At 39.6% G+C, this 72,089-nt stretch overlaps 2 protein-coding genes and 1 long non-coding RNA gene across 5 annotated transcripts; 2 read left to right on the top strand and 1 right to left on the bottom strand.

Annotated features, from left to right (window-relative positions):
* Window positions 1–8,367: 8,367 nt before the first annotated feature.
* LOC115434287 (uncharacterized) lies at window positions 8,368–9,992 on the bottom strand. Of its 2 annotated transcripts, none has more exons than XR_003937499.1 (3): window positions 9,567–9,992; window positions 8,553–8,664; window positions 8,368–8,420 (listed from the first exon to the last, which is right to left on the bottom strand). It is a non-coding gene; the product is annotated as an uncharacterized LOC115434287 (long non-coding RNA). The 2 variants fall into 2 exon arrangements; XR_003937500.1 differs by having other exon boundaries at window positions 8,388–8,449.
* Window positions 9,993–13,179: 3,187 nt separating this feature from the next.
* Window positions 13,180–14,216, top strand: LOC115433902 (zinc finger BED domain-containing protein 1-like). The gene is made up of 2 exons (XM_030155459.1): window positions 13,180–13,788; window positions 13,894–14,216. Exons 1-2 carry the CDS (start codon window positions 13,227–13,229, stop codon window positions 14,214–14,216), a joined length of 885 nt encoding a protein of 294 aa, XP_030011319.1. The 5' UTR covers window positions 13,180–13,226.
* Window positions 14,217–31,534: 17,318 nt separating this feature from the next.
* Window positions 31,535–59,390, top strand: LOC115433701 (cytosolic phospholipase A2 zeta-like). 2 transcript variants are annotated; one of them, XM_030155160.1, is made up of 30 exons: window positions 31,535–31,669; window positions 34,467–34,491; window positions 35,221–35,296; window positions 36,954–37,087; window positions 38,602–38,715; window positions 39,149–39,189; window positions 39,315–39,360; window positions 39,709–39,763; window positions 40,962–41,110; window positions 43,418–43,465; window positions 44,185–44,226; window positions 44,778–44,822; window positions 45,025–45,075; window positions 45,275–45,325; window positions 47,060–47,110; window positions 47,250–47,300; window positions 47,439–47,546; window positions 47,696–47,730; window positions 47,816–47,954; window positions 48,703–48,839; window positions 49,648–49,870; window positions 50,073–50,196; window positions 50,330–50,467; window positions 50,556–50,654; window positions 53,541–53,585; window positions 54,870–55,037; window positions 56,141–56,176; window positions 56,536–56,732; window positions 58,642–58,816; window positions 59,026–59,390. In XM_030155160.1, the coding sequence occupies exons 1-30, from the start codon at window positions 31,647–31,649 to the stop codon at window positions 59,229–59,231; spliced, it is 2,832 nt and encodes a 943-aa protein (XP_030011020.1). In that variant the 5' UTR covers window positions 31,535–31,646; the 3' UTR covers window positions 59,232–59,390. The 2 variants fall into 2 exon arrangements, with proteins under 2 accessions (XP_030011020.1, XP_030011021.1); XM_030155161.1 differs by lacking the exon at window positions 56,141–56,176.
* The last annotated feature ends 12,699 nt before the right edge of the window (window positions 59,391–72,089 follow it).

The raw sequence follows: 72,089 nt of genomic DNA, 5'->3' as shown, positions 1-72,089 counted from the left end.
TTTAATTATCAATAAATGTTTAATATATATATATGTATATATATATATATATATATATATATATATATATATATATATATATATATATATATATATATATATATATAATGTTATTATCCCTGTGCACCACACTTAACACTTAAGTAAAGTATGTGCATAACAAGCTGTGGAGTGACTTTGTGGAACAATCTAGAACAGGAGATAAAGGAGAGTACCAACATAAATGTATTTAAAAAGAGGTATAAAGAATTGTTTCTAAACAGGTATATGGAAGATGAGGGAGAAAAATAGTACTGTCCCACATATCAGTCGTGGTTTCTTGGAATTAAGAGAGAGTAATTCAAATTTCAGAGATTTTCATATGTGTGAGTGGATTAAAGTGAGGACAAATGTGAAGTCTAGATGGACTGGGATTGTGGGTGAGAAATTATGGAATGGACCTTATGATGCATTTAAGATATTCACTCCTTTGGCGAAGTTAAAAAAAAAAAAAAAGAAAAATAAATAAAGGGCCGTAAGTTTAAAATTATTCAGAAATATTGAATTGAGATGATAGATATGTTTTTGTTGTTGTTGTTGATTTATTTATTTATTTTTATTATGGTGTGAGTGCTCAGTGCTGTACACATTTAAACTGATGTAAGAAGTGCGTAGTCTAGCATATTCCTTTTTTGGTTTTTATGTTTATTACAATTAATGTACTAAGTACAATGATTGATGTAAAACCAAAACTAAATTCATTCATTCATTCATTCATTCAAGCAATTTTGCAACAAAAGTTGTTCAACTGTAATCAAAGTGCAAATATTTGAATGATTTATCATTTCAGTTCAGAAACACAGATTGACCTCGTCTTTCTACCAGTGAACACAACAAGAAAACACAACACCAAACATGCATCGCTGCTCATACAACCAGGATGAAAAATAAATATCACCTGATTATTGAATAAAATCTAATCCAACATACCATGTCCTGAACACACATGAAAACCCAACTGTTTTATTATTTCATGACTTCATGGAGGATTAAACAATCAACTCAAGTCAAACTGTTTTTAACATGGACTCCATACTGGCTGTGGTGCTGTAGTTCCTCACTACAACCACTGGAGGGCGGCCTCATGTTTCTCCATCTTGTTAAAGTCATTTATGTCGCAGATACACTGCATCTACTGCACATGGGAAATTTTAAGTGTTAAAACTCTGACTTCACAACACGAATCCTCAGTTATTTCACCTCTGATTCATCTCAACAGCAGCATCAACAACAAGAGAGAAAGAAATAAACTAATAAAATTATGAATCAAATTAACAAAACACAAGTAAGACACTGATCTAACATGGCTCTGCATATCGAATGACTGAATAATGAACAGAAGATGAAGATGATGGAATGTTACCTGTTCCTCTCTAAAAAAAAAAATGACAGCATTAATACAAAACCAAACATGAACAACTTATGTGCCCTGTCCTACTGCAAAGAAAGAAATAGAAGGTCAAAGGTCATCATCATACACTTCATTACAATAATCAAAGAACACATCACTTCTCGTGACTGTTTCTTTATGTTTTTTCCAACTTTGTCTGTGGGTTTTGCATGTGAGATAATATTTGCCAATACAGATTCTTTTCATACCACAGAATTTAGGCTCATTGTCTGTTTCTGAGTCGGAGCGACAGTGGTGGGGCGTCTGTTAATGGATCCGTCGGTGACCTTTGCCCTTTGCCTACGTGTGTGTAGTGGTGTTCTGCGTGATGACCTGTGCTTTCTGTTGGTCTTTCAGTCTCATCTGTGTGACTGTTCATGAGTCTCTGTACTTCCTGTTGCTGTGGGGGTGGCTCCTCCCACAGGGCCGTAGGGGGTGGCGTCCTGTACACCTGTACAGGGTTTTGGAAATCAGAACCACTGGGAACAGCGTTAGATCATGTCCTTTCACTGCCTTCATACATATAAAACTTGCTTTTCCTTCTTTTCTTTTTCCTTCCTCTTCTCTCAACCCCCTTTTCTGCACATTCTGTCATCTCCTCTACACTTTCAAAATCTCTTCACTTAATTTTTTACATCTCTCAGTTTGCAAAGTACCTTGAAAACCACTTTTTTTTTTTCAATTTTTCCAGATATTGAACACTTGAGGAATCTAATGTGCATAAATGTTGCATCACTTTGAATCATTTCCAGTGTTTTCTTTACTTGGACTTTTCCCCCCAGTTTCTCCTCTACACTATTTATTATTATTATTATTATTATTATTATTATTATTATTAGTTTATTTAGAGCATTTACAGAATACATGCAAATTCAAAATTCCAAAATCATTCATCTACATTAGAAAAGGAGTGGGAAGAAGATAAACTGATTTAATCCCACCCCCACTGTCATCATCAAATAACTTAGCAGAATAATCTTTTAAATACTCAAATTTTGCTATTAATTTTCAGTTTCTCACCGGTGTGAAATCTTGGTATCAATTTTCCTGTTTTATGTATGCAAGTAAAAGACCAGTGGAACTTGTCATCCATGGGACAGATCTCACTTCCATGTGAAAAAGACTTTTATTTTGCACAGTTCAAATTCAAATTAGCGTAGTTCACTGAAGCATGAAAACTGACCCTGGAGACTGGTGTCAATCAAAGGACAATTACATGGACAATAAACACATGTGAACAGATTTACAAAATGTCTTCACATTTTGGTTTTATGTTGTTTTTTCTGAGTCTACTTTTTCTGATACATCCTGTATTTTATTTTATTTTATTTTATTTTATTTTATTTTATCAATGTTCTGTTGTTCAGAAAAAAAAATGGCATAAGAAACCAAGAAGTGAAGGCACTGGAGATATACACAGAAAAATAAATGTACTGATAGATTGTTTTGTTCTTTTATGAAAAGAAATATAGAAAAACAACATTGTAAAATATTACATGTACATGTGAATGTAAACATGTAAATTCTAAAATTACAAAATCAAATAAAAACTTGAATTAAAAAAACAGTAGTACACATTATGTTTAACTTTCAGTGCATTATATGACAGATGGCAGAAGTTTGGGTTTTTTTCCTCCTACCTGATTTTGCAGTTTGTCCTTTTTCATGAGTATCAACCCAACCCCCAGCTGTTATCTCCAAATCTGTTTATATAAGGAAATACTGTAACGACGTGCAGAGTTTTGGTGATGACTCAACAGATGCTCCTCAAAGGCCTTGTTCCCACATGTCTGATCTTCTCATAGTTTTGCAATCATGGTGTAAAAAAATTTGGATCTAACTGACGGTGTGCTGCTTCTCTGGAGGGAAATGTATTAGTTAATTATCACTGAAGTTAGTGAGATGTCACAAACAGTAAAAGCAGGAGCTGTTGACTCTTGATTTGACTCTTGTACGTTGAGCCTGGAGGCAGATCTGTCACACCTTTGGATTGTGGTCCCATTCCATTCCTGGTCAGATCTGAGTTCTTTAGTTTGGATCTCACGTTACTCTTTAAATGTGGCCAAGATCAGATTCCAGTGTGAACTGGTTACTTCCAGAATGAACCAAGGTTCTAATAGTTTTGGATTTTTCATTATAGTTTAGTTTTATTTAGCTATGACTTTTTTTTTTTAATTTTTTTATCTAATTCAGTTAGTTTTAACTAGTTTTTAGAGCAGATTTACTAGTTTTTATTAGTTTTTGTTATTTTCTAAATGCTTAGTTTTAGTTTAGTTTTAGTTTCTTTACATCTTTTCTTTTCTTCTCCGTCGTATTCAAATAAATCCCAGACAGGACTCTGCTGCTTTCTCCCAACTTTAGTCTCCATGTTTCCAGGTAGAGTGGGGACCAGAAGACGACTAAACCACAAGTGACCACAAGTGACGGACCATTAAATATCATATGGTGCCAGCAGCTAAACTTGCTTGAGGGAAATAAATCGATTTCATATCAATCCGACATCGACAAAGACAAAAATGAAGGGAATCTTATCCATAATTTTTATATGTTTTAGTTAGTTTTGCAAACACACAATACAGTTTCAGTTAGTTTTTGTTTTTTACTTTTAATTGTAGTTTTTATTTATTTCAGTTAACGAAAATGTTTTTACAATTCTAGTTTTCGTTAACGATAATAACCTTGGAATGAACCACATCCCAAACCAGAGGAGTTGGACATGTTCAGGTCATTCCCTTCAGTGACAGAACCAGTGGAAGTACTCCACTACAGGTGAACGTCAACATTCACTGTGCAGTCAAAAGGTCCCTGTCAGCGTTTCACTGGATTCACATGAATCCAGATCTGAAGAGAACAAACTGCATGTGGTTTGTGGTGTTCCCACTGAGCATCCACACTAATAATACTCTGATTAGTGTGATGTTCACTGCAATTAATCTCATTATGTCCTATAACATGAGCAATATCTGTTCAGTGTTTACAGTCTCCCATATCATTTTATCTTTCACACTATTTATCCCACAATATTTATTTCTCATGTCATCTGCACTACTCATGTTATTTGCACCATTTGATTCTATTTTTTTGCAAATATTTCTAGTTGCAACACTTTAAAAAAAAAAAAAAAATGTAAATAAGAGTGCCTTTTTACTGTTATTTGTTGTTGCCTTGACATTCTTGCACTAAATGGGAGAGTTCTACCTCAGTTTCGTTGTACTTTGTACAATGACAATAAAGAGATTCTGATTCTGATCAGTATCTGATTATTATTAATCACGTAAAGAGTACAGTCTGATCTGTTTTATAGATAACAGTAGTAATCTGATTATAATAAATCAGATTAACACACCTGGATTTGTCCCCAATACTCCCATGTCTTCTGTTCTTTAATCTGATTTATTTAGTTCTACATCTGAACAAGTGGAAAAACTATTAAATCATAGAAAACAGAAGTGACGTAGAGGACAATGACAGGGAGTTTGATTCTTGTTTTTGTCCTGTTCTTGTTTTGTTTCTACTTTTCATCATCTTTTCTCTTGTTTTGTCTTTTTTGTCATCTTGATTTTGATCTGATTTTCATTTAGTTTTCATATTAATTTAATTGACAGACGGATTGGTGCAGCGTCTGCAGTGATGCAGTCGCTGTACCGGTCGGTTGTGGTAAAGAAGGAGCTGAGCCGAGAGGCGAAGCTCTCGATTTACCGGTCAATCTACGTTCCTACCCTCACCTATGGTCATGAGCTTTGGGTCATGACCGAAAGGACAAGATCCCGGATACAAGCGGTCGAAATGAGTTTCCTCCGTCGGGTGGCTGGGCGCACCCTTAGGGATAGGGTGAGGAGCTCAGTCACCAGGGAGGAGCTCGGAGTAGAGCCGCTGCTCCTCCGCGTCGAGAGGGGCCAGCTGAGGTGGCTCGGGCATCTGTTTCGGATGCCTCCTGGACGCCTCCCTGGGGAGGTGTTCCGGGCATGTCCCACCGGGAGGAGACCTCGGGGAAGACCCAGGACACGTTGGAGAGACTATGTCTCTCGGCTGGCCTGGGAACGCCTCGGGATCCCCCCGGAAGAGCTGGAGGAGGTGTCTGGGGAGAGGGAAGTCTGGGCATCCCTGCTTAGACTGTTACCCCCGCGACCCGGCCCCGGATAAGCGGAAGAGAATGGATGGATGGATGGATTAATTTAATTTGTCCTCTTTTTTTCTTGTAAAGAACAGAAGATAAATCTGAGATACCACTGTGTTTTTTGCCTATTTTTGTCTTTGTTTTTCTTGTTTTTTTGGGTTTTTTTTTTATTTTGTCTTATTTTTTTTTTTTGTTTTTTGCTTGTTTCCATCAACTTTTGTCTAATTTTTTGTCTAATTTGTCAGATTTTTGTCTTTTTTTCTTGTAAAGAATAGAAGATAAAGATAGATAGATAGATAGATAGATAGATAGATAGATAGATAGATAGATAGATAGATAGATAGATAGATAGATAGATAGATAGATAGATAGATAAAAAAAGTAATCATTTATAATAAATGAGAAAAATACTTTTTTCTCATTTCTGTTATTTGTCTCGTTTTTGTATTTGTCATCTAATTTTCATCTGTTTTTGGTTCATTGTTGTCTTTATTTTCTCTTTTCACCCTCCTTGCCTCCAGTGCTGCTGCTCAAACTGGTGTATGAATGTGTATGAATGTTTGGTGGAGGTGGGAGGGGTCGTAGGTGCGAATGGTCAGCCACACTTCTGTCAGTCTGCCCCAGGACAGCTGTGGATACAGATGTGCAGAGTGGGAATGAGTGAGGGAATGAATAATGGATCCACTGTACACGCTTTGAGTATGCGTTCATAGAAAAACGCTATATAAATCTAATCCATTGAGTTTCCAAATCACATTTCCTTTTTCATAAAGACTAGGATTTCTAAAAAGACAGAAAACCACATGTTACTACAGATAAACATCGTGAACACGACAAAACAAGGGGAAACTAGACAGTCCAGGGGCCTGTTTCACAAAACTAGGATAAGGGATTAAGCCGGGATATGTTGGCTATCCTAGCTCAACTTATCCATGATCTGGTTTCACAAAAGCACGATAGGGGAAAGCAGGATATGTTTTGATATAAGTTACCATGGAGATTTAGTCTGTGGAGCTAGCCTGGTCCAGACCAGGCTAAGTTCCAGGATTTATTTTATCTCATCCCTCATCTCAGTCAACAGTCACCACAAATGGAAACCAGTAGTTCTTCCACTGCCCATTAAACAATGGAATCACAGTAACTAGACCCACTGTCAGTATTTAAACATGTGTGATTATTAATTTCAATAATTTTACATAAATGATGATTTTAGATGATTTTGCAATCAGTAGATCAGTTCAGTTCAATTGTGTTTATTCAGACATTTCAAACATTAGACATTTATGCAGATACAATTTTTAAAAACTAAAGAGTCTGTAAAGGAATAGGCTGAAGCCTAAGATCATTCTGCTGACCCCCCCATTCATATCACCAAACAAAATTAAATAAAATAGATACCAATGCCTTTAGCTTAGTAACAATACAAACAACAAAAAACTAAACAATTCAATAGTTTGAGTCATGCAAAAATGAACATTCACATTCTTCATATATTTTCATGACATTTAAACATAGTTTTAAACATAAATAGTGTAGTACAGTCTTTGAACTCAGGATATGACTTATTCCAAACATTTTCTCCAACACACAGATTAAATGTGTTCATATTTGTTCTAACAGAAGGTTTATTGAACACACGACTTCCTCTGAAATTAGAAATAATTTCCCATATTTTAATCAAGCTCTGAATATGAACAGGCAACTGATTTTGAAAATTTTCAACATGAATTGTTTTGTTTTAAAGTGGACTAAGTTACCGAACTTTAAAACTTTTAGTTTGATCATAAACTGATGTGTGTGTTCCTATAGAACACTTTATTGATCAGTGGTATTGGCCTTTTCTGAATAATGTTGATTGGATTTGTATTAGTTCTGTCAGTATTCACCCACACCTCCATGCACTACAACATCTTCACTTCTTTTGTATAGTTATTCCGAGGAATTTGATTACATTGACCCTTTCATTCTCTGTATTATTTATACTCAGATAACTGATAGTTTCCCATAGACTATGTATGTCATATAAATATAAATACACAAAGAGTAACATGATGTTCCTTTATTGAATAAGGATCAATCAAAGCATGTAAAACCATCAGCTCCTTTAAAACTGAAGTCACACAGAGACTGTACAAGAGAGAAAGAACAGAACCAAAACATATGATAGAACAGAAGAATAAATACACATTTAAAGGTAGAATACAGCCCACATGTCTGTACACTGAAAGAAATACATGTCTGTACACTGAAAGAAATGCAAGACAAATCCATATGTAACAAATGAACAGAGAAATGAATGGATGCAGTCGCCTCCCTGCAATACAGTACACACAGTAAACACACAGTATACATACAGTATACGTACAGTATACATACAGTATATACACAGTATGTAACACAAACATCAAAACAGGCCAAATCAATTTAAATTGAATAACAAAAAAAAACAACAAAAAAAACAAAACACAAATTCCTCTGCCCCTGCAGGACATATTTACCTTACATCATGCACCTGAACTAAAATAATTGAACACATATTGGTCCTTGGCCAGCTGCCCACTGCGGTCATCAGGGAAGATGGCAGGATTGTCCCAGTCTATGTGTGATGCACTTTTTTGAAGGGGGGGGGCTCCCTCCCTCAGGCCACATTGTGGAGGACAGTACAGGCCACAGTGATGTCACATGACCTCAAAGGGCTGACCCTTAAGTGGTGCAGACAGTGAAAGCGGTCCTTCAGGAGGTCAAAGGTCCTTTGGATCCTGGTCCTTGTCCTGGTATGGGCATGACTGTAGGCCTGCTGTGGTTCCTGGGGGTCTGTGTATGGTGTCAGGAGAAAAGGATGGTAGGTAGACCCCCTGTCCCCAGGTAGACCCCCTGTCCCAGAAACACACCAGACAATTCACCTGTCAGCACAAAACCTCAGCATCACAACCTCAGAAACACAGTGACATTCTGGACACAGATCTGATGTAAACAGTGGTTGTTAATAGAGGCTGTGTGGTTCACCTTGTGATCGGCGCTGACAGGTTCCAGAGGTCCGACAGACTCAGGAGTCACGGACTGAACCAGAACCAGACCACTGAGACACAACACTGATGAGACAGTCAGCATGGACCATCTGAAATGATAAGATGAAGAATATTAAACCAAACAACGAACATCACAAACAATAAACAGTGTTCATTAACCCATAAAGGCCCAGCACTACTTTAATGTCAGTTCACAAATGAATTTTCTCTATATCTAACCTTTCAGAAGTGATTTATCTCCATTTGTTATATTATCTTCTGTAGTTTGTATTTATCAGTATAAATCAGATATTTTCCTGTATTTAATTCACTGATCATGTAGATGTTCATTAAAGCTCAGATTAAAGTTGATGGTTATTATATCACAAACAGATCAAACTGAATAAACAGTGTCTTTTTCTGTCCAATCTGTCATTAACTGAACATAAACCCAGTGTGTCCATCCACTGTCACTGATCCAACTCCATGGGTTTTACTGGTGAATCAATGTTGTAGAAGATGACGGTGTTTCCACGTTCACTACGGAGCCTCTGAACGTCCAAATGGGTCATATCTGATGACCATGAAAAGATGAAGAACTGTATTTTACACCAATTATTGACATGGATTGATAGGATTAGTGGATCAACACGTATTAAACAGTTTAGATCAGTAGATGGTTTTGGTTGGTGATGGATGTTTGGGTCTTTATGGGTTAATTAACAATATCATAAAGTCATGAATCATGATAAGATAAAACAAGATAAGATAAGATAAGATAAGATAAGATAAGTTTATTTATCCCAAAGGTAAATTCACTGAAGTCAGTGAGCTCATCTATTTATCAGAGTTCTTCAGTCTGATGCAGTTACATTTACACAGTTTCACTCACATCTACAGTCAGTTTAACTTACAATTTCACAACTCCGTTTTCACAGATGTTAATTAACTATTTGGGTTGTAGTTGTGATGGTAATTGTGAGCAGTCAGTGTGTGTTTGTGCACTACTTACTCATTCAGGTGGTCTGCAGTCCTTTACCGCTGTCTCTGGTTGTTTTTGTAACTGTGGTGATGTTGTCTTTCTTTTTCATTCGCTCCTTTCAGTTCCTCATTAGCCAAAATGAGGAGTTTTGCGTCTGACGGGGTAGAGTCTGCTGCTCAAGTTACCATGGTGAATCGGTGAATCTGCGATCGATGTCGGGGTCTATTTGAGGAAGCCGGGTGCGCGCACTTATCCAGGATGAGTTCCACCTGGCATGATGAATCCGTGTCCGTTCATCCTGGCTTGGTCTTTGTGAAACCGATTAAGCCTGGACTCCCATGTTTTGGATTCGTTGAACGCGGCTTAGTCAGTCATCCTGGATGACGGAATCCTAGTTTCGTGAAACAGGCCCCAGATCTGCAGGTAAATCCAGCAGACACGAGGTCAGACTGATGATACATACTTCTCCTGTATCTGTAGTGTTTTCTGTTGTAAATGTATTTGTCTGACAGTCTGTGTCATGAGGCCAATGTTCAGAGTAAACCAAACCCAGTGTCTCAGGTTATCAGATATCATTCCACAGAATAACTGAATGCCTTCCACAGAACTTGTTAAATCAATCATTGCCAAATCACATCAGGGCCAATGTTGTGCCAACTTGTCCTCAGAACCTGGTTTACCTGCATCAGGCCTGTTTTTCTGAGCTCTTAAAAAGTAGATTTTTTAAAGATATCTACTACAAACCTAAGTCATAAAAAAGTTGGGATGTTGAGTAAAGTGTAAATAAAAACAGAATGCATTTGGACATTTAATAAACCCATACTTTATTCACTGTAGAACAAACACGACATATCAAATCAATGTAATGTATAAAATTGTCTTTACATACAGTATATATATATATATATATATATATATATATATATATATATATATATATATATACTGTGTGTGTGTGTGTGTGTGTGTGTGTGTGTATTGTCAAGATAGGTCGAGGTCAGGGCTCCTCAGGCCAGCATAGGCATTGAATGGAAACATTATCCAGTATAACATAGTACTAACATGATGATTGAGTTGATTTATTAAGCTGAATTAGATATATGTAATGTGATCAGTAAGTATAGTTAAGAGAAGAATGTTTAAATGAATGTTGATTCATTTGTGATTACTGTGTGTAGAGGAGACAAGTTGAGGCCATGATTAGAACAGAGAGGGGTCAATTCAGGACATGGCCTGTACAAAATGTACGTACACAGTCAGATGTCTTACAAAAGGAGAAGTGAGACAAACAATAGGCTATTTGCTGCACCCAAAACTGGTCAAGACCGGTAAAAAAGGGAAGTTCTACCGAAGACATCTGGGCATTACTCATCTGTCAATGAAGTCAACTGTCTAGGCGGTAATGAAGTAATGCCTAGAGTTTGGTTAAAAACCAGAATCGCTATTATAGCATTTCAGAAGTGCGAGACGCTCTAAGAAGTTGCGTGCCCTACGTTGTAAAACGTAGAGAAGATAACTCTGAGCGATGCTCTTTTGAGACCAGAAAGGAACGTGGCAGATTGGCTTCGGAGTTAATCTTACTTCTCAAAGAATGCTGGATGTTTCATCAGATAGAGTAACTTTGCATCGATGAATCGACATTTGAAGAGAAAGACCTATCTCATCTGATGACAATGGATCAAAGACTTTAAAGACAAGAACTGTCTTTAAGAGAACTTTTACCAACTCCGCGGGGACATTTGCCAAGGAACCAGCTGTTTACCAGAGTTGTAACAAGTCAGGTACAAAGGCTGAACCCAAATGCAAGACCACACGACAGACGTAAAGTCGAGTGTGTTTATTGAACACTGTCACAAGGGTTACAGCAAAACACAGAATGATTAGTAAATCTGTGATGCCGCTGAGTTCGGGGCTTGACGTCTGGGCTGTGAATGGGGTCAGCGGGCGGCCAGCGTGGCCGAGCCGGAAAAATCCCAACGAAACCCCGACTAGGGAAGAACAGAGGTATGTCAAAAAACAGTCCAGGTCATACACGGGAAGGCAATATGATAGGCAACGGGACATGAGGGGCAGGCAAAACTCACGGTCAGTATTCCAGGCGAGGGGTCGAACACACAGGTAATCGTTGGAGGCTGAGGTACACAGGGTTTAGGCAGAATCGTTAGTCGGAAACAAACCACATCACAACGGACAAGCAGGCAGAACAGGGACAGGCAGATTCGGTGGTCAGTAGACAAAAACGGGTCACAACGGGCAGACAGTAGTGATGGGACATTTGAAGCCGAGGCTTCAAGGCGTGCACCGAGTAGAAAGGGGCGTGTCAGACGAGGCCCCGCTTTGATGCTTGTGTCAGTTTGCTGAAAACCACGTGCCTCGTTTGTCATCGGTCACGTGATTGGTTCATTTTACGTGTCACTTTTCAAAATAAAAGCGGGAAGAACCGCGGCGCTTTGTGGGTTGTAGTAGGTTGGAGTGTGGTCAGCGCATTGTCAGTAGCAGAGATTGTAGCAGTAGTAGTAGTTGTAGTTGTAGTTGTAGGAGTAGTAGTAGTAGTAGTAGTAGTCGTGGTAGTGGTAGTGATATGATACAAGAAGTAGCATTACTGAAAATGGAGCCATTAAGAAAGAGGAAAACCTCTCCTGTCTGGGAATTCTTTGAAATGGCTGCTCTCAACAAGGTTTGTATAATGTTTGTGTACATTGTTATTTAATTGTATGTGTATCATCAGATGACTGTGTTAATTATATTGCCCATTTATGTTTGTTAGGTGAGGTGTTTGCTGTGTGACAGAGAGCTCGTGTACAACAACAATACCTCATTAATGCTCAGGCATTATCGAGCAATACATGAGAATGCACAGTCTGCAAACACACCAGACACCAGCCAAAGTATTATCTGTTTTTCATTATTCACATCATAGTGTGTGTACCATATTATTGTATCATATTAATTGTTTGCACTTTCTATTTATTATTATCATCACAGGTTCCACAAAGCAAATGCTGGATGAGGCTGTGGTCAGCCTGGTCATAAAAGACTCGCAGCCATTTTCAGTAGTGGAAGATGTGGGGTTTAGGGAGCTCATCCATTTGTTGGATCCCAACTATGTTCTCCCTACTAGAAAGGTGTGTATGGGTTTAATAACAAGTCAATGTATTCATAATAAGTATCTTCACTAACTGAAATGAATAAACCCCAGGCATTGAAGAAGATGGTGGGTGAGAGATACAACAAAGCCAAGGAAAAGGCCACAGAAGAGATTCAGAATGTGTCTGCTGTTAGCTTGACAGCAGATATGTGGACATCAATGAATATGGAGGCCTACCTGGCCATCACCTGCCACTTCATTGATGAGAATGACAAAGTGGGCACTGTGTTGCTTGGAGTGGAGCATTTCCCTTCAAGTCACACAGCTGAGAATTTAGCACAAGTGGTGCGTACCCACATGGAAGAGTGGGGGATTACCAGTAAAGTGAAATGCCTTGTTACAAACGCTGCATCAAATATGATTGCATGTGCTAAAGCTTTGCAAATCAGACATTCTATCTGCATTGCTCATGCACTGAATTTGCTAGTCCGCAAATCATTTGATCAGATCCCCGCCCTTTGTGAAATTCGTACAATAAAATTGTCACATATTTCCGCACAAGCACCACAGGTAAGGAGAAACTGGATGGGCTTCAGTTACAGATGGGAGGACAGGCACAAAAGCTAGTGATTGAAGTGGACACACGCTGGAACAGCACATACCTCATGTTGGAACATCTGTTTCAACTGAGAGAGCCAGTGGCAGCAGCTCTGGCAACACTGAGAACAGACATAACCCCACTGACTTCTCAGGAACATCAGACAATAGAGGAGTGTTTGCCCATATTGTCCCCATTTAACCAGGCAACAGTGGAGCTCTCAGAAGAGAGAAGGGTATCAATTTCAAAAGTTATACCCTTGATGAAGATGCTGTATCATACAGTGCTTGCTAAGTCTGAGCATCTTAGTAATGATGTGGCAAGGCTGCTCTCTGATAACCCTTTAAGGCGTATCAGAGAAAATGTGGCAGGCAATGAATCTTTAAGTGTCATGACAATGGCCACTATGCTGGACCCAAGGTTCAAAACCCTTGGATTCCTCAGCCAAAATAAGGCACAAGAGGCAGTACGGCGGCTGAAGGCTGAATGTTCTGTCGTGATTGGAAACAGTGAAGCTGTTCAACTGCCAGGTCCATCAGAGGCAGCTGAAGGTACCAGCAGCTCTGGTAGGTTTTCATTCTGTGCAAATTGCTATTGCTGTTGACACTGCTGTTTGTTGCCCATAAGTGTTCTATATGATTATTTCTAACCAGTGATTTAACTATTTTTAGGTGAACTGTGGTCTCTGCTGGATGCCACAGTGAATCAGAAAAGACGAAGCTCAAATGCCACAGCAGATGCCATTGTAGAAGTGGAGCGGTACCTGGCTGAAAATAACTTGAGAAGAAATGAGGATCCACTGGAGTATTGGCATACACAAAAACATGTGTATCCTCATTTATACCACCTGGCACTAAGGTTCCTGTGTTCACCAGCGTCATCAGTGCCTTGTGAGAGGGTGTTCTCTAAGGCTGGAGAGGTTATCAGCAAAAGGAGGAACCGCCTCAAACCAGAAACTGTGAAAAAAGTCCTGTTTTTAAATAAAAATGATTAACCCCCAAACCCCACCCCCCCTCAGAAAAACACATATACTGCACTGTGTCCCTACACAAGCATTGCACTCCTAACACACAATAACACCAAGTACTTTGAATGAATAATGGGTCCATGACAAAGAAAAGCACAACTAACAATGACAATCACACTGATAGCAGGGTCACTTTGGGTGCAATTCATTATTAAGAATAAAATGGGCTGAAGACGTAGCAGTATTACAAAGTATATAAAGTAGACTTTCTTGTTATTGTATGTGGGTTCAACAAATATCTTTATTATGAAAACATTGTATATACAGCTATAGTTTGTTAGTTTTTCACTCTATTTGAATAATTTCGCTGTCACAGTTTAACTCTACCAGCAGATGTCACTAGTGAGCACTGAATGAAGCTTCGAGTAATGAACCTTTGAGCAACACAATGGGTTGGAAAGCCTCATTGCTTCAGGAAGCTTCATTTGGCCATCACTAGCAGACAGACAGACAGGATCCAAAAACGCTGGTGAGTACACACACGAGTGTAGCAAACAAACTGGCAAAGACAAAGGGCAAGACACAGGGTTTAAATACACAAGAGGGCGGGAAGACAATTAGACACAGGTGGAACACATCAGGGCGGAGACAGGTAATCAGACACAGGTGAAACAAGCAAGGAGGGGAAGTAAAGACACCAGACAAGACACATGAGGAAAACTTAACAAATAAACAGGAAATGACAGATGAAACAGAAAAGACAGACAAGACAGACAAAATCCAGACACAGTCTGGGAGCTGATATGACAAGAGTTTGTTGGGTTTTTCCCTGCTTTGGTCCGGACTGGGAAAGAAGAAGAATTTTAACATTATGTTATTTCTTTTCTACTGCCCAGTATTTTAAGACAGATTCGACAGCCCTGGGGGGGCACGTTTGTCAGTCCGTTAGTGTGCAACATAACTCAAAAAGTTATGGACAGATTTGGATGAAATTTTCAGGGTTTGTTGGAAATGGGATAAGGAGGAAATGATTAAATTTTGGTGGTGATCGGGGGTGGGGGGGTGGGGGGGGCACTGATCAGCCTTGGCGGAGGTCTGCGCTCTCCGAGTGCTTCTAGTTACTTTTATTTTTCTTCCCTTGAGGACATCAAGCAAGGCAACAATTGGGACATTTTCAAAAGGACTCAAAGGACTGAACTGTGGGTTGAGAGGTTACAACAGGGATTGCGTTGAAGTAAGGGAAATTGAGGACAGTTTAGGTTTAATAATCAGGATATTGATTTATAGTTTTAAAAGCTCAGTTTAATGATTTAATTGTTGATTGATTAATTGATGATTTATGTATATGCTTTGCTTTGCTAAAAGTGCCTACAATAAATTTATAAAAAGTAAATTCTAAATTCTCCTTGAATTATTCCCAATATTGTATAGTATGTTGGTGAATGTAAAAAGTTAGGTTTGTTGTGTGCATAACACCCGAAGGTCCTGAAGGTATCTTAGCCTTAATCCACCTACCATTTTTTGTGTCCCAAAGGCCTTCTGTTCCTGGCCTTCAAATTATTACCTGTCATGTAACAAGTGCACTAAATCCATGTGGAACAGCTGCCAAAACCAACTGGGCTGGTATTATTACTGACCACAGAGTGGGTTTCTCCTGGCAGTTCTGGTACCAGAGTTAGTGGGGCAGAGGTTGGAATTAAAGGTAGTTAGAAGACAGGCGAGTGTTCCAAAATTTGTTCTGCTAAGTAGTATCTCTACGGGTTAGTGCGTGAGGGTAAGACCCCAGCTTAGCCACTTGAGATAAGGACCCTATTTTAAACGGAGAGCTGAACCAAAGTAGTACAGAGGATTTAACAATATATATGTATATAGAAGGCCTGTAACGGTACACAAAATTTTCGGTTCGGTACGGGAAGAAAGAAAACCCCTCAAAATGTCTATTAACGCATTTATGAATTTTTGAACATTTTTTCCCCTATTTTTGGAGACAGAATATAGAAAAACAGGAATAATATAATTCTGCTGCTATAAATCAAACATAAAATAAAATAAATTATTAATATTACTAAATGTATTTTAAACATTAGTATTGAACTTTTCCCTGAAAGGTAGTTTTGAACAAACAAGAAAAATCTAATCACAGTTCTGTCAGTTCACATTCTGCAGAAAACCAACTAAAAAATTCCACATGAAGTGCAACATTAACAAGAGGGTAAATTGGTATTCTGTTGAAACAAAATGAAGAGCAACACTGACAACACAATGAACCAAATTATTTATTTTAGGACAGAGAACAAACTGTTTAGGACACTGTGTGTATTTGTGTGCCTGTGTGCAAGGGGGATTTTTTATTTATTTTTTTGTCGGAGCTGGGGGGTAGGGGGGGCGCAGTTATATACCAAGGTTATTATCATTAATGAAAACGAACGAAAATGACGAAAACTAAAATTGAAAAAACATTTTTGTTAACTGAAATTAATAAAAACTCTAATTAAAAGAAAAAAACGATTTCTAACTGAAACTGTATCGTGAGCTTACAAACCTAACTAAAACGTATAAAAATTATGGATACAATTCCCTTCGTTTTCGTCTTTGTCAATGTCGGATTGATATCAAATTGATTTATTTCACTCCAGCAGTTTGAGCTGGTGACACCATACAACACTTCACAGTCTCTTGTGTCTGGTCACTGGTGGTTCCCAGTCGTCTTCTGGTCCCCACTCTACCTGGAACATACAGACTAAAACTGGGACAAAGCAGCACAGTCCTGTGTGGGGTTTACTGTAGTGATACATGGGTCGGGTTTTTTTTTTTTTTTTTGGCGTACCGTGTGTGTGCGTGAGTGACAGAGACAGAGCAGAGCTAAAGGACAGAGTCAGTGTTGAACTAGCATCCAGGTTAAAACTGGAGAGTTTATCACCATGAAAAGGCCTTCCAAGCCCTGAACTGCACAGTTTAGAAGAGGAGAAAAGAGGAGGATGAAAACTAATCCAATTACAGAGGTATGGAACCTGTCAGAATGTTAAAAACCGTTTGATGTTACTAGCTAAAGCTAGCTGGACTGAACTGAAGCAAAGTTAGCTAATAATGGAACTGGAGATGATTAAGAGGTGAGAGATCTGCTAAGGTGTGGTTTACTGATGAGGAACTGGGTTATATATGTTTATAAGTGGTTTATATATGTTTCTGTCTGCTTTAACTGCTGGTTAGCTGGTTTATAATAGGTTCCTATCTGCTTTAACTGCTGGTTAGCTGGTTTATATATGTTCCTATCTGCTTTAACTGCTGGTTAGCTGGTTTATATATGTTCCTATCTGCTTTAACTGCTGGTTAGCTGGTTTATATATGTTTCTATCTGCTTTAACTGCTGGTTAGCTGGTTTATATATGTTCCTATCTGCTTTAACTGCTGGTTAGCTGGTTTATATATGTTTCTATCTGCTTTAACTGCTGGTTAGCTGGTTTATATATGTTCCTATCTGCTTTAACTGCTGGTTAGCTGGTTTATATATGTTTCTATCTGCTTTAACTGCTGGTTAGCTGGTTTATATATGTTTCTATCTGCTTTAACTGCTGGTTAGCTGGTTTATATATGTTCCTATCTGCTTTAACTGCTGGTTAGCTGGTTATATGTGTTTCTATCTGCTTTAACTGCTGGTTAGCTGGTTATATATGTTTCTATCTGCTTTAACTGCTGGTTAGCTGGTTATATATGTTTCTATCTGCTTTAACTGCTGGTTAGCTGGTTTATATATGTTTCTATCTGCTTTAACTGCTGGTTAGCTGGTTATATATGTTTCTATCTGCTTTAACTGCTGGTTAGCTGGTTTATATATGTTTCTATCTGCTTTAACTGCTGGCTGCTTTGTGCATCTCCTCTCGTGCTTTGCACATCTTTACATTGTTTCACGTAAGTGACGTTGTGTATGGATTGCACCCCCCTCAACCTGCTATAGGGAATTTATACATTGTATGATACATTGTGTCTCTGCTCAGTCCATGAGCTGCCCTAACCCGACCCCCAAATAAAGTGTCCAGGGTAACCCATATCCATGCCTCACTAATTTCTTTGAATAGGATGATGAGGAAGATAAAATATATGAAATAACTAAAACTAATACTAAAACTAAACTAAACTAAACTAAAACTAAGCATTCAGAAAAAAACGATAACTAATAAAAACTAACAAACCTGCTCTAAAAACTAATTAAAACTAACTGAATAAGAGAAAAAAAAAGTCAAAACTAATTAAAACTAAACTATAATTAAAAATCCAAAACTATTATAACCTTGTTATATACCTGGGGGTGCGGTCCATAACTAATGTAATGAACGCTGTCATGAAAGGGAAACTTTACATACTTTCAACGTTGTATTTATTCTTCTGTTATACAGCGTGCATGATAGACAGACAGACAGACAGACAGACAGACAGACAGACAGAGCTAGTGTAAGTGTTTTAGAACTACCGTAGTTCCTAGGGGCCAAACAACGTCCGTCTTATCACCGTCTCTTTCCTCGTTGTTGTCTTTCACCTGAACCTGAACTGATCCAAACTGGACTGGACTGATGGTGGAGGGTCTTCAGTCTCTTCCTTCCAGGTTCACATCATATTTGTTGTTTTTTTTAACTTTATATCAACTGCTATTTCATATTTTGGGTCAATGTGTGCGTCCTTCCATATGTCCGTGTGAAACTTGTGTGGATTTAAAGTTCCGCATCGAACGACGTCTTTCGTTCCTTTTTCTTTTTTCTCAACATACTGTGCCGTTTCGGTACAGCTGTGTACCGAACTGAACAGGTGTGTACCGAAACGGTTCAGTTCAGTACATGTACCATTACAGGTCTAATTAATAAATAAACAAACAAATAAAGAAATAAATGAATAAATATTAGGCCTGTAATGGTACACAAAATTTTCGGTTCGGTACGTTTTTGGTTTTCAAAGCCACGGTTCGGTTTCTGTTGGTTCGGTACGAGAAGAAAGAAAACCCCTCAAAATGTCTTTAATACATTTAGGAATTTTTGAACATTTTTCCCCCAATTTTTGGACACAATAGAATATAGAAAAACAAGAATAATATAATTCTGCTGCTATAAATCAAATAGAGAATAAAATAAATTGTTAATATTACTAAATGTATTTTAAACATTAGTATTGCACTTTTCCCTGACAGGTAGTTTTGAACAAACAAAAAAAATCTAATCACAATTCTGTCAGTTCACATTCTGCAGAAAAATATCAACAAAAAAATTCCACATCAAGTGCAACATTAACAGGAGGGTAAACTGGTATTCTGTTTGAACAAACTGAAGAGCAACATTGACAACAAACTTAACCAAATTATTTATTTTAGGACAGCCAGCAAACTGTTTAGGACACTGTGTACTTGTGTGTGTGTGTGTGTGTGTGTGTGCGTGCACGGGCGTGCAAGGTGCGATTTGTCCGGAGGATGGTTTGGTTGTTGTTTTTTTGTTTTGTTTTTTTGGTTGGAGCCGGGCGGGGGGGGGGGTGCAGTCCATAACTAACGTAACTAACGCTGGCGTAAAAACGAAAGTGCAACTTTATTTTTATATACTTTCAATGGCCAACTCCGAGTTCTGTTCCTCTGTTATACAGCGTGCGTGAGAGAGAAACAGACAGACAGAGCTAGTGTAAGTGTTTTAGAACTACCGTAGTTCCTAGGAGCCAAACAACGTTCGTCTTGTCACCGTCTCTTTCCTCGTTGTTGTCTTTCACCTGAACCTCAACTGATCCAAACTGGACTGGACTGATGGTGGAGGGTCTTCAGTCTCTTCCTTCCAGGTTCACATCATATTTGTTTTTTTTTTTTTTTTCACCTTATATCAGCTGCTATTTCGTATTTCGTGTCAATATGTGCGTCCTTCAAAATGTCCGTGTGAAACTTGTGCGGATTTAAAGTTCTGCATTAAACAATGTCTTTCGTTCCTTTTTGTTTTTCTCATCATACTGTGCCGTTTCGGTACAGCTGTGTACTGAACCGAACAGGTGTGTACCGAAACGGTTCAGTTCGGTACGTGTACCGTTACAGGCCTAACATATATATATATATATATATATATATATATATATATATATATATATATATATATACACACACACACGCACACATATACATACATACATATATATTTATATATATATACACACACACTGTCGAACAGAGGTTCGACAATCTGAGAAAAACTGGAATAATGTTCCTCTATGTGTTTGAACATCTCCTGAACAAAATATAATCAACAGATCCAGTGTATCTGTTTAAATCTCACAAATGACGAGGCTGGACTTCAGTCCATATGTGGCTTGTCTTCAGGTCCTCAGGCTGCACTGTATTAAAACTACATGATTCTGTGGTTAAATCAGTGCATGGGCTGAGGAACACTTCCTCAAACCACTGTCTGGACACAGTTCACCATCACAGTCACAAATGCAGATTAACCCATGAAGACCCAAACAGCCACTGCTGACTAAAACCACCTGCTGATGTGAACTGTTTCATACCTGCAGACCCACTGATCCTATCCATACATGTCAGTAATTGGTGTAAAATGTTGTTTTTCATGGTTATCAGATATGACCCACTTGGACGTTCAGAGGCTCTGTAGTTAGCGTGGAAACACCATCATCCTCTGTAACTTCGATTCACCAGTAAAACCCATGGAGTTGGATCGATGACAGTGGATGGACACACTGGGTTTATCTTCAGTTAATGATATATTTTGTTAAAGTCACTTTTTCTTCAGTTTTCTCGGTTTCTAATATATTAAAACACAACTTTAATCTGAGATTTTATGAACATCTACATGATTAGTAAATGAAATATAGGAAAATACATGATTTACACTGAAAAAACACAAAATACTGTAACGGGTACAACCGGAACCTAGATGCAGACCGACATGGAGGTATGAGTTTGAAAAGCCTTTACTGAAGCTTAGCAGAAGCAACAGGTGTTCAATGTCACAGCTCACAGTCTCAAACACAGTCTCAGAAAGCCGACAGGGGTAAGGCAAAGGGGGACGTCGGGGACAGGCAGATAATCCATTCACCGGAGAGACCGTAGAATCCAGAGGGGCAGTGACAGAAGGCAGGGTCTGAGGCGGAAACAGGTCGATACCAGGCGGTGGACAGAGAGATGTGGTCTGGGACCAAGGGCAGGTTGAGCACCAGGGAACGGACGAAGAGGCAGAACCAGGCAGACGGGTCAGGCAGGGGATCAGGTGACGGGTTAGCAGAGCGGGTCAGGGATGAACAGGATCAGACACGGAGAATCAGGTAGGAACAATGCTGGAATGTTTCTCACAGGGTAGAAGACAATCTGGCACAGAAACACAGATCAGAATAATGAGTATATACCCCCTCACCTAACGAGCTGCAGCTTGCACTCACAGGTGAGGGGAAAGAGGCTGATGAGGAGGTGTGTCTGAGTTAAAGGGCCAGAGAGAGGAAAAGAGCAGAGAAACAGAGATACACTATATTGCCAAAAGTATTTGCTCACCTGCCCTGACTCGCATATGAATTTCAGTGACATCCCATTCCTAGTCTATAGCAGTGGCGATTTCTCATAGACTGCAAGGGCTTCCCCTAAAATTACGAAAATTAAATGGTTAAATATGTTCGGTTGTGTTGACATTTCATTGACTACAAATGTGTTAGAACACGTTCATCTCACAGACGAGTTCGTTCAGAATGAGCTTTATCACAAATCAACCGACACGATGTTGTTCACTTCTCATACATTCCTGTGTCTCTGTTTTCTCCTCCATCTCTGCTCAGTGCATTTGTCCGTAGACTGTGGGCGTCTCTGGGCTTCAATGGGACTGAGTGGAACAGTTTTTTTCATTGCCTCTAAACTGGACGGTAATTGGATAAATGCCACGATGGTGTCCCGCCCCCGGATGCTGGGCGTCTCTGGGGGTGAATGGAGCTGTGGGTGGAGCTCAGCCAGGCTGGACGCCAGAATCCCACGTGCTGATTGGAGGATCAGTCGAAAGGCTGAATCCCGTTTGATTGACAGCTAGTTTGAGATCTGCTCCTTCACTGACACAGTTCAGTTTAATACCGTCACACATTCTGCTGTGAAATGGAGAGAGAAACCACTATGAAATTACTCGTTCATTTATTGCACTGTAAATAAAACACTCATTGTACTTCCTTGTTTCAATTTGACATAATTTCAGTGTTTTCTTGTTTCAGTTACATAATTTAATCATTTCTTGTTCGAGTTTAATATCGTTTTGTAGATAGTTAAATCAATCAAACTGTCGGCTAGGTCAGGGTGAAAGGAGCATCTCTTGTTTAAAAAGGCTGAAGTCTTACACCCACAACACAATGGGCCAAGGCAATCTAAGCAGCCCAGCTCTGCTGGACATTGAGAGGACACTGGTCCAGTCCCTGGAAAAGACGCCTACTTGGTACGATAAGGTCACTGACCATTTTCTTAAAAAGGAACGGAGGGCCGAATTTATGTTTAAATAACTTGACAATTTTTTTTATTTATTTTTTTGATGTAAGCCGACAATGAGCTTCCCCTGTCTGAAAGATGAGCAGCCGCCACTGGTCTATAGGGTTCAATATAGGGTCCACCCTTTGCAGCTATAACAGCTTCAACTCTTCTGGGAAGGCTGTCCACAAGGTTTAGGAGTGTGTTCATGGGAATTTTTGACCATTCTTCCAGAAGCGCATTTGTGAAGTCACTTTGTGAGCTCCTGAAAGCGACCCATTCTTTCACAAATGTTTGTAAAAGCAGTCTGCATGCCTAGGTGCTAGATTTTATACACCTGTGGCCATGGAAGTGATTGGAACACCTGATTCTGATTATTTGGATGGGGGAGCCAATACTTTTGGCAATATAGTGTATGACTAATACAGAGGATAATATAATAAATGGTGATAAATCAATTAAGAATAATAAAATAGATAGAAAAAATTATTTGGGACCTGCCACAGAAGAGGCACTGGGTCTCTATGGGTTAAAGCTTCGTTATGTAAAGAAGAACCATATATGAACATAATCCAGAACCATCTTCTCTGGACCAAAGCTCATTCAAATGGACTGAGTGTAAAACTGATCTGAGGTCAGACCAATCAGCTGTAGCCCTATCGTTTGCTAGCTTGACTTGTCCAGCTATTGAGATTTAACCACTATAACCACAAATTATGAAGTTTCTAAGGTAAGGTAACACTACTACAAATGTGGTTCTCAGTGGGTTTTATTTTAACTGTTCTGTTGAACCTGGCAGTGTTTGGTTCAGTTTGTCAGCTGAGGTCATGTGATCATTAGGAGGAGAGTTGCTGTAGAGCTGAGCTCTGCCAATAAAAGTTGATTAAAGTTATTATTCATGAGTTAAAGGAGGAGGAACTTCTGTCACTTGGCGTTTGAAAGATCCGACTCATCCTACAAGAATTCTGTTGAGTTTTGAGTTTGCTACTGTTGATTTTTTAATGAGTTTAGTGTCCGTGCTAATGCTATCATGCTAAGTTAGCGTGTCTGCTATCCTGTGGTTAATGCCTTATTGTGTGTGTTATCAGAGCTTGGCAGTCACACTGTGTTCACAGATAAACACTGTTTTCTGATTGGACCACAGTCCTAGAATAGGAAAACTTAAAATGGTCAATTGTCCATCTCAGTACCAGTCAAGTTCAGTACAAGTTAGCACCACTCACGTAAGTAGCCTACCCAAGCTAATACCAACCTTTACCCCCAAAATTGAAGTTTTCACAGTAATAAAGTCAGTCCTTTCAGTGGTCAACCCCACTACTCAGACGTAGAACACACACAACAGTACATACAGTAGTGACACAGCGGTTGGGTGTGGTTTATCTGGATATTTCCCATGTTCACTGCTGTTTGTTCCATAGAAGAACATGACAGCGCTCAGTTCCTTTGGAACTATTCAGACTTACATGAACCACCTGATAACTGGAGAGGCGACATTACAGCATGTTGTAACTTTCTTCTACACAGGGCTCTGCCTTAACCTCTCCAATATGGCAGACGGACAATGATTGTGCGTCATGACACCCAATCAGTGATTCTGTGTTCTGATTGGCTGAGAGCTGAGTGGGAAGTGGTTAATATAGGACGGAAGGAGCTGAAAACGGCCGACTGAAGCAATGGAAACAGACAGTTTGGAGTGACTAAACTGTATGGAAGTCTGTGTGGACTTTCACAAACCACAGTGCTTTGGACTGAACATGAATACAAATTAATTTTAACGTGTGTCAGGACAAAACAGGTGGTTGTGGACATTGTGTAGTTAGCGGACTGTGCTAACCTGACCATTGGCTATGCTAGCTGTGAGGACAGTGGGTGTTGGGGAGGAACTAATTAGAGCTAATTCGTTTAGGCTAAACTGGAAACAAGATGGTGCGTCTGCCAGAACGCAGGTGAAGGTGAAGAGACCAGACTTCAATATGTCTTCTAGCAGCTTTTACTTGATTTTCTCTCATACAGATGAAACTGCATATACATGCAACTTAAACAATCAATCATCAGTCAGTCTGAAACAAAAAACAAATAGATAAAGGCATTAAATTCAACCTTCCACAGTAATCAATCATTATAAACAAACAAACACACATACATTCAACAACCTGAGTGTGTTTCATGGCATACATATTGCAGGTAAACTGAACCCATAACCCATCCAAGATAAATTATCCAATGGCTCCATCTAGCGGCGTTAATAAACAAACGTGGCGATCACAATACACACGCAATCCATTACCCCATATCCAACGCCCGCACTGACACAACAACGAATAATACACCCCACAACACAGATAACTTGCTAATATGTAAACGCTCACTAATGAGTTCTAAACTATGCGTCTTGAGGACCGTGACCGGGCCGCGGCCCTAAGCTAACATGCTAACGTGGCTAATGTAATCATACAGAGAAATTACCTACATTAACCGTATGTAAGGAACACAGAACAGCATGTACTTACTTTTTGTTCATTAACTAGGAACCTATAACGCTGGCGAAGACGAACATGGAAAGGGAGCTTGTACTTTACGATACAACATGTGCTTCACAGTAGTCGGAACAGGAAATAACGAAACAACGTGAGATCACACACGTAATCTCGCGTGACTTCTAGTGAAGGGCTGAGCCTTTGTTACAGTGGGTATCATAGCACAAACAGCTTCAGGTGACCGGGGCAGGTCTGGTACATCCTCCGGTGTTGAGCGGACCCTCACCGCAGCCGCAGCACAAATACCTGCCGGCGGAAGTGAGAGGGAATACCTTATGAACACTAGAATGTTAGGTGTGTAATGGTCTTTAAAGAGTCCGCTTCGGTTCAGTTTGGAGTTCAGGTTCAGCGTGAACAGGATGACAACATGGCGGCGCAGAGGCAGCCGCTCAGTTCTCTGGTTTCGGTCTTGGGTTTGGTTTATAGAAATATTCTGGTCTCGTTTGCACTGATGACACTCAATCCAATTTCATTGTATGTGTGCAATGATAAATTAATTCATTCAGTGTGTTGTCAATAAATGGTTATTTTAGTGTGTTTAATGGCGTGTGATTATTGTTGTGACTATTCATGTGCTGAAATACTGTTTTCTGTTAAAATAATGTAGTAGAGAAAAATGTCTGAAGAGCAGAACAGAATTCTTAACTTAATAAAGTTAGCAAAGCCAATTTAATTTGGAAGTTATGATAGTAACAATAATGTCAAGTATGTGCTGAACTGGTTTTTAATGAGTAAAGTCAGAATCATTGTGTTGTCAGTAGGTGACACTGTAGGCAACCAAGACTTAAGTAATTGGAGTTCAAGTGTATGTTTAATGTGACCTGCGTGAAGTTGGCCCCCCACCCACTGAAAATCTCTGGATAAATATTCTCATTTGTTTGTGCTTTGTTAGTGCTGGTTTGTGTAGTTAAAATTTTTGTTTGTGCTATTATAGTTATTGAGTTATTAACAATTCTTTTATAGGTCATTCTGAGGTCAGCCAGCCCCCCACTTGCTCCAAAATTAACCGAAATGGTGGCGTTTGTTTGTGCTTCGTTAGTGCTGGTTTGTGAAATTGAAATTGTCGTTTGTGCTATTATGGTTTTATAGATATTGCAAGATTTATTTTCAGCCGATGACGTCACGAAGCCCCCCACTTCCTCTAAATTGAGCGGAAATGTTTGCGTTTGTTTGTGCGTCGTTAGTGCTGGTTAGTGCCGTTAAAATTTGTGTTTGTGCTATTATAGTTATTGAGTTATTAACAATTCTTTTATAGGTTATTCAGAGATCAGCCAGCCCCCCACTTACTCCAAATTGAACCGAAATGGTGGCGTTTGTTTGTGCTTCGTTAGTGCTGGTTTGTGCAATTAAAATTGTCGTTTGTGCTATTATGGTTTTGTAGATATTATATTTATTTTCAGCCGATGATGTCACACAGCCCCCCACTTCCTCTAAATTGAGTGGAAATGTTTGCGTTTGTTTGTGCTAGTTAGTACTGTTTAAAGTTTTGTTTGCACTGTTATGGTTTTATAGATATTACATTTATTTTCAGCCAATGACGTTATGCAACCCCCCCCCCCCCCCCCCCAACGCTACAAATTCACCCGAAATGGTCTTTAATGTATTTTTACAGGAGGTACATTTGCACTGGATTCCACATTGTTCTTACTCTGTTAATCACAGCTGTCACGATGGTCTTACCTGATCATAACCTTTCGATGCCTCTTCCTTGTTTACCTGGTAAAGTTGTCCTGTCAGGAATGTTTGAAATTTCAATAAAAAAGCAACGCAAAGTAAGTGTTTTGTTCAGTAGTTTGGTTCCCGATTTACGTAAATGGAGCATCATGAGACTTCACAATTTTACCACTAGTGGGGGGTGGACAGGTTTGAACCTGAAGTACACCTGTGGAAAAAAGTTAGTGGTGCAGGAATTTCACATCTAATGTTGCATGTTTTAACAAGTTTGAGCTTCTCAGCATAGGATTTACAACCCTCTGCCAAATCTGATTTCTGGCCAATGTAAATGAAATGTTTTAAAACTAAGATAGCAGAATATTGACTCAAAAATTGCTCACAAAATATTGCTCATGTATTAAAGTAACCCTTTTGACAAATGGAGAGAATTTATTCCAGAAAAGGCTGAGTACGACAAATTTTCTAAAACAAAAAAACCCCCCCAATATACCATTTGAAGCCTGGCACCTGGACTCATGTAATAAATGAACAGATTTGGAAAGCAGTCAAAAGTCCTTGCACATTTATTTATAAAAGAGCCCAGGTCTTGACGAGACTTGATTGTAGGTCTGCGCCTTTTTCCCCGCCTAATTTAAATTGCAGAATTCTGTCTAAGTGGTGATCAGGAAAGAACATCTTCAGAGACAATGATGAGCCGAACCAGTCTGTCTTCAGAGCCATACATGTGTTTATTTGCAAAAGCAAGGAAAAACACACGGAGACACACCCGGGAATGGTCTGAAGGGTAGCCGAAAATCCCCTATCATTTATACCTTGTTTCGGGGCTCGGGGCGTGATTTCCCGCAAAACCCCGGGTTGCTCCTCCCAAAATCCCTTTTTTCCAGCATTCTAGAAGATTCGGGGTACTTTTCCACTGGCAGAAACCATCCCTCGGTTTCTATTACCCCCGGAAGCTTCCCCTTTAAAACCATCTTTGGTCAGGCACATCTGTGCCATTTACCCTACTTGCTGCCTACACACTCAAGGTCATTTTTGGTCTTCTTATCAGTTGTTTTGGTTCTTCTTATCAGTTGTTTTGGTTCTTCTTTTAATTAAGTAGCGCAGCTGTGCCGAATGTGTCACTAGATGGTCTGGGCATACTGCCCAGAAATTATTAAGCCAGCACCAACCAGGCCTACCATGGCCAACATGGTTTGCAGGGTCAGCAGCCGGGTCAAGGAACTTCATACCACAGCCAGCAGAGAATCCTCTTTTCACAATTGTTTACAAAAGCTTGTGCCTGCAGAATCATCAGCAGGGCCTTCTTCCATTAAAAGACACATGCAGGGCCTTCTTCAAACAGTATCTCTTTACATTATTTACCTTATTTTATTCTCTACAGTCTATCCATCAATCACAATTACACTGAAGTCAGGAGCTACTGTAAAGAGCGCCATGATCATCTTGACATAACATGTGAGATAGAGCCAGCAATTAACAGCCCAGTGGTGTTCAAATGTTGCATCAACAATGCTGGTGACTCCCTGCACACTGGCTGTTCAAAGCCTTTCATGTCTGGAAATATGCTTGTGCAGATGAACACAGAACTATGTGAAGGCAGGATGGAAGCCCATGGACGGCAGGCATCACAGGCAAAGAAGCTGATGGACTTTGGAGATCCGAACCAAGCCATCAACCTAATTTGGCCACACTACACAAAGCAAAACAAGAGAGAAATGATTAGGAATTAGGTGACAAAGATCTCATTTTGTCATTGCGGTTGTTCAAATCCAGTGCACCTCATAGTGGGAGCATTAAAGACACTGGACTCCAGTTTTTCTATCACTACTGGAGTCAAACACAAATGCATGTATACAAGACCTTCTGACAGAAAACTGACTCAACAGTCTGTTCTGATGATGGTTTAGAGCTGCAGACACAATTCCCTTTGAGTGAATTTCCCTCCACTCTGGTGCTCTAAGGAAACACATTTACTTTGAGGGCAGTCGTTGCTTTACAGGGAGGCTTGACCCAGGATGCTCTTGGACATTATGTATCTGTGAGATGGATGAAGACCTAGGAAGGGGAGTGAAAACAGCATCAGAAAACAGCATCAAAAAACACTCAAATATGCCTACATGCTGTGTTCTACACTAAACAGTGATCATTTCATTGCTTCATTTAATTCATTTGCAGCATTATTTTATCATTTCTTACTTTTGGTCCAATTCATGCTTGTAAATATCCTCACAAAATCCTTACTTCAGTTCATAGTTCATGTTCATAGTTTGTGTATTCCTGTTTAAAACACAGCTATTTTTATGTTTTATTTTGCACATAAAGTCATTTCTACAAACCTTAGTCATTTTTATTCACGCAGTCATCCACTTCAAATGCATATCTGTATCCCTGGTCCTCAGATCTACTATCCTGCATGTTTTAGATGAATCCCTCTTCCAACACACCTGATTCAAACGATGAGCCTATCATCACACACTGCAGAAGCCTGAGAATGACTGTCAGCTGTGCTGGAAGACGGTGACATCTAAAACATGTAGGATAGTGGCTCTCGAGGACCAGGGTTGAGGACCAGCGATCTATAGATATACAAACATATCAGGCCTGTAACTGTACACATACCGAACCGAAGCGTTTCGGTACACACCTGTACTGAAACGGCACAGTATGTTGAGAAAAAGAAAAAGGAACGAAAGACATTGTTTGATGCAGAACTTTAAATCCGTGCAAGTTTCACATGGACATATTGAAGGACGCACATATTGACCCGAAATATGAAATAGCAGCTGATATAAGGTAAAAAAACCCCAAACAAATATGATGTGAACCTGGAAGGAAGAGACTGAAGACCCTCCACCATCAGTCCAGTCCAGTTTGGATCAGTTCAGGTCCCAGTGAAAGACAACAACGAGGAAAGAGACGGTGATAAGACGAACGTTGTTTGGCCCCTAGGAACTACACTAGTTCTAAAACACTGACACTAGCTCTGTCTGTCTGTCTCTCTCATGCACGCTGTATAACAGAGGAACAGAACTCGGAGTTGGCCATTGAAAATATATAAAAATAAAGTTTAACTTTCGTTTCATGCCAGTGTTAATTACGTTAGTTATGGATCGGACCCCCCCCCCCCCCCCCAGCTCCGACCAAAAAAAATACCAAAACAAAAAAACAACAAACAAACCATCCTCCGGACAAAGCGCAGCTTGCACGCGCACACGTGCGCACACACACACGTGCGCGCACACACACACACACACACACACACACACACACACACACACACACACACACACACACACAAGTACACAGTGTCCTAAACAGTTTGCTGGCTGTCCTAAAATAAATAATTTAGTTAAGTTTGTTGTCAATGGTGCTCTTCAGTTTGTTCAAACAGAATACCAGTTTACCCTCCTGTTAATGTTGCACTTCATGCAGAATTTTTTTGTTGATATTTTTCTGCAGAATGTGAACTGACAGAACTGTGATTAGATTTTTCTTGTTTGTTCAAAACTACCTGTCAGGTGAAAGTGCAATACTAATGTTTAAAATACATTTAGTAATATTAATAATTTATTTTATTCTCTATTTGATTTATAGCAGCAGAATTATATTATTCTTGTTTTTCTATATTCTACTGTGTCCAAAAATTGGGGGAAAAATGTTCAAAAATTCCTAAACGTATGAAAGACATTTTGAGGGGTTTTCTTTCTTCCCGTACAGAACCGAAAAAAACCAAACCGTGGCTTTCAAAACCGAAAACGTACCGAACCGAAAATTTTGTGTACCATTACAGGCCTAATATATATATATATATATATATATATATATATATATATATATGTATATGTCACAGAGACATAACACAACAAATAGATGTGAGGGGGAGGAGGCTCATATTTTATTCTAAATGCACTAATCCTGTGCATTTAAATAATTGGTTTAAAACACAGTTCTTCATCTTTTCATGGTCATCAGATATTGCCCATCATAGTTACCGTGGAAACACTGTCATCTTCTCCAACACTGATTCACCAGTAAAACCCATGGAGTTGGATCAATAACAGTGGATGGACACACTGGGTTTATGTTCAGTTTTCTCTCTTTTGATATAATAACCTTTGAATTTACCTTGAGCTTTAACACCTGCATGGTCAGTGAATTAAACATAGGAAAATACATGATTTTCAATAAAAAATGCTAAATACAGTGGACAATATTATAATAAATGATGGCAAATCACTGGAACACTCAAATGCAAAGTAATTCTTTTGGAAGCTGCCACAAACATATATTTGGTACTTTACAGGTTAAGGTTTATTATTTTGTGTATTTTTATGAGATGTGTGGTTCAGTTCACTTTGCACACAGACAGACTACAAATGTCCTCTGAACGTTTACCTTTTTGTTTTTATGCTTTTGGGACATTTCAGAGCCTGGACCAGGTCACCTTTACTGCAGTAGAGAATCAGTACTTTTACCACAGTCTGTTTCACACCAGTTTCTAAATGATCTGTGAGCCTGTACAGTACATGTATTGAAATCTGAAGCCTCACATCCTCCAGCAGTTTTCTGTTGATGCTTGTTTATTGGCACAGATTGCCTCTTCCTGCCCTGAATTCACCCTTGGAACCGCCCACTGGCATTGTTATATTATGCACCTTTATAGAGACAGAGTTCACACCTTACAACGGGACCAGAGTCACTGAAGAGGATTCTGTTCTGGATATCAGTTTCTGCTGAAAGTAAAGTATTTCTGTCACGAATCACAACCTGGTATCAGGGAGGATGGATAATGCTCAGCCGGAGAGGTAATGCACACACGTCTAACTGCACGTTGTTTGGTTACTTTACTTTACAGTCATTTTCTCTTGCACTGTTATGTGCAAATGAGGCATCATTTAATAACTTGAAGGTGTAACACATTTCCCAAAGTTTGTCCGATTGATCTGCCATTGATTTGAGGTAAAAAAAAAACAAAAAAAAAAACAACTGATCAGATGAGATAAACATGTGACATCTTTACTCACGGCTAAAATCAATTCACTTTCAATTTTCATGAACTTATATTTTTGTCATTTACTTATAGGCATTTCCTGAGTGTATCTGGCTTTCTGTCTCTTCTCTGGAAGTGGTTTAGCAGACTCCGCCTCAGTCTCCACACAGCTCTGCCTCCTGTTAATCACTTTCTCTCTCTCCTCTACTCATCCTCACATATATGTACATGCTTTTCAGTCGTCATGTTTGCTCTTGTTTGTTCTGGTGTTGATGGGAAGTACAAAGCCTCTGTGACCGATCTTTGATGAATGAAACAGCGCCGTTGCTGTTTGGAAAATGTTTAATTGAAAACCGAGCTCATATCTGAGTGTTGAACGGTGTTGAGCTCAGCCAGAGATCCTCCATTTACTAAGAATATGATTTTCTCTTCATTCGGTCTCTCTGTGCATACACATTTTTTTCTTGCACTTTATTTTGTTGCTGCTATGAACATTGCATTTCCCGTTGTGGGGTCAGTCAGTCTAATCATCTATCTGATCCAGGGCTGTCCAATCCTGGTCCTCGAGGGCCAGTATCCTGCATGTTTTAGATGTTTCCCTCTTCCAGCACACCTGACGGTCATTATCAGGCTTCTGCAGCACTTGATGATAGGATGATCATTTGAATCAGGTGTGTTGGAAGAGGGAAATATGGAAAACATGCAGGATACCAGCCCTCGAAGACCAGGATTGGACACCCTGATCTAATCCAAGTGGGCGTGATGGGAGTGGTTCAACGTTTTGTAGGTAAATAAAGCAGATTCATAAGGTCTCGACAGAAATAATAAAATATCATGTTTTTATCTGTAAATAGCTGTATTTTATTTTATATTTATCACTGATTCTTTTTCACCTCCGTCAGATGTGATGTGAGATCTTACAAGCGTTCACTGCTCAGACAGAAACAGGTTTCAAGTCCACTTTCCCCTGATTCGTGCATCTCAAAAATGTCATTTAATGTCATAAAGTTCAGAGGATGTGTGGCTTATGGAAAATGGGCCCAGGTTTTGCTTGACTGATTCTGAGGAGAAAGAATCTGTTCAGTTCCAGGATCTGTTGATACTAATGAGGTAGGGCGACGAGAAACCACGTGACACTGGAGCAGGAAGTGACTCTGCAGTGAAACCTGGGTCTGAACGGTGTAGGTTTAGAATGACAGTGGTTGGTGCTGCGCAGCGTGTTTTTAGGACATTTCTGATGGAGGAAAAAACCACATCATTTCAACACCGTAAACAACAGTTCAGTTATGTGATCATGTAGAGCAGGGGTGTCAAACTCGTTTTAGTTCAGGGGCCACATTCAGCTAAATTTGATCTGAAGTGGGCCGAACCAGTAAAATAATAACATAATAATATAGAAATAATGTCAACTCCAAACTTTTCTATGTGTTTTAGAGCGAAAAAAGTAAATTTACATTATGAAAAGGTTTACATCTACAAACTATCTTTTCAAAAGATGTGAATAACATGAACAAACTGAAAAAATAAGTGTAATTACCTCCGCCATGGAGGTTATGTTTTTGCCAGGGTTTGTTTGTCTGTCTGTTTGTTTGTCTGTCCGTTAGTGTGCAACATAACTCAAAAAGTTATGGACAGATTTTGATGAAATTTTCAGGGTTTGTTGGAAATGGGATAAGGAAGAAATGATTAAATTTTGGTGGTGATCGGGGGTGGTGGGGCCCACGGGGGGGGCGCAGACCAGAAAATTTCATCAAAATCTGTCCATAACTTTTTGAGTTATGTTGCACACTAACGGACAGACAAACAGACAGACAGACAGACAGACAGACAGACAGACAGACAGACAAACAAACCCTGGCAAAAACACAACCTCCTTGGTGTGGGAGGGCCCATGGGGGGGGGGCCACTGATCAGCCTTGGCGGAGGTCTGCGCTCTCCGAGTGCTTCTAGTTTGAACAATATTCTGCTTCAGTTTATCATTTACACATGAACATTATAACTTACAGATCACAGTGGGTCTACAAATACACAAAACATTTAATAACAGACAGAATCTCGTTAAAATTACAGTTACTTCTTTTAAGAAATTTCAGGTTGTTCATATTTGCTCAGGTTATTTACATTTTTTGCGAAATTATACTTTGTTTTTTGTGTAAATGCATGAAAATATTTACATTCACAAAGAGAAAAATTTGGAGTTTTCATTACTTATATGTTATTATGATTGTATTTTACTGGTTCTGCCCACTTCAGATTGAACTGGTCTGAATGTGGAACCTGAACTAAAAGGATTGTTAATATCTTAGTGTAATTTTTGCATTTCACAAATTCATCCCAAGAGCCGGACTAGACCTTTTGGCGGGCCGGATTTGGCCCCCGGGCCGCATGTTTGACACCTGTGATGTAGAGGAACGTGACATTTTCATACTTTCTCATCAAAGAGTAACATTTTATTGTTTAGTTTGTGGAAATCTGGGACGTATTGAAGTCCAACTGTTTATAATGAAATTAAAGTCAAATGTGTTATTTCAAAAAGTGTTTTTATAGAATAACTTAAAGCCTGTCTTTGCTTTTCCTACAAATTTCACATGTATGTTTCCTTGTTCTTTTAGGGACAGTGGAGGAGATCGTCACTTGGTGAGTTTTTATTCATTTAAAGAATGTAAATAAAACAGGATTGACATGTTTCAAATGGAGCATAATTGAACAGAATAGTTGATTAAAGTTAAAAGTCGTTCAGGACCAGATATTTTAACGCCAACATTTTGTCATTACACAAATAATAGAATATTATATTGATTACAAAAAGGGAGACCTTTTGTACGTAGTACTTGATTTATTTTTTATGCATAGTTAAGTTTATTCTTTTATTTAGTCTAATAGTTTCAGTTGTGAGGAATTTGCAAAGAATTTCATTGCAAGTAATATCAAAGAAATCACTGTTTCTGCTGTGTATATGACTAAACTTCTTGAATTTCAATATTTATAGATTTAAGTTTTTCATTTCAGTTTATTTTGTGGTAGTTTCATCTAGATGAATTTAATGGTTTCAGTTGAGTTTGTCCTTGTGTGTTCCTGTTTTTCAAATTTTAAGCCTTGATTTATAGAAGCTGAAAAAGGTCAATACCATTTCCAAACTCGTTGACACACATTGTACAGACATTATCATGGTCACGAGGAAGCATTAACACTGGAGGAAAATGAAATCAAGCTGATATGACTTGACATTGAGATTCAGATGAGTTCACGTTCTGTGTTCAGTTTTTGAAAACTGATGTGAAGATAATAAACATCTCAGGAATGTGAAGAACACGGAGGAAGTGGCCTGGACTCGACTGTTGAATGTCCTATTTGTTCATTCAACAGGTGGAATCTGTTTCCTACAAGACGCTGACTGTCAAAATATTGCGTGCGGAAAATCAACGGCATTTCAGCAACTTGAGTGAGTGCATCGTACCTCAGTTCATTTGAACAGACACTGTATTTATCTGTTACCCACACACAGACTGGACTCATCCAGGTGTTTGAACTGTACAACCAGCTGTTCTGAACATGCATCCATTCGTCATTGGCCAGGGTTTGTGCTTTGTGTTGGATAGTAGAGATGATTCTGACAGCACTGGTGTCAAAGATGGACCGTCCACTACTTTATGATTCAAAACTTTTGAACCAGACAAGTTTAAGACCAATATTCCACATGATTGTAAAGGTCTAAATGCCATCTTAGAAAGACTCAAAGGGAAAAATTTAGTTCCAAATATTTTTACATGACAAATATCAAAAACTACTGCGTCATGATGGCCAAAAATTATGTTTTTTTTTTTTTTTTTTTTTTGCAAGAAATACAAAGTTCTCCAAAGTGAAGTTCCTCTGACATTTTCATCCTCAAATGTATTCAGTGTAAACCTTAAACCCTCTATTTTACAACTGAATAATTGGTTAGAGGAAAAAAATATGTGATCAAACCTAAATAGGAAGAGTTTAGACAAGTGTCAACATCACAGATGGACAACTAAAGTAAATATCAAATTAAACATTTCTTAATTTCAATTATCAATGTTATATACTTTTCTTTTTTTTCAATATTTACAACATACAAATAATATTAACATTATATTCAAATGTATTTTGCACAGATATATGCATTTATTAATTTTAAACACTGTGTGTTTAGAATACTAGCGGCATTGTACCCGTGGTGCCATTGCAGATAGCATGATAAGTAGAACTTGTCTGCCACCACTATCCATTTGTAAACTACCTTTTAATCATGCATTGTGCAGGTAATAATTTGACCCAGCATGTGAGGCATGAAGGGAAGAGCATGTATTTGTTTGTCCTGTCAAGCATGATTAAATTCATGCAGCGATAGTGAACTGCAGCCTTCATGTTGTAGCGTCGTCTGCTAGCAGTAGAAATTTCATGAACGGCAGCAGAACCACTTCCGAAAATGGAGTATGGTATCAGGGATAAAGAATTCAAAGTAGAGAGAGGCTAAAATCTCCCAGCATACCTCACAACATTTGAATACGGACATAAAACTGTGCCTAGTAGACAGTCAGGTAATGTTTGGATTCATTTGGTGAGTTTGGCGGCGATCGGGCCTGTGAAGGCTGAGGAAAACCCGTACAAACGTCCTCCTGTGCTGCAACATCACTGGGACACAGAAACACGTATTATATAGTAGGATGACATTAATAATATAAGCGTCAAATATTAATGTATTTGGAATAAATTTAGTTTGTTTATGACCCAGAATGACGGCACTAAATTGGGTCACTTTACAAACATTCACACTCATAAAACTCCTCACGTTTTTTTGCACAAATTTTTTCTCATTTCAAAATACATTTTCCTGAAAATCTAATTACCTACCCAAAACTGTTTTGTGTAGATTATTGTAATTAGATTTTTTGACCAGATGTTATCCTTCTCTTGACTTTGCCCATCAGCAGCTTCTTTTATTAAAGCTTCAGATTCTGTCCCTGTGAATGTTGTAGCCTGTTTAACATCAGAACACACGCTGAGGCGTTATCTAGTCTAAAGAGAAAGGCTGAGTCAGTGTATGGATTAATAAAACACTCTCTTTTCTCTCCCAGTTTATCGTGGCTGCTTCGTCACCGTGTCTCTGCCTACAGCGTCAACAAAAACCTTCCGCACAAAGACTGTGTACAACTTTAAAAACCCTGTGTGGAATGAAGAGGTGACCTACAGGCTCCCAGACAACGTCAAAGTAAGTCACTCAATATCACGACCACCTGAGCGAAGGCCGGTATGAGGTAACGGCTGTTTCCACTCCTTCAGTCCTGGGAATCACCCCTGCACTTCTGTTTTATATCAGTTTACACTCTACTGTTCACTGCAGGATGTGTATTTATGTAAAGCTGTTTTTACTAACCTGAAATGTTTTTGTCACTGCTAATTTTAGTTTTTGTCTTGGTTTTCATTAGCATTTATATTCCTTCAGGTTCAGGGGCCTTTGAATCATTTCAGATGTGTGTAAATCAGAGTGTATGAGACGGACACAGTGATGACTAGGGCTGCGTATCGGCAAGAATGTGGAGATACAATACAAATCACCATACTAGGATCACAATACGATATTTCACAATATATCATGATACTGTAAAAACGGTAGTTTTTTGTTTGTATCTTTTTTTAAATTATTATTTCCTTGAAGAATTGAATTACAGCAGAAATCTGCTCAAATACTAAACACATTTTTATTTGATCCCAACAGGATCTAATGTTATATCACAAAATGTTCCTGTGTTCAAACTGAAATTCTGTTTTACAGACATTACAGTTTAAGATCCTGTTCAAATGTTCAGATTCTGTTAGCTCAGAACTAACATCAGAACATTATTTTAGTTCAGTCCCAACAAAGGAACTAACATTATTTAATAAAAGAGTGTTAAATAATAATAAATAAAATATAAACAAAAAAGAAAAACTAAAATGAACCTCCACAATATCTGCATTTGAATAAATACCTAAAAATATCGATGCAGTACTTTTTAATATCGATACAGTATTGTGAAAGGAAATATCACGATATATTGCCGAACCGATATTTTCGCACACCCCTAGTGATGACGCTTAAATACTGCATTAAGTCAAAGTGTCTCAACCCCCCCTCATGGTGGATGGTGGCACCATCGCTCATAACTCCTACCCCCTCCATGTTATTCATTGACTTTGTCCAAACTACTCGAAGTCCATATCTAATAAATTTTGTCCCAAAATAAATTTTCTGTTCAGTTTATTTAATGCTGTTAAAAATGGGTGATCGACCGCTGTCATGATTGATCACAGTCAGAAAAGAGTCAGGAGGCTGATGAACACCGTGTCTGTACCCGACAGTATCTGATCTGAAAAAGACAAAAATCCAGCCACTCACTTGGTTGGAAAAGTGATTTTTTTTTAACCGAGTGCCTGGATTTTTGTCTTTTTTCCATTGTTCATGCCCTCTCCATGAGCGCCTCTGGTTTGTCTAATACCAGCAACTCCCTGTGAAATTGTGTTTTTGTCTTTTTAGTGTCTGATTTGAGTTCTAATTCAAGAACATAACTGTGATTTTAAAACTTGTTGTGACATGACATTTGGGCCACAACGCCCACCTCGTTTTCAATGATTGGAATGAACAGCTAGATGGCAAATGAGTGACATCATCTGTCCTTGGAAATAAAGTTGAATTTGTGTCGTTGTAAAAGTCAAAAACAGTGCGTTTTTCTTCTGTATCCACAGCATGTTCTGGAAATCCAAATGTACGCTGTGAGTTTCCTGAGGACCATCCTGCTGTGCACAATCTGGCTCGACAGTCACTTCACGGGGAACCCGATGTCCAAACCTGGTGCAGAGGTACAAAGACGACCACACATAACATTAAATGAGTAGAAGACGTAAACATTATACTGTAGCTGTACTCTAAATAAACCCAGGCTGATCATCTGACCCTGCCCTTCAGGCTCAGCTTGGTTCAGGTCCAGTTCTTCCTTTGACCAGTTTAGGTCGGTGCAGACCAGGAACCGTCCAGACCTGTGTTGTGTTCTGACCTGGTCACCATCACAATCAGACCCTTTCAAAGTCACCCACATCCTCATGTTGCCCAGTTTGCTCTTTCCAACACATCGTTAAGGTTTAATCGTCCATTTGCTGCTTAATGTAATCCCACCCACTGGCATGTGCCTTTTTATACAACAGTCACAATTGTTACCTGTGAGTGTCGCACCTTTATTAGTTTATTCCTTATTGTAAATTATAAATGCATTTCTCTCTTATTTTTAAATGACAGAAAAAATCCAAACTGCTGATGGACATCGAATGGTCTGATGAGTAAATGAACTTTTACTTCACACTGACAGTATTAACTGTAGCTATACAATAATATTAGTGATGAAATATTTACAGAAGTGAGCTTTCAGCCTCATCATTGTCTGATTGTTGTTGTTTTTTGGCAGAGATGAAGCTGGAGTCGTTGGATACCACTCCAATGGGATTGTTGTGGTAAGTCTTGAGCTGTATGAGGTTCATGTGGTTCACATGGACCTGGATCAGAGTCAGGGTCCAGTCTGACATCAGCTCTACCTTCATTCAGAGTGAAACACTCAACACTATAAACAGGATCCAGCAGAGCCTTGAAAGAGAATAAAGGTCTTATTTTTAGTTTTTCATGTGTGAATCTGATCTGGGGCTTTTAATGAATGAGTGTTTTAATCTTTTATTCAATTGTCTTTTACGTCTCATGACAATGACAATGTCCATTAGTCCTTACCTTATTTAATTTGTCTATGTCACTGTTTTGGGTTGATATGAGAAATGAATGAATTCAAGCCTTTATTCTGTGTCGTCCAGGCTGCTCCACTCGCTGATTTGGATGTTAACCTTGAGAAGCCGCTTCAAAGAAGGAGTAAGTGACCGTCGTTTTGTTTTTTTAGTCTCTGGATCTGTTCTTTCTGTTGCTTTTACCACTGATGTACAGCTATGATTTTAACTACTGTTGTTCTGCTGTAGTTGAATTTAAAAAATCACAGCCTTTAAAAACGTATTAAAAACTAACTTGAACACTTTGTGACATTTGTCATGTGACACAGCTCCATTATCTATGTTTTTTTTCTTTCATTTTTGTCATTTTTAATGTTTTATTCATAACGTTTGTATTTGGGTAGTAAATGATAACAGTTTGTTTTTCATTGTTCTGTCTTTTGTAATTTTTCTACAGGTTACTGTTTTTTTTTTTGGTCATTTATCATTTCAATAATTTATCTGTTTTTTGTCATCTTTATTTTCCTTTTTTTTGTCAGTATTAGGTGTCTGTCTTCGTCTATTTGTCTTGTTTTGTGTTTCTTACATAGTGAATCATTTTTGTCTGGTCATTGTTGTCGTTATTTGATGTTTTGGCTTAGACAGAAAAGAAAACATGGAATGTCTAAAAACACTGTTTTTGACAGTACAATGGCATAGATTTTGATGTAAGAACTGAAGTGATTTTGGTTATTATCAAGAAAACATGTTAAATGGATAGATATCAGCTCTGAAATTAAACTACTATGAGCTATTTTAGTTGGTATTATATTATATTATATTATATTATATTATATTATATTATATTATATTATATTATATTATTTGTCCAAACAAATATATCTGTAGTTGGACCAGGCATTAAAATGAGCAAGAACTGAAGAAATCAAGTGGTGGTCTAATTTTTTTTTCTGTGACTGTATATGGCCGTGCAATAGAATGTGTTATTGTGTTATGTCAGAAAACTAGGTTGTATTTCACTTTTTCACCAGCAGGGTGCAGGCGTCTTGAAATGAGCTGAATGATGATGGTTTCTGCTGTTCATTTACTGGAGTGAACATGGTTATTGAGATCATTTTAATATGCTCAGAATTTTTGTGTGACTACTACAGTAATTATGTAGTAATATATTATTAATATATATTACTGTATAGTTAGTGATGGGACAGGTTCAGATGATCTAAATGAACTGGATGTTTAGTCACATTACGTCCTGTTTATAAGCTGTTAACATGATCTCAGGTGTTTTTGGAGTTAAATATGTTCTTAGTATTCTCTTGCACATTTTCTTTTTTTGTCTCTAGATGTTAAAGACAAGTTGCTGAACATAAATGGATCCTATCAGGAGTCTCAGACACTGCGTTTAAAGGAACCTCAAAAACTGCGTTTCTACATCAACAGAAACTTGGAGACAGACCTGGAAGTCCAAGAACGTCGTAAGAGTCTAAGGAAGGTCTGTATGGACATTTAACCCAAGACCGACTCTAAAATCAGGTTAATGACAGTCAGACATAATGCTTAAGCATTTTTAATCTGAGGGGTTGAGTAGTTGTGGTGTTAGTGTTGGAAGGAAAGTGCAGATTTTTTTTTTTTTTCTCAATATATGTGCTTTATTTTCATATACAAATTTTACAGTATACAGAACAAACAAATAAACAAAAACAGGCCACAACAGTTACAGCATCTAGGCTCAACCTTTAGATGAATAAAATTCAGACAAGCTCAGGACAAATTAAGCAAAAAAGTCAAAATAAACGTACTTAAGTATAAGATTATACAGGTTCAAGGATTTCTGTGATTAACAGAAACATCCCATTTTTCCCAATATTTTTTTTTACATTTGTCAGTAATGAGTCTTAATGAGAAAGTTGGCCTTTCTATGTCATAAATTTCATTCACAACATGTGTCCAGTACAGGAGTGTTGGGGGATCTTTGCACATCCATTTTCAAGTTATGGCTTTTTTGCCCCTGCCGATAATTTTAACAAAATATATCGGTCTGATTTCCTCATTTTGTGAGGTAGGAAAAGCTTAGATTCTTAAACAACAATAGTGGTTCACCTGCTGTTGACTCATGAGTTTACGAATGAGAATTCATGTTTAAACTCCTCAGGTCATTTTTGTTTTCCAAAAATTAAAGGACATGGAGCAAAAGGCCTCTGGATGTAATGATTTATTGCCTTTTTTAGTCTTTATTCCTTCGATGGGATATTTTTCAGCATGATTTAATGTGGATGTGCTTATATTAAACATTTAGATCATAATTCACTGACTGAGAACAATCACACTCACAAACTCAGTTAAAAGTATCATTGAAAATGACACCATCTGTAAAGTCACTGGACTGGATGTGATAGGATGGACTTCTGGATATTCTAAACAAAAGACACTGACTCATTAATCTTCCGTTGGTCAGTCTTTATTCAAACAGCGCTGGGAGACACGCAGCAAAGTTCTCCATGAATCTTTGTTGTCTTTGTCCTTTTATACCTGATGACTTGGGTCTCCAAAATCCCCTGGCCTCCTTCCAGTCCATCATCTGGAACTGGATTTCATACCTAATGATTTTACCCACATTCCTTTGGTTGACATACATATGTAAAAAACTGTGTCACCTCCACTTATCATCTCACACACAAACTAACCACCTTACAGGATGGCTTCTACATTTAAACTGCTGCAGGTCATCAGGTGCATATAGGGATGTAACGATATGAAAATTTCATATCACGGTTATTGTTACCAAAATTATCACGGTTATCATTAGTATCGCGACACTGTTGAAATTGTGCTGAAAACGTTCAAAAAGTACTAATACGCACTCTGAAATAATTTAACGAACTTGTATTTTGAAAAAGAAAGAAAGAAAGAAAGAAAGAAAGAAAGAAAGAAAGAAAATTAAATAGTCGCAATGTACTTTCTGTTAGCAGAAACATTAAAACATTAACATGTAAACAATCAAATATACAAATGTGCATTAAAGATGGAACCTTATGGACACTGTTTGACCATTTTCCAGATCAAGTTACAGTTGTTTGAGTTTCTTTTTGATAGATAGATAGATAGATAGATAGATAGATAGATAGATAGATAGATAGATAGATAGATAGATAGATAGATAGATAGATAGATAGATAGATAGATAGATAGATAGAGCCTGGAGTGCTGCTGCTTGTCCAGGAAATGTGCAGTACCATGAGTTTTCAAAGTGCGGTAATCAAACACAGTTAAAATGATCATTAGAATTTAAATGGTTATACTAATTGTCTGGAATTTTACTGCAGTTTATCGTTATACCGGTAATCGTTACATACCTAGGTGCATATGAATATAAACCAGTCTTTTACAAAACAGATCCCAAACATAGGGTTCACGGAAACTGTCTAAACCTGAAAAACTGTATTTTCAGAGTAAAGAATCCCATCATCAGGTTTGAGGAGCCCATGGGGATTGACTTATGTAGGACTGTGTAACACACATTAGAAATAAAATTAAGGAGGTTAGGAAGTCTGTAAGAAAATGTAGTTTTTTCAAGGTGAAGGTGAAGGTAAACTTTATTCTCCCCCGAGGGGCAGTTTGTTCTACAGCCAGCAGTATCACACGGACAATAAACCAACAATAAATACAATAAATAGTCCATTAAAGACAATAGCACCAACATTACAAAGAATTATTCAGCAGAACAATGGCTGCCGGAACCAGAGAATTCCTCATCCTATTGGTCCTACATACTGACAATCACATGTTTGTATTTTTTCAGGTTCTGCGCTGGTATCTCAGACCTGTGAAGTGGACGGTCAGAGGCGTGGTAAACCTTTCTCTTTTATTTGTCATTGTTTAGGGACAAATCCAAACAAGGTATTAATATCAAGAATCTGACGATGCAATGCACAGAATAACGGGGTTGCAATATGAAACATTGCAAATCCAACTTAAAAAAAAAAAAAAAAAAAATCTAATTCTAACAAAACTCTCAGTTTCTAAAGAACACACTAGCGTATTTATAGTGTGGAATTTAAGATGCAACAGAATGTAAGTTAAAAAAAAAAAGCTTTTACAGGATTAAAAGTTATTTATATATTTCCAAATTGGAGATAATGTGACCGTTTGGAAGAACTGCCCTTAAATAATAGTTTCAGATCAAATTATGTTGCTTGGATTTTTCTGTGAAGCACGAGGTCGATGGTTCAAGTGAAATAATGACAACTCAGGCAGGGAGCAGCATTCTGTCTGCTCCTAGCATTGGCGTAAACCAAACCGTAAACTTAGCTACCTAACTGTGTTTGGAGTGATGACTGAATCAGTAAGAATTAGATGATTCCTTCCCAGACACCACAGGTTTCACTCTTATAATTCCATCCATTTGCTGTTTCACTAAAGCTAACAGCATTAGATCAGTGATGCTCCCCTGTTTGTTGGGTTGTGCAAGTATTTCAGATGATTCCTCTAAAACTTGATGCCATGTACAGTATGTTGATTGTCTTTCATGTTATTGATAGACTGACTGTAGTGTTCTTATTTTCCCAGTTGTTCATTCCAGTTGCCGTTTGGATTCTTCTCAAATGTGTGGTAAACATTCCTCCTTCTCTTTCTACGTCCTACACATTTCAGTTACTTTACTCCTAGTGTATAAATGTTAAAGGAATCAGTGTTGTAAAGCTTTTGTCTAACATTTGTCCCTTGAGGCTCAATTCTTCGGCAGTTATTCCTAATTCATATAAATGGATCGACTGCATTATCAAATGACTTTCTATTTACATTATTAATAGATCTTACAGATAAGGTGTTAACGAACAAAAAACTCTGTAGTCCAATAAATGAAGCTGAAAAGGCTCTGAGGAAGTTGTGATTGGTTTAATAGTAATAAATTCTCTGTAATTAAGTCAAATTTCCTAATTTTCAACAGTAAAAGGAACTTCACAGTACAGGTATAAATATGGACTATAAATGAAGGGTCTGTTCTGAAGGTTGTTTGACTGGAAAGCAAACACTGATTTCATTCCTATGAAACTTCTTGACGTTGTTAACTGATTTTTGATCAAGCCTAGTTCTTGGGGTGGGGTTACCCTAACCCTTAACCCTACTTTATTATTGACTTTGTCCCATTGTCTTATTTACAGCTTATGTGCCCTGCACTCGCTTTGTGGAGGTTTCTCATAAATCTGGTAAACATTTTTGTTTCTCATTTAATGTTTGGGAGCAAATGAGGGCATGTTTTGGTTTCCTTACTCCCTGTATGAATACAGCTTTCACATGAGAACATATCACAGTTATAGATTCTCTTTTTTGTATAGTTGTGTGAAACATACACATTTACTGTGGAAGAAAAGTCTTGTGTAGTGACTTTTTACTGTTTTGTTTTCCCAGTTTCGAGGACAATACAGTCTAGCTGGTTTTTGGAACGGTTTCAAATATGTGGTAAACATTCCTCCTTATCTCCACGTTTAAGAACAAATTCAGACAGGTTTTGGTTTCCTCACTCCACGTTTGATTTTACACTTTACAGTTACAGGTTTCCCAGTGGGATTCCACTTGGTGTTTTGTATTTGATTTTTCTTTATATTTTCATAGATTTTCATATTTAAGTCCTGTTAATTAATTATTACTTTATCTTCAGGTTTTCCTCCGCTTCCTTGGACCCCCAGTGAGGATGTCTCTCACAGTCGTGGTAAACATTTCTTTGTCTCTTTCAGTGTATTAAGAATAATCTAAGACATTAGGTCAGTCTGTCCCATGGACTGAACAGTTCTGTTGACACAGTGGTGGCAGTAGCACCGTAAACCTCCATTATGTGTAGGATACAGCAGCTCAAGGGGCTTATTTTCCTTGGTAGGACAGTTAAACTGTAAATCCAGCCAGATAGAAGGGTGTCATGGTTGAAATCTCCAAGAATTACAATAAATGCACCGGGATGTTGGATTTGTGTTCTGGCAGTGGTCTTATGGAGGATTCTAGAGAGAACGTCCTCTGTTCAATATGTCTCAGACCAACTGCAACAGTTCAGTGTCCTCACTGCAGAGCTTTTCCTTGATGGTAATGACACATCTCCTTCATCCTCCACCTCATAACTGTCCCCTTACATTTATTTGTCTGTTTGTATCAGAGTAAAGCCAGGTAAATCCATGGGTCAATATATACTGTACTTTCCAGGCTATAAGCCGCACCTGACTATAAGCCGCAGGTGTCCACGTTGTAACATGAGATATTTACACAGAAAGATGGTAAACAGACAGATTATTTAAATATTTATTTCCATCCCTTCACTGCTTTTTTCCAAACAGTGCCTGTAACATGGCAGTAAAACAGCAGGAACACGGCTGGTTCAAAAACCCACAAAAGTCATTGATCTCTGTCTTCATCTTCCTTCTGCTCATTAAACCACTGCAGTCGTCTTCTTCAGTATCAGAGTTGAACATCCTCACAAAGGCTCAGTCACACTCCTTCGTCTCTCTTCTGTTGTCACTCTCAGTGGCACTTCTGTGCAGCAGCTCTGTTTGCTTCTTTACAGACACATCAATTGGTTTTAACTTAAAAGCTGCATCACATGCATTTCTTGGTGTGTTTTCCTTGATGAGGGTTTGTGCATGACACACAAAATGATTGTTAAGCTTCAAACTTCTCCTCTTCATCACCTCTTCCACGCGTCTGTCTTGCTTTTGTGCTTCCTGCTATAGTGCCCCCTGGAGGCCGTTAGCCTGTAAAAATCTATACTTGAGCCACATTGTTGTATAAGTTGCAGGGTTCAAAGTGTGAGAAAAAAGTAGCGGCTTATAGTCCGGAAAGTACGGCAACTGAGGGATTTTTCTAGTTGCCTTTACAGGGTAACATAGTTGACATTTTTGCTATTTTCAGGCCTAAAATTAACATAACCATAACACCACATGGCATTTTAACAGAAAGATTCTTCTAAATATCATATATACAACTGAGTAAAATAGAAAGTTATTTATAAAGATATTGTAGTAACACTGTTGACATAAGAGTGTCATAAATACACACTTGACTCACACTTTTTTTTATATTCAATAACTAAGAAAGAGACGAAAAAACATACGTTGGAGTCTTGTGTTTTCTTCAGGAGGAAATGACATGTGGAGCAGGTCATGTGATTTGGAATCCACCTTTTTATTCCATATAATTTGTGTGGACACATGAAAAACATCTGAAAGATGGCCCTTCAGCCTCACTACTACTGCCGCACCTGTACACTCTAAGTTTGAAATACTAGTTTCAATGGTTTGTTGTTCAGTCTGGGATGTTAAGTCATACCCACTGACTTCATACTATTGTCTGAATTTAATTTAATTTAATTTAATTTAATTTAATTTAATTTAATTTAATTTAATTTAATTTAATTTATTTATTTATGTAAAATTTATTTGATTTATTTTCCCCTCCCCAGGTTTCCCTGATACGGCTTGGATACAAGTTGTGGAAAGAACCAAACTACTGGGTGAACATTTCTGTTCAAGAGCAAATTAAGACTTTTTTAGTTTCTGTATTCCCACCCATTTTTGAATGATGAGGCAATATTTTTTCATCCTAGTGTTCTTGAATAAGTTTTCACTGACTTTGTATCATTGTTTCTGCAGGTTTTAGTCAAATACATTGGAGCTATGTTGTGGCATTCAGTGAAATCCCTGGTAATAAAATAAAATTCCTTCCTCTCCAACATATGTTACATCTTAATAATTACATGGTTTACGTCTTAATAAATATAAACCGTGGACTCTTGGATTTATCTGTTTTGTAAAATGGTGTTTTATTGCTGTGCATTTCAGGCTAAGAGAGATGAATCAGACACTCACGTTACTAAGACGTTGGCGTCCATTCAGCTGGATCCACTTTCTGGAAATCAGAAGGAGAAGGTTTCCCTCAAAATTGGAAAGGTAAGACCTCAGTTTGTAGGACTGTTGGCAAATACCGCAACTCGGCTTTATTTATATTGAACCTTTCTCACCAAATTCTTACGCAAAGGTTTAGTACTGTTTATACTCACCAGGAGTAAATATAATAAATTCTTAAATTACCTTCACAGGACATGGTTGATCTAGACCTGGAAACAAATGAACGGTGAGACGTATCTTACACAGGAAGACACACATCTTCATGTATTTGTATGTTGTAAATATGTTCACCGTTTACTTTTCAAATATAGTGAGGAGGAAGAACTCGATGTTCGCATGGAGTTTGATATTCCGCATGAAGAGAAAGAGTTTCTGAAGAAGAGGAAAGTTGTGGTGGCACAATCTCTACAGAAACTTCTAGGCCTCAAGTGTCCACTTAAACCTGATCAGGTGAGATTAATGGGACAAAGACATTTTTGAGGGTTCATAACTTAATGTGGTGTCCAGCTGATGTGGAGTTGTACCTTCACTAAGCCCCACCCCGTTAGTTAATATTGATACATCTGGCAATTTTTAGTACTTTGCATGACTGGCATTTTCAGTGTAGTCAGAATAATGGTCCAAAGGAAATAGTTAAAAAAAAAAAAAAGTCACAGAAAGAATTAGAGGAGCTTTTTTCACAATATCATGTTAATTTTATTAACAGAACCCCTAAGGTAAGACACGGTTGCTCTAGTGTTTTTAAGTTACTCATTAATTGTAAGTTAGGTGGTTTCATATCTTTGTTAAATAAATGGTGTAACCACATTAAAAGAACACCGTTTAGAATGGTTTCAGACACATTCATGTTAAAAACATGAGGTAGTTTAATAACCCATTAACATTTTAAAGTATGGTCTTTGCTTCTCTGCTCTTGTTGATGAGGCCTTTTTCTCAGTGAGATCTCCAGTTGTGACAATAATGCTGAGGCTAATCAGGCTGTGAATTGTCATTTTCAGGTCATTAGTGGCTTATTTTACAGATAAAGGAGACGTGAATGATGGATGTGCAAATGGGGCAGCGTCTGTTCATCAACATTCACCTACAGGATATAGACAGTTTCATGTTGTCGCTTCAGTCTGAGCTGGATCTAACCGTCAACCACAATGCGCTGCACCTAAAGAAACGTGTATCGTAACAGGGTTTTACCTTTGTTCAGGTCCCGACTATAGCTGTGGTGGCTTCAGGAGGAGGAGCCAGGGCCATGACAGGTCTGCTCGGCGGTTTAAAGGGGCTTCAGGACATGGGAGTCCTCGATACTGTCAGTTACATCACTGGAGTTTCTGGATCCACCTGGTGAGTGAAATATATACTTTAGATCCCACTAGCGGTACACTCTGAAGATTTAAAAAACTGAAAAAGTTTGAGGATCATGTTACTGCTGAGGAGAATAAGAAGACAAACACTGAAGAAATCAGGAGGGAGTTAAAGGACCATGTGCCCTATATGGAAACAGGCCATTATCACAGACAACAGTGACATTAGCCCCTTTTCCACAGCGCTTCTGTTACGGGAATATTTTGCCTTTATTCCAGAACAACATCTGCGTAAACGAAATGGTGGATCATTTGGTCCCACCTTTATCGTGGTTTTGTAACGCCTCTTGAGGTAAAAACAGAGCCGTGATAAAGGTGGAATCATGATTCTGGAATGCTATGTAAAAGGAACACCTCTTGTTCCGCAACTAAGGTGATGTTTTGATGACAGCGACCCCCATGCCTGAGAAACAGCGGGCGCATATGGAGGCACGGGCATGGATTCTGCGGCTACATGCCATTGTCACCCATGGGATGAAGCCACAGGACCCGTGGCATGTAGCCATGGCACCTGGGATGGCTGCCACAGAATCCATGCCAGTGTCTCCATATGCACACTATACGCTGTGCTTCATCACCGTCCCTTTGACTGGGGAATGCAGGTCCACTGTGTAGAAGTCCAGCCTGTCTCACCTCTGTTACTCCTTTGGCTTGGCTGTGGAATCTCTGTGTAAAAGTGGCTTGACTTGAGACTTGATAGAAATTTAGTTGAATGTCCAAATCTTACATATTAACATATAATGACTAATGGGATTGCTTTACCTTAACCTTATTTCTCATGTTTACAGGACTATGTCTTCTCTGTACAGAGACCCAAACTGGTCAAAGCAGAGCTTAGAGAAGTTCATTAATGATGAAAAAGTACAGATGACAAAGAAACTCTCAAGTGCCTTCTCTGAAGAGAAGACTAAGTATTATATGAAACAAATGGAAGAGAAAAGGAAAGCTGGGTACATGCAGTCATTCAGTGACCTGTCGGGCCTGATCATCGAACATCTCATCTTCGGGAAGGTGAGAAGTTGTTCAGCATCATCTGTGTTTGTGAAATGACTCTTGGACTCATTCATTGGTTCATATGTAACTTCATTCTCCAACCACTTATAAGAGCACTTTTAGTTTTCTGGGATTCATCAGTATTCAGACTGAATTCAGTAGGTTTCACTGAAACGTGGAACACTGACTCATTTTATTTGATATGTGTCTGAAATAACAGGAAACAACCTACAAACTGTCTGACCAGAAGGAAGCAGTGGCTGAAGGTCAAAATCCTTTACCAATATACACTGCCGTCAATAAGAAAGAGGACGTAATGGAGGGGGAACAGAGATCTGAATCTGGTAAACAACCTGTTTTTCTTCATTCTTTTATGAGCATACATTCCAGTAGTTCAGCTGTTTATGAGTTGTCAATTGGAATAAAAACATGCATTTATAAAGAGTTGAGTGATTTTGCGATGCATGTTGTTTTCAGAGTGGTGTGAGTTCACCCCCTATGAGGTCGGACTCCTGAAATACGGTGCCTTTGTCCAAACTGAAGACTTTGGAAGTCACTTCTTTCTTGGTCACCGTATTAAGAAACTCCCAGAACTCCGCATCCCCTATCTGATCGGTCAGAATTATTCATTTTTCCAAATTCACATGGTTACAGAATCATTTAATGTTTTATTAAAATGCGTCATCCTGTTTCAACCTTTCAGGGATGTGGAGCAGTGCATTTTCTCTCAGTGTGAGTGAGTTGTTGGATTTTGTGATTGGTCCTCGATCGAAGTCTTCCAAATCAGAGAATGACAGTGAAGGTAATGTTTACTAAGATACCCATCAGCCAATGGGTCCATTGTCTTCTGTACATCAAAAAATCCCTGCATGCACTTATCATCCATTTACCTCAAGAGATTACCACAGAAAGGTGCTGAGTCATGTATACTTTTTACCTCTGTATTATTTTTGTACTTCTGGTGTTTTCACACATGGGTAAATTTGTTATAGCACACAGTGTGCTGGTTGTACACCCATTTTAGTTTTAGCAGTCCAGTCAGTGTTCTTCAACACACAGGATGAAACTGTGTTTTAATCCAAAATCAAAGTTCTAAAGGAACTGAACAGTTTTCATCTCAAATCTTTCAGGGACTCCAACATCTCAGGAATCTGAGGAAGAGGAAAAGAGCAAAGATTGGAGCAAATTTTCATTCTTTTTTATGTATTTTGTTTGAGTTTTGCAGGTATCATGATTTATGACGGACTGTTTTTGTTTCTACTTGTTTTACTTTGAGTCGTTATTCCCCTGCCCAAGTTTTGCTGTGGTATCGCAGACCTGTGTTGTGAAGTGCCATATTGGTTGTAAACCTTTCTCTTCTTCCTGTCAGTGTTGAGGAACCAATCCAAGCTGCAGTCTCTTGTCAGCCATAACCACCTGGAGCTGGTCTCAGCTGTTCAGGATTGAGCCCAGTGTTTTGTAAGAAATAGCGTGCTAATGATGCGTGAAAACCATGGTAGCCTACTTCAGTGTGGAATAAAGTCACGTGCCATTTCTTAGCAAGAGCTTTATCCATCAGCTCCTGGTATTTGGCTCTCTTCAAACTGACTGGCTAGCTTGTCCTCCCAGGGCACAGTGACCTCAGCAATTAAGAACCACGTTAATTCAGAGAGTGGAAGATAAGCTTCTTCTTCAGGTCCACATGCATCTCCCAATCAGAAGCCTGCTGCAAAATGGATGACAGGTTCGTTGCAGTTTTACTTGCTCTCAGAGCCTTGTTCCCTTCCCTCTGGAAACCGATGCCTGTGGGTAGAGGAGCCCCTTTGTTGGCTTTAACTCTCTGGAGAGCAGTCCACTTGGCAATCTCTGTCAGGACTCTGTCATGCCTCCATCTGTATCGACCATCAGCCAGTGCCTTGGGGCATCCTGATAAAATAGAACTGGGGGTGCAGAGGGGGGTTCTGCACTGCTTGCAGCATGGATTCTCCTCCTTTCCTCAGATCTTCAAGTTGTTTGGAGTTGGTAAAAGATCAGCCATGGCACGAACAAGAAAGGTCAACTTGCCCTGACCGGTTCCCAAAGTTCTTTCCACAGTGGAGAGTGTTCTAGTGCATTATCTCACTGTGTCCATTGTGTCTGGGAGGAAAGCCCAGTTGCTTTTACATGGGGTCTTCCTTTACTGCCACTCGGACCCTCTGTACTGGAAGCTCCCCTGTGCCTTTAGCGTTGGCCCTGCTCCAGCTCTTGATGCTGTAGTTGCCAAGGCCTGGTTGCCCTTGATAGACCACACCAATGATCTCCTGGTGTCTCCAGTATGTTTCTGCCTCTCTTACCTCCTTCTATGTCCTCCACTTTCATTTCTTTCTGACGTTCTGGTCCTCAGACAATAACAATGTGCTGACAGCCCTTGCCTTTGTGGCCTTGTATTCCTCTGCTGCAGAAGATATCTGTAAGCTGAGCATGGAGGTCCTACTGTACAGGGTGAACAAGTTGAAGGATGGTGGAATGCCAAGCCGTCTTTGAATGAACCTGTTGCATGATTTCTCCATTGTCTTCACTTTAGACATAAGGACAGGAATGGTCACTGAAGTCTAGGGATGATGCCATACTGGAAGCACCGCACCTTGAGTCTTCCGAGCAGTTGGCAGTCATTGATTCTGTTGAGCCAGGTGTTGAGTTGTGCAGAGGTGTCGTCAAGGTTGTCCTTGTCTATTAGGGTGCTGTCATAGTAATTTCCCAGGCCTTGAATCCCCTGCTCCTGGATAGGTGGAATAGCAGCTTCTCGTATACTGAAAGTGGTGTTGGACAGCTTTCCTTTCAGGATGCACAGACTCTTAGGGCCTGATTTACTAAAGGTTTGCATGTGTAAAAACGTGTGCAAACTCGACTGCACACGCAAAAGCACGTTGAAGCTTATCTACTAACAGGGCGCACCGAGGTTTGCGCCTCTCAAATGGGCAAAATAGCTTGTGCAACCCATTTAGCATGTTTGCCTTCATGAATATGATATATGGACATTTCTGCCAGAATTATTGGGAGGAGTAAATGCAAATATTTATTAAGCGCGTGCAATGTGATTTACCAAACCTGAAACTGATTGTGGTGGCTGATTTTGCGTCTATATTTAGTGTGTCTGAAAAGCAGGTTTTAACTGACACAGCTTTGCGCAAAACTGGCTGCAGTAGTTGTTGCGAGGAGGAGGCATAGGCACAACCAAAGGCAATGCAGAGAATGAATCTGTTCTGATCACATCAACATTTTTGGAATGACAGAAGAAAAAAAGTGATTTGAAACATATGGCCCCTCATTTTATAGGCCTGCCCCCCCCTCCCGGTTCCACCAGTGGCATGTCACATTAGGCCAGGACCCGACTCCAGGAGATCTCTCTCTCTCTCTCTCTCTCTCACTCACTCACTCTCTCTCTCTCTCTCTCTCTCTCTCTCTCTCTGTCAATCACTCACAGACTGAACAGGACGGGTTCTAGCGCTGCACAACACACACACAAACAGCGCTGTCCACAGTGTTGTGACTGGGCTCCTGAACCGACTGACAGTGTTTTTTTGTCCTTGCTTCCCTGATGACCTGGCTGAACACCGCTGTGTGCTCTAGACATCCAGAATAGCCTGGCACAGCTCGGCACACTGCCTCTTAATCCCAAAAACTAAATTCTAAAAAAGAAACTGAACATTTTTCATCTCAAATCTTTCAGAGACTCCAACAGCTCAGAAATGCAAGAAAGATAAAGAGAAAAAAGGTAGGAGCTCATTCTCAGTCTTTTTTATTTTTATTTATTTTGAGTTTTTCAGGTATCATTTATAACGTGTATTTGTTTTTGTCTCTACTTGTTTTCCTTTCAGTCACTATACCCCTGTCCAGGTTCTGCTGTGGTTTCATAGATATTCGTTGTCAACATTTCTTTTTCCTGTCAGTGTTTACGAACCAATCCAAACAAAGTATTACAATGCACAGACACACAGAGTCCATGGTAGAACTTCAGATGTGACCACAAAAGTAATGAAATACGTGTGGCAGGGATCCTTTAAAAGTTTTTAACAATATTTTTGTTTTTTCACTAAAACTATATAGGAATTAGGGATGTAAACAATTAATCGACTAACGATTAATTGTCGGTAAGAATTTGCTCGATTAAATTATTAATTGTCGGTTAATTGCCCTTGGCCACCTGTCCACACCAGTCCGAAGGCTGCCGGTTTATCCGCACTGCGACGCCGTGGCTGGGATAGCCAGTCATTGAACCGGATTATGGCGATGAGTTAGAATGTCTTTATGGACATGGTGGACCAAACACAGACCAGCCCGTCTGTTTGTGGGAGCGGTGCACCCCCGAATAAATACATGTGCAAATGTGGGGTCAGTATCGGAGTGTTTTCCCTGGAGGCTGGTCTAGTCCACAGTCAGTGAGACAGAAGTTGAAAACATCCTTCAGGCTCCTGATTTGGGCCACAGGTATGTTTGTAAAGCTTCAGGTGGTGGAAAAGATAAATGAGTGAAAAGTTTCACTTTCACTTCTGCGGGGGCACAGACTGCACCGCCCTGTACCCCTATAGTATTACAAGTAGGTACGGAAAGGGACGCACGCGCACGGTTACCAGCGAACATGCACGTGTGGCCGAGTAACCCACCACCACCACTGACGAAACACGCTTGTGCACCCACCCACCCACAAACAAAACGCACGCATGTATCCCCCTATTCCACACCACCACACCAACAGGTGAATTCCACAGGAAACAGACTGTATCCAATGGTTCAATAAATCAATCATTAAGGAACATGACATGTTTTTTTCATTAAGTATATAAACAATATTTAGCTTTTATTCTTATAGACCGTATTGAAAAAGAAATACAGGTTCTCAGGAAAATTGCCGCTTATCAATTAATCATTAATTGATAAGGTCAACCAACTAATGATTAATGAATTAATCAATAATTTGCATCCCTAATAGGAAAAAGAACTATCTTTGTGAATTTTGCACAGGGTCATGTTTAATTTATGGTTCATTCTGTTTTTATAGACTCCTCTTCTTCAGGACTAATAGTCAAGCGTCCAGTCTCCAAAATGACCTCATTTGTGCATCGTCTGTTCGGTAAACGTCCACTCGTCACTGAAATTTACAACTACATGCACGGTGTCTTCATGCACAAGAACTACGACAAAGACCCCAGATTTCTGGCTTGGAAAGGTAAGCAATGACCCAACTGAAATAAACCGATCAGTTCAACTGAGTTAATGTGGCAGCAGTGAATGGTATTATTACAGTACAGGTCACATAGACATTATATCCACACGTGGACTGAACTTTATCTGCTTCTATAGACACGTCCATGTCTGTCTGAAGTGGTTGATCCTCTAACGTAGTTCCACTTATTGTTAAATCACTGAAGCTCAGAGGGTCAACTTCCACATAATATTAGAGCTCCTGCCCTGGTCAGTCATGAGTTATTAATTCAGCACAAAATGTATTACACCACATCTACACTAGGGGGTGCTGCCAAACATTTTTACTAATAATAGAGTACAGGGGTGGCCAACCCTGGTCCTGGAGTCACTATCCTGCATGTTTTAGATGTTTCCCTCTTCCAGCACAACTGATGGTCATTATCAGGCTTCTGCAGAGCTTGATGATAGGCTTTTCATTTGAATCAGGTGTGTTGGAAGAGGGATACATCTAAAACATGCAGGATATTGACTCTGCAGGACCAGGGTTGGCCACCCCTGGCATAGTATATAGGAACAGTGAATACATTTGACAGATGAAGAGGAAGGTAAAAGATGATGCCCGAGTCAGTTGGAAACAGATGATTTAATGTGAAGATGCATACTGGGCCAGTAGTAGCAGCAATACTACAAAGGCCTGGAAGTTTACCACTGAACCACCGTGGAGGACAAACTTCTCCAAGAAAAAAAGTACCATTCTAGGAGGTAGAAGCCAGAATTTATGAGCTGCACATGAAAGCACCATAAATCTGAACTCTATGGACTCTTAGTAAAAGGAGATGACAGAATCAGAAAACAGGAAGCAGAGATAAAACATAATATCATAGGAATAATAATCATAGTTTTACAATCTTAAGTGTTTTAAGTATGATCAGTTCTACTTGTTAAATGGATGAAATCTTAAAGATCTGAGTCTACTACATATACAAAGGTGTACATACTGCATCTGGAGGAGATGATAGTGTCTTGTATGCTGCTTCTCACATTTCATGAATTGGACTTATTATAATTGCTTCTGTACTCTTTTTTTATGCTTAACCTCAGTAAAATGTGTGTGAATGTTTTCAGGTCAACAAGACCAGACGGACAGTACTCAACAAGAAGGTGAATATCTTTGGTCTTATGGTCCTAAACTCAGATCAGCTGTGGATCTGATGGATGTAGTTTTTTATGAGGATCAAGAATAGTCTCTTTAACAACAGTTAACTGTACCTTATCATTGCTGGTTTTGCTTGAACAAAAACACTGGAAAATATCTACAGTGTCCAATTTTTTTGAATTCCCTCAAATGCACTTGGTCAGAAAGTTCCAGTGAAATAATTCCAAAAGTCAATCACTATCCAATCCAAACACATTCATGAGTTTTACTCTGATATTATTGAACTGTTACGTTCATACTGTATGTAAAACATCTGCAAGTCTTTAAAGCACCGTTGACATGTCCCTCATTGGTTCCTGATCAGAGAGTCAAGCATTAGGGCTGAGTAAAGAGAGACACCCTGACTCCTACCCCAACGAGCTGACGCCCAGCGACTCCACCCTGCAACTGGTGGATGCTGGTCTGGCCATCAACATCGGCTGTGCACCGATTCTACGGACAGAGAGGAAGGCCGACCTCATCATCGTCCTCAGCTACTCATGGGACATAGACCCACTTGCGGTAAATAAAACTAAACACCACCAGTCAATCTTTTATTTTATCTACGAGATTGATTACTGAGGGTAGGGTGAGGAACATCAGACTGGACTCTGCCTTCCTGTCAGGGGACCCTTATAGGGGGTGGAGTCATATAAATAGTCTGATACTTGGATCTCACTCAGTCTAGTGCTATGGTCCCCACTTCCACTCTGTCGAAAAAGGTTAAAGGTGAACTCGCCTCATTATCCCCGTAGGGAAATTCAATCTCTACATTTTACCCATAGTGCACACAGCATTAGCATTAGCATCAGCACGTAGCACACAATAGCATCGGTGACCTGCCGTTGACAGCGTTCAGGGACCAACTCCAGGTCTTCATCAGCACCGTGTTCAAGGAGATTTAACCCTTAATGTACCTGTTTTAATGCTACATTCCAAAGTGCTGGGAGGTAGAATATATCTGACTTGGAGTTAACTACATCCCACCTCAAAGCATTCAAGATGTTGAAGATGCTGATAGATAGATAGATAGATAGATAGATAGATAGATAGATAGATAGATAGATAGATAGATAGATAGATAGATAGATAGATAGATAGATAGATAGATAGACAGACAGATACTTTATTTATCACAAGGGAAATTCAAGTGTTCAGCAGCTTTAAATACAGCACAAGAAGACAAAAAACAAACAAACGGACCAAACAGACCATATATAAACAACAAATATGGAAGAGCACAGATCTAAGCTCCTGTTTGCTTTGTTACTGAAAAGGCATTCTGACTGTCGACAGTACGGTGTTCTCACATATGCACAAGAGATGTAAGAGGCCAAATGACGGATAAGCTAATTAGTACACAACGTGAAGTTTTGGTTTTTTTTTTTTCATTGTGAACTTGCACACTGCGCCCCCATTGTTGTGTTGACATCACGTCGTAGTTCGTGGTGAGGTCGGGGTACTTCGATCTGGCCCTACGTTGCAACTAGGACCTCCGGCTTCGACAGGCGTTCCAATGCATTTTACTGAGTTGGATGTCAGAAAGTTCCCACCTCCCAACACTTTGGAATGCACCATAATGGAGCACTAGGAGCAGAGAAAGAACAGGTAGCCTCCACACAGAAGGTTCCAGGTGTGGTTCTCAGTCCGACCTAGAACCTTCTTGCTGTGAGGTGTAACTTCCATTCACTATGCCGCCAAAAGGTGTTGCAGAACTAGGGATGTAAACAATTAATCGACTATCGATTAATTGTCGATAAAAATTTGCTTGATTAAATTATTAATTGTTGGTTAATTGCCCTTGTCCACCTGTCCACACCTTTCTGAAGGCTCCCGGTTTGTCCGCACTGCGACACGGCGGTTGGCATAGCCGGTCATCGAACCGGATCATGGCGTTGATGAGTTAGAATGTCTTTAAGGACATGGTGGAGCCAAACACAGACTGGCCCATCTGTTTGTGGGAGCGGTGCACCCTCAAATAAATACATGCACAAATGCGGGGTCGGTATCAGATCAGAGCGTTTTCCCTGGAGGTTGGTCTAGTCCACGGTCAGTGAGACAGAGGTTGAAAGCATCCTCCAGGCTCCTGATCCGGAACACAGTATGTCGAACATTATGTCCTGCAGTCACCCCTGCGGAGGTTCTGTTTTTATTGGGGTTTGTCTGTCTGTCTGTTTGTCTGTTAACAAGAAAACTCAAAAAGTTATGGATGGATTTAAATGAAATTTTCAGGAAATATTGGAGGTCTGCGCTCTCCGAGTGCTTTTCTAGTTATTCCTGTAGACATGTTTTTTTTTTTTTTTAAATACTCTTTACTTTAATGTTTTAAATCACTTTTACAGTCTGTAGACATGTTTTACCTTTTTTGTGAGCTGACCTATGAAACTGAAATGCATTGTGGGTATGTTTCATGTGGCTGTTGTGTCATCAGGTGGTGAAACTCACATCCAGTTACTGTAAATCCCATGAAATCCCCTTCCCCAACGTGGACGGAACTCTGCCAAAGCAGGAGGCGTACGTCTTTAAGGATGAGGACCAGGCTGAAGCCCCTATCGTCATCCATTTCCCACTCGTCAATGTCACCTTCAGACATTTCAAATCACCAGGTGAGTCTGGAATGTTTCTGGAACCTGTTGGAAATAATAATGGGTAGTTTGTCCACTTGGAGCTCAGCGGTTACTGTCCGAGCTTCAGTAACGGGTTGGCAGTTTGACTTTTCCCTGGTTTTTATTTTGTGTTCCTGGACACAAAGTCATTCAGATGAAAACATTCTCCTTGATTCACTTGATCTGCTGACATCATTGTGACGTTACAGGTGAGATACGTAGAACGCCAGAGGAGATAAAAGCTGGCAGACTGGACGCCAACAAATACAGAACCAGGTACCTGGTCTACGACAAGAAGCACTTCGAGTCTTTGGTCGACCTGACGCATTACAACGTCATCAACAACCACGAGATGATGCTGAACGTCCTCAAAGACGCCGTCCGCAGGAAGATGGAGAAAACAAATGCACATTAACTGGGTTCATCAACGCCTCGGTTCATTTAAATGGATATAATAATAATAATAATAATAATAATAATAATAATAATAATAATAATAATAATAACAATAATAATAATAATAATAATAATAGTAATGCATTTTACTTCCTCCGCCAAGGAACAGCGGAGGTTCTGTTTTCATCGGGGTTTGTTTGTCTGTTAGCAAGATAACTCAAAGTTATGGATGGATTTGGATTAAATTTTCAGGAAATGTTGATTGTAGCACAAGGAACAAATGATTACATTTTAGTGGTGATGGGGGGGGGGGTGCCTTGGCTGATGTGCCTTGGCGCTCTCCGAGTGCTTTTCTAGTTTGTATAGGGCTTTATATGGAACTCAAAGACACTTTACATACAGTAGATAAAAACAGAAACAAGACACATTAAAACAGATAAAAAGCAGGTGCAGACGACAGGTATATGAATATAAAACAATTACACATTAAAATTAAACATTAAAAGTAACCTTAAATAAATGAGTTTTTAAAAGGGGTTTAAAAGTGTTGAGGTTGGAGCAGTGTCGGATGGGAGGTGGGAGGGAGTTCCAGAGGGTTGGAGCAGCAATAGAAAAGGCTCTGACCCCCCAGGTTCGGTGCCTGGTTTTTAACGGTGAGGCGACGAGGTGAGCAGAGGAGGATCAGAGGGTGTGGGAGGGGGCATGGGGCTGAAGTAGGTGGGGGGGCTGGTGATGGAGGGCTTTGTGGGTGAGGACAGGGAGCCAGTGGAGATGTTGGAGGACGGGGGTGATGTGATCATGTGATCAGGTGTGGGTGAGGAGACGAGGGGCAGAGTTCTATATGAGGAGGAAATGAAAAGTTTACAGCAAATCACAATATTTAAAGGTTAAGAGAGAAAAGTATTCCGCAGCTTAGGGGTGTTCACCTTTTCAGTCCCAGGTGTCGTGTGGAGGTGTTTAGTTTGATTTTTCAGGAAAACGTTTGATGGAGGTCATGCAGTAAATAGTCTATTTTTACCTCCGCCAAGGAGGTTCTGTTTTTGCGTTGGTTTGTCTGTCTGTCTGTCTGTCTGTCTGTCTGTCTGTGTGCAAGATAACTCAAAAAGTTATGGACGGATTTGGATGAAAATTTCAGGAAATGTTGATACTGGCACAAGGAAGAAATGATTACATTTTGGTGGTGATTGGGAGGGGGTCGCACTGATCTGCCCTGGTGGAGGTCTGCGCTCTCGAGTGCTTTTCTAGTTTATTTTTATTTAACCAGGAAAAAAGATCCCATTGAGATTAAGAACGTCTTTTCCAGGGGAGTCCAGGCCAAGAGGCAGCATGAAATACAACACACAGTCACAACAAACAAGAACTTACAGGAGAAGTCAAACTATGAAAACAAGTGCAAGTCACTGAGTTATTCTCTAGCACTTTGAGTTTGGATTTAAAAGCATTCAAAGGAGATCAGTTCAGTCCCTTTCCAGTCTTTTAGCAACATATTCCATGTGTAAGGAGCAGAGTAGACAGATGCCCTTTGACCCAGCTCTGTACGAACAGCACAAAAAGGAACACATGCTCATTCGATCCCAGACAATAAGAATCAACACTTCTTGTTAATAAACTACAGATATAGTCTAGAATGTATCTGTAAACTTCACAGTGTGTTCGATCATGTTGATCCATTCAGTGAACGTTTGTCCAACAGCTTTGAAATATGAGACAAACACAAGAAAAAAAATCTGCATTTGTCCAAATGTGACTTAAACTGAAATAATGGAGAAAACAAACCTATGGTGAAATATTTCTTTTACAAATATAATATAGAAATGTTTATTTCTTGTATCGCTGCAGTTGTTTGACTGCTTTAGCTGTTTTTGTGACTTGGTGTCATCTCTGTCTTTCCTTTTTTCTTTTAATCTACTTTTATTGGCATTGGGTGTTTGATTTTTGTTTTTTTTTTTTTAACTATTTGAAGTATTTGGGAACTTGTAACACATTTCCTGTTGTGATCGGTGCATCTGCTTTCAAAGCACTTTATAACCGTATGTTTTTAAAAGTGCCGTAGAGATAAAGATTTGTCCTGACAGTGAATGAATGGACTCAGACGTACGGTGCGAAGGGAGTGACAGGTTTTATTAAACAGAAAATCAACAACACAAAACCTGGAGGCAGATCCTGCAGACGAGGATCAGGGTGAGAACGTCCGCTTTACGGCAGTGAGGGATTCGAACCGTCATGAGTCTGAGGGAGGAGTCAGAGGTAAAGAGAGAACCATGACCAGATGATTACTGTAAATTAAATCTGAATGTAGGTGAAACCACAGTTTTCTGTAACAGTGTGTTACGAACAGAATCTCCAAAGTCATGTTTATCATTTTCTTTCTGTCTAAAATCACAGCTCTGGTCTGAAGCTGCTGTTTCCTCTGTTCATTATCCTGTCGGTTGGTTTTTCTGCATGTGTTTGTGTCTGTGTTCAGTTTTAGGTTCTGTTATGGTTGGTTGGTTGTTTTACATTTGTTTTTTTTGTCCCATTGTTTACTTTAGTTTTTTCCTGCAGTGTGATCTTTGGTGTTTATAACTGGTGGGTTTTTGTTGTATTTGTGTTTTGGATATTTTTGAATAAATCTTTTCTACAGATGCGTTCACTGTCCTGTCTTCTCCTCTGGTTCCATGTGTTGTCTTCCTCATCTCGATGACATGAAGTTAAGTCGAGATTCTGTCAGAAAGTTCAGACACTGGAGCCTCAGTTTCTGTTCGGATCAGAGTTGACTGGTATTCCAGTCAAGTTCATGTTTTTGCTGCAGACAAAAATGTGTCTATTTTGTACCTATTTTTCTCTGTTAATGCAAAAACAATATAGATTGTTTTTGTTTTTTTTTATTCATCTGAAAATCAACCTCATTTCCAATAATCACTCTATAATGTAATTTCACTGCATTTCTCTAAAGTCTTCAAGTGTTCATGTTGTACTTTAAAAAAATATATTATCTTACATTTGTCATGTGTTTAAGGGTTCATATTTGTCTAAACCCTCTTTTCTTAGTCTGTGGTTCATTACCTCCGCCAAGGAGGTTATGTTTTTGCCAGGGTTTGTTTGTTTGTTTGTCTGTCTGTTTGTTTGTTTGTCTGTCCGTTATTGTGCAACATAACTCAAAAAGTTATGGACAGATTTGGATGAAATTTTCAGGGTTTGTTGGAAATGGGATAAGGAAGAAATGATTAAATTTTGGTGGTGATCGGGGGTGGGGGGGCCCACGGGGGGGGGCCACTGATCAGCCTTGGCGGAGGTCTGCGCTCTCCGAGTGCTTCTAGTTTTCTTGTGTATTTGGACCCTAATAGTTCAGACAGTTTGAACCCTCCAGCTGCTGCAAAACTATCTTTCTATTCATTTGGACAAAAATCCAGTGGATTTCTACAACCTGTTTGAATTCCTTCTTTTTTTTTTTCCAACTTTATTGAAAATATACATGCATGTAAAACATAGTGAAATTTGGAACAAACATCAAGATTTCAAAAAAGAAAATCAATCAAATAGATTAACATAATGCACAGGCTTACAGACACAAAGAAGAAAAGACAAATAGTAACTTAAAATATAAAGAAATTTTAAAAAAAGAGTAAATTAATTCTACTTAAAAAAAAACAAACAACTATATATTGTCAGAGTGTTTGTGCTTTTTGTTAAATATAAATTCCACTGATTTAGTATATATCAAATTCAATCAAAAAGACTTTAAAATTTTAGCGTGTTTTGGTATATTTACTTTTACGTATGTGGAATTTTCCAAATAAAAGGATCAAATTAACAGTGAATTCAAAATTACATATTCATTTTAATTCCTGCTTAATTTGTTCCGTTTTTTAACTAGTTACATCACTACATTTGCACGAATAAGGTCCAGACTTCAGACGAACATTCCAAATGTTTCCTGGTGTGTCCACACATACCGACACGTTTCTTTTAAAACTTTTCTTCTTTGCTTGTTGTAACTTCCATCAACATGTTTTTTTTTTATTCATATGACTGCTTTTATCCTTTAGATTTATTCAGTTCGTTTATAGAACAGAATCCCAACAGTTGGATTATGTTCATCAGGTTTTCCTCTTCATCAGTGCCTCGTGCAGACAGGAGGCGTTCCACCCGGGGTCATGTGACACCAAGTCGCTGGTTTTCCTGGTGCATCTGATTGGACGCTGGGTTCCAGCTCCAGGTATGGGCATCACCTGAACCCTTGGCCGTCTCGTCCTAAATGTTCACAAAAGGACCATGTTATCGGAGCCGCCAAGACATGTTCCACTGGACCTGGCACACAATAGTGGTTATCAGGAAGATGTAAAACCATCAATTCACAGCAGTGTTCGGTTCCATGATGAAATTAAAGAGCAGCCTTTTATACAATGAGAACTGGGTCTGGACGATCAAATGTATATTCATGTTCCAGAAACAGATGAGATTTACATCCATAAACACAACATGTGTCCACGAAGAATCAGAACATTTAGCATGTCCATCTTTAAAAATCCACCATCAGTCCACGTCTACATTAACCCTTAAAGACCAAAAATAGTCCACCTTTAACCCAAGAAGACCAAAAAAGTCCACCTTTAACCCTTGAAGACCCAAAAAAAGTCCACCTTTAACCCAAGAAGACCAAAACGTCCACCTTTAACCCTTACAGACCCAAACGTCCACCTTTAACCCTTAAAGACCCAAACGTCCACCTTTAACCCTTAAAGACCCAAACGTCCACCTTTAACCCTTACAGACCCAAACGTCCACCTTTAACCCTTAAAGACCCAAACGTCCACCTTTAACCCTTAAAGACCCAAACGTCCACCTTTAACCCTTAAAGACCCAAACGTCCACCTTTAACCCTTAAAGACCCAAATGTCCTCCTTTAACCCTTACAGACCCAAACGTCCACCTTTAACCCTTAAAGACCCAAACGTCCACCTTTAACCCTTAAAGACCCAAACGTCCACCTTTAACCCTTACAGACCCAAACGTCCACCTTTAACCCTTACAGACCCAAACGTCCACCTTTAACCCTTAAAGACCCAAACGTCCACCTTTAACCCTTACAGACCCAAACGTCCACCTTTAACCCTTACAGACCCAAACGTCCACCTTTAACCCTTACAGACCCAAACATCCACCTTTAACTCTTATCCTTTAACCCAGGACTGTGGATCCTCTAGAATCTACATCAGACCAGAATGGGACAACATTCCTCTAAAGTCCATCATCTGGCTCAAGAAGAACAGATGATCCACAGTAGAAACATGGACCTGGAAACACTTTATGGACACGTCAAATTCAACATTATCTTGATTTTTCCTTAAAATTATATATTTTCTACGTTTAAACATCTTGTGTGTTTTCTATGTTGTACTTTGAATTTAGACCACGTCTTTTACATAGAAGACTGAATATTCCTGCTTTTCTCTACACTTCTGTATGTTGTTACTGTTGTGTTTTTATGGATTAGATCTTCACTGTCCTTTCACCACAGACACTTCATGTTTAACTAAAACAAAAGTGCACAGTTTGGTCCAAAGTAAACATATGATGAATCTCTTAAACCCATCTGCACATTCACTCGGTGTTTCTCCAAACGTATGAGATCCAGCGATTTCATGACTGTCTCTTCCAAAAGCCTGCACTGTCTTCGGTCAGAATTCCTTTTGTTTTTCTGCAGTAAATGATTGGAACTTCCTTCAAAACTCCCTTAAACGTTCAGCTCTCCCATCACTCCATACATTTAAACAGAAACTCCAACATTCCCTGGTTGACTGTTGTACATGTTGACTCCTCTTCTGCTCTCTCTCATACGCTCCGGTAGTTTTTTATGTTGTTTTTAACTTCAGAGTCTCTTCACTATTGGCTGTGGGTCTTGGATTCATCTGTACTGTTTCCTTTGACCAATTCTTCTTTTGTTCTGTTTTGTTTTGTCTTTGTTTTTATCTGTCTAAGCCTCTTCTTACCAGGTTATCATTGTAAATAAGAGGCTGTTCTCAACTGATTTTACCTGGTAAAATAAAGTAATAATACTAAGAATACTAATACTACTAATAATACTAATAATACTAATAATAATAATAATAATAATATTTGTGATCTGAAACCGCAACTGAGACACTGTAACAAACAAAAAACCAAATCGTGTCGCACCGTGACTGAATATAATCTGTAACTAATAGAGAAAAGGAAACTGGATCCAATACAAAGAACAAGGGAAGGAAAACAAACTGATCTGATCCAATCACACGACGAACAGGAGGAGCTGCACCATCTTCTGTTCTGTTCTTTTCTTTTTGTTTCTTTTCTTTTCTTCTCTTTTGTTTTCTGTTCTTTTCTTTTTGTTTCTTTTCTTTTCTTCTCTTTTGTTTTGTTTTCTTTTCTTGTCCACATTTCAGAGGATATAAAGTCTGCTCTGCCCAGACTCCATTCCTCATCACCTTCATCAAACATCACTGGGAGGAAACTTCACCATCCTGACGGTAAACTCTGTTTCACCTGTTCTTCTGTGTCCTACCTTCATGTGTTTCTAATCTTCGGTTCATGTGGTTTGAGGAACATGTTCATGGTTCCAGTGTGGTACCGGTGCAGATGCAGGTGTTTCATGGGTTTGCTCTTCACAGATGGAGTCTCGCTGCTTCCTGTTGGTCGTCCTCTGTTTGACCGTTGGACTGATGATGACGGTAAGAATTGAATGACACAAATACAGACAGTGTTGGATGAAACTAAAGTCTGTCTCACATTTATTAAAACTACAACAAAGCTCAAGACGCTATAAAAACAGATTTATAACAGGCAGTTTTTTATTACAGTTATTTCAGAATCAGAATACTTTAATAATCCCAGGAGAAAATTAACAGCGGATCTACAAATGATGTAAACTCTGTATTTATGTGGATAAAGCCTCATCTCTGACTATGAAATTATCTGAGAATACTGGAATATACTGAGTACAATAGGACTCAGGAAAAGGAAATGAATCATCATTAGACAGAAAGGTAAATTTGTAAACTATTTTATTTAGAACATTTGAGTTTATTAAAGATTATCATATAAACCAGGGGTGTCAAACTGTCATGCTTCAACGTTTATGTTGATTTAATTTTGGGTTTTTGTCTCTTCCTGTTTTATTTTGGTGATGGTGGTCACCTTCTGGTTTTGTCTGCACTCTGTCAGTCTTGTCTGTCTTTCCTATCCCATCATTGCCCACACCTGTTTGTGATCCCTGCCTTCCCTATATTTCTCCTCACCCCTTTTGTCTCTTGTCAGTGCGTCATATCTGTTCTCTGGTGAAGACCATCCCAAGTAAAGTTTCTTGAATCTAGTTCTGTGTATTATCTGTATCAGGCTTTTAGTTTTAAATAGAGCACGTTGTGCTTCTCCTTTTGTTAAATCGGTTTTTAATAGTTTAGTATTGAGCACGTTGTGCTTCCCCCCTTTGTTCATCCGTTTTTGCCTTTTTTTATTTTTGTTCAAATAAATCCTTTTTACCACTGACCTCAAAAGTCTTGTGCATTTGGGTCCACACTAAGTGTCGTGTCGTAACAGAACGCACTGACCAAAAATGGACCCAGCCAAGACTGAAGCTGTATTGGCCGTCGTTGAAGCGCAAAGACGCCGGCTCCATGAAAATGAGGAAAACCTCGTTCTTTGCCAGAACATCACACACTCACGAACATGCACCCTCTTCCCAGCACACCCAGGTGCACCTTGACTCCAGTGACTTTTTTTGTGTGTAATCATAGGGTAGAGTTGGGGGCATTTGTAGATTCAGGGGCCGATGAGAACCTCATAGACGAAGCTTTAGTGAAGAGACTGGGTTTAAAGATGTGCAAGCTTCCCTCTATGGTCACAGCTCAGGCTATTACTGGGGCAGAGCTTTTTCAGGTCACTCATCGCACAGAACCCCTGCAGATGAACGCTGAAGATCACTGTGAACTGGTGGATTTTCAAACTGTAAAATCACTTGCTCATCCCATTGTGCTAGGGTTTCCCTGGCTTAAAAGACACCTTCCCTCCATAAACTGGGTCACAGGCAGGATCGAGGCCTGGGGAAAGGACTGTAAAGTTAACTGTGCCTTTTGCAGACACAATGTAGCCACTGCCTCCTTTTCCAAGCTACCCATTACCACTCAGAATCAGGGAAACCCGAGGTTTCAGATTTATCTAATATACCCTCCCACTATCACCACTTGAGGGAGGTGTTTAGTTAGTCTTGGGCTTCCTCTCTTCCTCCCCACCGTGACTATGATTGTCCCATTGATCTGTTTCCTGGGGCTCCTATCCCTAAGGGACGCATGTACTCTTTGTCACAGACTGAGACTAAGGCAATGGAAGAATATATAGAACAGTCACTTAAGTCCGGGATAATCCGTCCATCCTCCTCGGCAGCAGGAGCTGGGGGTTTTTTGTAGCTAAGAAGGATGGATCGCTCCGTCCATGTATTGACTACAGCCCTCTTAATGAAATCACAGTTAAGAATTGCCATCCCCTACTTTTGATGGCATCTGCTTTTGATCAGTTACAGGGAGCCCAGTACTTCACTAAATTAGACCTAAGGAATGCTTATCACTTGGTCCGCATACAGGAGGGGGATGAGTGGAAAACTGGCTTTAACACGCCATCAGGACACTTTGAATATCTTGTCATGCCGTTCGGGTTGGCGAACGCTCCAGGTGTGTTCCAAGGCATGGTAAATGATGTGTTGCGGGACTTCTTGAATCGTTTTGTATATGTGTATCTCGATGATATATTAATTTTTTCAAAGGACTTAGAAACCCACAAGCAGCATGTGACCCAAGTGTTAGAATGTTTACTCAAAAACCAGCTGTTTGTAAAAGCAGAAAAATGTGAGTTCCATGCCACCTCTGTAACCTTTCTTGGTTTTGTCATTTCCACAGGAAAGGTGAAAATGGATCCCGCCAAGGTGAAGGCAGTGAGAGACTGGCCGGTCCCAGATACCCGTAAAAAGGTGCAACAATTTTTAGGTTTTGCAAACTTCTACAGAAAATTCATTAGAAACTTTAGCTCTGCAGCTGCTCCTCTACATGCTTTGACTTCGGTAAATTCCTCCTTTGTCTGGACACAACAAGCTCTCAATTCTTTTGAATGTCTTAAACAAGCCTTCACCTCGGCCCCCAGACTCACCATTCCTAATCCTGAACTGCAATTTGTGGTAGAGGTTGACTCCTCCAATGAGGGGATTGGAGGAGTTTTGTCACAACGTTCTCCCCATGACAACAAATTACATCCATGCGCATTTCTCTCACGGAAGCTATCACCAGCTGAGAAAAATTATGATATAGGAAACAAGGAACTGTTAGCGGTTAAAGTGGCCCTGGAGGAGTGGCGGCACTGGTTAGAGGGAGCCCGGTTACCGTTCATTGTGTGGACAGATCACAAGAATTTGGAGTACATTCGTAAAGCTAAACACCTAAATTACAGACAGGCCCGGTGGTCATTGTTTTTTAATCGTTTTAGTTTTTCCTTGTCTTACAGACCAGGGTCCAAAAATGGAAAACCGGATGCTCTCTCTCGTTTACATGAGCCAGTGCCGAGGGCCAAAGACCCTGAACCCATCCTTCCACCTTCCCATGTGGTCAGAGTGGTCAGCTGGCCTATAGAAGATCAGCAGGTTTGGCTCTCCACCCAGGATCTGCCACTCAAAATGGAATCCAGGAAGCTCGCTCCCAGGTTTGTCGGTCCATTCCCAATTTTGAAGGTTGTTAATCCTGTATCTGTGCGTCTCCGTCTGCCCAGGACGCTCCGTGTTCATCCCACATTCCACGTAAGCCGTCTCAAACCAGTCGTCCAGAGTCCTCTCGTCCCTCTGGTCACACCTCCTCCTCCACCCCGGACCGTTGACGGGGGTCCGGTCTACACGGTCAAGAGACTTTTGGCAGTCCGGAGGAGGGGCAGGGGTCATCAGTATCTGGTGGACTGGGAAGGGTATGGTCCAGAAGAAAAGATGTGGGTTCCTTCGAGAGACATCCTGGACAAGCAACTCATCAGAGACTTTCATTCTGGACAGTCTGCCTCTCCTGGTCCGTCAGGAGTCGGACCTGGTGGGGGGGGTACTGTCACGCGTCGACGTTTATGTTGATTTAATTTTGGGTTTTTGTCTCTTCCTGTTTTATTTTGGTGATGGTGGTCACCTTCCGGTTTTGTCTGCACTCTGTCAGTCTTGTCTGTCTTTCCTATCCCATCATTGCTTGCACCTGGTGTCCCTCTTATTGCCCACACCTGTTTGTGATCCCTGCCTTCCCTATATTTCTCCTCACTCCCTTTGTCTCTTGTCAGTGCGTCATATCTGTTCTCTGGTGAAGACCATCCCAAGTAAAGTTTCTTGAATCTTGAATCTAGTTCTGTGTATTATCTGTATCAGGCTTTTAGTTTTAAATAGAGCACGTTGTGCTTCTCCTTTTGTTAAATAGGTTTTTAATAGTTTAGTATTGAGCACGTTGTGCTTCCCCCCTTTGTTCATCCGTTTTTGCCTTTTGTATTTTTGTTCAAATAAATCCTTTTTACCACTGACCTCAAAAGTCTTGTGCATTTGGGTCCACACTAAGTGTCGTGTCGTAACACAAACTCATTTTCGTTCAGGGGCCACATACTGCCTAATATGATATAAAGTGGGCTGGACCAGTAAAATAATATAAATAATCAGATAAGAACTTATAAATAATATCAACTCCAAAGTTTTCTCTATGTTTTGGAGTGAAAAATGTTTACATTTACGAACTATACTTGAGCATAACATGAACAAATATGAACAACCTGAAAATTCTCAAGAAAAATAAATGCAATTTTAACAATATTACGGCTTAGTTTATCATTTATGCATGTGTGTAATAATTTACAGATCACAGTTTATCTACAAATACACAAAACATTTAGTAAGAGTCAGAATATTTGTACAATTCCACATATTTCTCATAAGACATTTCAGGTTGTTCATACAGTCATGGAAAAAGATATTAGACCATCAAAAACAATGGTTATGCAATCCAGTCCTAACTCCTGTGTGTGTCATGTGTCTAAAACAGACAGAAAAGAAAACATGGAATGCCTAAAAGCTCTGTTTTTATAATTATAATAATAATATAAATAATTACTATATATAGAAATGAAGTTGTAGAATGGAGATTAGAGTTTATGGGGGGTAGGCTGTTCTGAAAAGGTGAGTTTTGAGTCTGGATTTGAATGTGGGGAGAGAATCACAGTTACGGATGGATGGTGGGAGGGAGTTCCAGAGCTGAGGAGCAGAGCGGCTGAAGGCTCGGCCTCCCATGGTGCTGAGGCGGACAGGAGGCACGGTGAGGTGGATAGAAGAGGAGGACCTGAGGGAACGGACTGGAGTGGTGACATGGAGGAGGTCAGACAGGTACTGAGGGGTGAGATTGTGGATGGATTTAAATGTGTACAGTAGGAGTTTGAATTCAATTCTCTGTTTGATTGGGAGCCAGTGTAGTTCCTGGAGGATAGGGGTGATGTGGTGGTAGGAGGGGGTTTTGGTGATAATGTGGGCGGCAGAGTTATGGACCAGTTGGAGCTTATGGAGGGACTTTTGAGGGAGACCGAATAGGAGGGAGTTACAGTGGTCAAGGCGGGAGGTTACGAGACTGTGCACAAGAATAGAGATGGTATGGGGGGTGAGGGAGGGGCGGAGACGGTTGATGTTGCGCAGGTGGAAATATGCAGACCGGGTGACGTTATTGATGTGGGATTTGAAAGACAGTAGGCCATCGAGGATGACACCCAGACTCTTAACCTGAGGTGAGGGGGAGACTGAGGAGCTGTCAATAATGAGGGAAAAGGTGTTGGTTTTGGAGAGAGTGGATTTTGTGCCAATGAGGAGCATTTCTGTTTTATCACTATTGAGTTTCAAGAAGTTGGAGGTGAACCAGAGTTTAATTTCAGAGAGGCAGGAGGTGAGGGAGGAGGGTGGGAGTGTGGAGCAAGGTTTGGTGGTGAGGTAGAGCTGGGTGTCATCCGCGAAGCAGTGAAAATGGATGTTAAATTTTCTGAAAATATTGCCAAGGGGGAGAAGGTAAATGATGAAAAGAAGGGGCCCCAGGACTGAGCCCTGGGGCACACCTGAGGTAACTGGGGTGGAATCTGACCTGAAGGATTTGAGCTGAACGAACTGAGTACAGCCTGACAGATAAGAATGAAACCAGCGGAGGGGAGTATGGGTGATGCCAATAGATGAGAGTCTACTGAGGAGGATGGGGTGTGAGATGGTGTCGAAGGCTGCACTCAGATCGAAAAGAATCAGGATGGATAGTGAACCGGAGTCAGCTGCAAGGAGGAGATCATTAGTGATTTTTAGAAGGGCGGTTTCTGTACTGTGGTGTGGGCGGAAACCGGACTGGAAGGGCTCGTAGAGACTATTGGTGATTAAGTGTGTGTGGAGTTGAGTGGCGACTATTTTTTCAACAATTTTGGAAATGAAGGGCAGGTTGGATATGGGGCGGAGGTTATTGAAATTGTTGGGGTCTAGACCAGGTTTTTTGAGAACGGGGGTGACGGCTGCAGTTTTGAATTGTGGAGAAACAGTTCCAGTGGTCAGGGAAGAATGAGTGATGGCAGATATGAGGGGAAGGAGAGAGGGAAGGCAGGATTTGACCAGAGGTGTGGGGAGCGGATCAAGGTGACAGGTGGAGGGCTTGGAGTTTTTGATAAGGTTGGCGATTTCAGAGGTGTCTGGGGGTTGGAAACTGGAAAATGACTGTTGGAGTGTGAGTGGTTCAGATGGAGAGGCAGGCGGTGAGTTTGGACAGAGGTGCTGGTGGATGTTGTGGATTTTGTCATTAAAGAACTGCAGTAGAGACTGGCAGGTGCCTGGTGAGTACATGTGGGGGGGCAGGGA

The sequence above is a fragment of the Sphaeramia orbicularis genome, chromosome 15, assembly GCF_902148855.1.
Source record: "Sphaeramia orbicularis chromosome 15, fSphaOr1.1, whole genome shotgun sequence".
In the NCBI taxonomy this organism is placed as follows: Eukaryota; Metazoa; Chordata; class Actinopteri; order Kurtiformes; family Apogonidae; genus Sphaeramia; species Sphaeramia orbicularis.
Note: the sequence above shows the minus strand (reverse complement) of the source record. Positions and strands in the feature narration are given on the sequence as shown.

Coding starts and splice junctions, on each gene's coding strand:
- LOC115433902 (XM_030155459.1), top strand. CDS start 13,227: ATGGGAGGACAGGCACAAAAGCTAGTGATTGAAGTGGACACACGCTGG. Junction 13,789..13,893: donor TGAAGGTACCAGCAGCTCTG/GTAGGTTTTCAT, acceptor AACTATTTTTAG/GTGAACTGTGGTCTCTGCTG.
- LOC115433701 (XM_030155160.1), top strand. CDS start 31,647: ATGGATAATGCTCAGCCGGAGAG. Junction 47,955..48,702: donor GTCCACTTAAACCTGATCAG/GTGAGATTAATG, acceptor ACCTTTGTTCAG/GTCCCGACTATAGCTGTGGT. Junction 58,817..59,025: donor CAGACATTTCAAATCACCAG/GTGAGTCTGGAA, acceptor GTGACGTTACAG/GTGAGATACGTAGAACGCCA.